General features: G+C 35.7%; 1 protein-coding gene across 1 annotated transcript; it reads left to right on the top strand.

Moving 5' to 3' along the window:
• Positions 1-3,822: 3,822 nt before the first annotated feature.
• On the top strand, positions 3,823-41,312 carry SLC27A6 (solute carrier family 27 member 6). The gene is made up of 10 exons (XM_015615121.3): positions 3,823-4,784; positions 12,634-12,840; positions 14,968-15,126; positions 16,069-16,193; positions 26,387-26,581; positions 33,161-33,251; positions 35,051-35,249; positions 35,838-35,935; positions 37,954-38,084; positions 40,218-41,312. The coding sequence occupies exons 1-10, from the start codon at positions 4,271-4,273 to the stop codon at positions 40,392-40,394; spliced, it is 1,896 nt and encodes a 631-aa protein (XP_015470607.1). The 5' UTR covers positions 3,823-4,270; the 3' UTR covers positions 40,395-41,312.
• Positions 41,313-57,411: the final 16,099 nt, after the last annotated feature.

Genomic DNA, 57,411 nt, shown 5'->3' with positions numbered 1-57,411 from the left:
CCTGTAGATCCTATTCAAAGCTAAATAGAATTAAAAATAAAATGAGGGGGTGGGGTGGGTTTAAATGATCTGTTATATTATTAGTAAAGGTTTCTGTTAATAAAATTTCATCTACCAGAGATGATATTTCTCTACATCTTTGAAAGGTTGCCACAGGTCTGTAATGTTGACATGCTGTAGTGAATGACTTGATACAAAGCACTTTAGGTAATGTAATTCAAATTAATGTCCTCAGACAACCACAGAATAAACAAGCATTCCAAAATATTAGCAAAAAATGAATTTTCATTTCTTATGGATTTGAATCCTAAATGCTTTCCTACAATGAAAAACCTCCATAATGTTTGTTCTGTACCATGACAACAATTTAAGACTTTACCTTCTTAGGTCTCTGAAATAATTGTAATATGACTACACCATTCATTCCCCAAATTCCCACGGGATATTTTTAGTCAAGACCTAGTTTTGTGTGGCTGTTTCAGCATTATGATTTGCTTACTGGCCACTCACACATCCAGTTCTGGTTTGCTTATTACTTGTTTAATTTTTGATTTAATATTTGGACTTTGCTAGACATATATTTCACAGCTAGTCTGTGGAAATTAATAGACACAATTAGATGGATATTATTGTTGGAATTGAAGAGTAAGATGTGAAGATCTGGAAATTACATTTTCAAGGTGTCTTTATTTTTTATTTAATCTTCTGGATTATATTTTAAAACACAGTATATATTTTAAAATATTATTATATTTAAAAATATATTTAATTTGAAATCTAAAAAAATGAAGAATTCATTAGTGGTAGACAATCTGCAAGACAATATTCTAAATATGATGCTATTTTTTTTCCTCTTCCATATTACATCATTCTGACACTCTGAAAAGCCAGGATTCTATCTTTAAGTCATGGACTTCTTTTCATGTAGGAATTTCTATTTAATCTCTTTCTGTTGTAAATTTCAGAACTTCTGTTTCAGATGAAAAAAAGTCACTACCTTAAAATTACTTTAATAAGAAATTAGGAAATAGCTGACACTTAGAATTTATGCTATTATTTCCCCTGAGGGCACCAAAAAACTTCATACATAAAAAAAAATAAGTCTTATTTAAAATAGCTTTCCCCCCCTCACCCCAAACTGATACTTAGGTCATTAAAATATCCCAAGCAAATTCCTATGGGCATATTACCCAGGTTCAGAGTTAACAAAATGTATGTATAGCACCATATTGTGTTATCTGGATATTAAAAGGCACAATGTATCAAAATGGCAACATCAAAACTACAGGTTTCGTTATGCTACAGAAGCGTTTCTGTAATCAGTGAATATTTTCTTGCAATACTCAGATTTTAGTACAGGGAAATGCTTTATCTAACCGCATTAAAAAAAGAAAACAAACACTTCTCACATATGAGCTCCACCAGTAGAAAATTAAACTCCTTTATATTTCACAGTTGGGTCATAGCATACTCTCAGTTATCAAAATGTTTTCTGTTGAAGCAACATTGAGCAGAATAAATACAGCATCCTAAATAATTCAGGGCTCAGTGACTTCTCTGTGGTACGAGTTGATGCGTCCTGCATAATGTCAAGAGTAAATTAGATTCTAGCTCATGACATTTAACAAGAACCTGATGAACAGGTAATTTCATGCTCCATTTTTGTGGCTTTGTTTACTTTAAAAATAATATCACTACATTTAAAATATGGGAACTTTCTACAGGTTTGTTTTAGTTAACCTTTGGAATAGTTTTAATTAAGGTATCTTCACAATATGGATATACTACTTGCAAGTATGTGCTATGTTAGTAATTTTATTCTCATAATAAGATACATTTTTTCCCAGACTATTATTTTTTCCAACAACTTAATCAATGCATATAGCAACTCATGTTCTCTTAACTGTTCGTATGTAACACTCAAGAAACAATGCAGGCAGATAATCACATCTTCACTGCTGATATTAACTAGTTAACAAGAAAAAAAATCATTTGAGCCATTCAAATACTATGCTGTGTAATTTAAAAATAAATTAACAAATGTGCATGTATTTCCATTGGATTAAGAACCAAAACTATAAAGAGCAAAAATATTGAATTATTCCTAACCCACCTCCTAACTTTAGGTGCTAAACCAGCTGCCATTTAACTTAGCATAGAATAGAAACTGTAGATCTTCGTGTCTTATTCTATACTTGCTTGTGTGACCATCAAACCAAGAGGGCCTTAAGGTGTAAGGTTAGACAAGTGTCTTGACTAAATAACACAGTTTGGGGATGTTGTAAGAGATTAATCCAATACCCCAGAGAAATTCTGGCACGAGCAGGGTTTGAATCCAATTCCAGCAGGGCTTCACCTAAGTTATGTGACTTTTCCATTTCCTATTGATAATTCTTGGCTTGTCTGAGCCATTTTTATAACAGGCTGTGAAATAACTTGTGCATTAGAGAATAGTCCTGTCTTCCTTCAGGAGGATATAAGAAGTAAATTATTGCTCATGTTTACAAGAAACTTGAATTTTACAAGAAACAGAGAGGATCAATATAATTTCTATGTAGAATTAACAGGAAAAGGGACAATTCAGAGATCACAGACCTACAATTTTGCTTTGAAACTCTGTATTTCAGAATACATGAGCTGATATGTTAAGGTCTTGCTCATAATTTCAGTTCTTGGGGATTAGCAGCATTGATAACATTTAAGCTACAAAATTCTTCCTCGGTGTTCTTGTGACATGTGGCAACATACTAATCATTAGTCACTTTAGTAAATGCAATGTTGCCTGGTTGATTTTTAGCTCACAGCACAGCATATTTAAAATACGTCTCTCTTATCCACAGCCCATTCTGAATTTATTTTACATTTGTGCTCTATCAATTACCTATTGCTTTTCCTCTCACTCTTACCCATATGCCCAGAGCTTTTCACTAACCTGACCTGCTGTGCCTTCTGCTTTCTTTCTGCCTTATTCTAAGCGATCTTTGTAAACAAGAGTATCTGTCAACCTCTATCTTCCTTCAAATCAACAGATAAGTATGCATTTTCCTTACCAGTCGTGGCCTTTCCCTTTATTCATTATTTATGCACATTTCTGTAGCAGTTAACAACAGCCAAACTCCAGTCAGCCAAACAACTACAGTGAGTCTTTGTATGTTAAGCACAGGCTAATGCAGCATTTAATCTACCTATTAATTACTTTTAAGACATTTTAAATACTGGCCTCTTAAGTTATCTCCACCTAAGAAAACTGTATTCTCACAGAACGTCTTTCTGGAAGAAGTGATTCTCACCAGCTGAAAACCTAATTTCTTTCTTCCTGTAAATGTACATCTAGCTAGGACAGAACATACACATCCACTGCACTTTCCAAGTAAGGAAAACTACAGTATCAATAAAATGCTGTCAGCCTACTGACGGTATTAAAGGCCCTTTAAAGAGGCATGGAATATGTTCATAATCTAGTTTTGCACTATTTAATTTGCTTGAGTTGTTTGAAATGTTTTCAGTGCATCAGAATGCAGTTAGCGTTCATATACCAGACCTGTGTCTGTACATTCGTAATTTAATCAGGCCTCGATCTTAGTGGAAAAAAGGGAAAAGAACAGTATTAGAGAGAGTTGGGAGTACACCCCAAGTCTTGGAGTTGAGCTCTCCTCCGCTGCTCTGCGGCCAGTCCTGAGGGCGGGGCCGAGCTCCGCGGACCAGCGGCTCCCCGGCTGGGCGGGGCGGGCCCGGCCGGCGGGAGCCACCTGCCCCCAGCGCCTCCCACCGCCCTCCCCGGGACCGCGCCCGGAGCCCGGCCCGGGGCGAGGCTTCCTGCGCTCAGCCGCCGCCGCCTTCCCCGGGAGCCACCCCCGGGCTGCGGCCGCCGGGCGGGGGTGAGCGGGAGATCGCGCCTTATGCAACCGGCTCAGGGAGCGGCGGCCGCCGGCTCGCCGGCAGCAGCAGCAGCCCGGCGCTGTCCGTGAGTCCCGGGGCCGAGGGGGGAGAAGGTGTCCGGCCTCAGCCGTGCGCGGGCAGCGCAGGCACTCCCGCCCCGCTCCCGCCGGGCCGTCCCGCAGGTGCGGCGGGGCTAAGGCGGGCGGGGGCTCCGGCCGTGCCGAGCCGGGACTGAGGTGGGCGCCGTCGGTGTCTCCCTTGCTCCCGAGCGGTGTTGGCCCGGGCGTCCCGCTGTGGAGGAGAAGGAGAGGGCGGGAAGAGCCTCAGCCCGTGCCGGCCTTCGCCTCCGCTCCCCGGCCGGCCGTGTGCCCGGCGGCCCGGCTGCGGGGAGATGCGTGGCTGGGACGACCTTTACCTGCTCCCAGTGCCGCCCTCCTGGGCACCGGGGGCTGCTGTCGGGATTCTTTCCTTGCACTTCATCCAGAAGCTCCTCTTCCCCTACTTCTGGGCCGACCTGAGATACCTGCTCAAAGTGTTGACCTATGGGCTGAGGATGGAGATGTACCGGCTGCAAGGGAGGGTTGTCACCGTCCTGGACAAGTTTATGAAGCTGGCGGAGAAGCAGCCCCACAAGCCGTTCCTCATCTACGAAGGGACCGTTCACACCTATAGGGATGTGGACCGGAGGAGTAACAGGATAGCACAGGTGTTCCTGCAGCACGAGGCTCTGAAGAAGGGAGACACGGTGGCCTTGCTGATGGGGAACGAGCCTGACTTCATCCACGTGTGGTTCGGACTGGCCAAGTTGGGCTGTGTGGTGGCGTTCCTCAATTTCAATGTCCGCCTCAGATCTCTCCTGCACTGTGTCAGTAGCTGTGAGCCCAAGATACTGGTTGTGGGAGCAGGTAGGGTGTACCTCTCATTCCTAAATCTAAAGCTTTTATTGTCACATCTCCCACATATCTTGCACTCCAGATCATTTATTGGAAACCTGATTTACAGGTGTTGACAGAATGGAGGAAACACAGGGCTGGAGGGGGCTTCAAGACGTTATAAAGCTTTAACCTCATGAAGAATCAGTTATATCCATGCTTAGTGAACATCCATTTAAACTTTTCTTTAAAAATGTATATTGCAGGAGAGTTTTCAACATCTAAGAACAGCCTGTTCCAAGTGTTTAACTGCTTCAGTAGGAGCTTAAAGTGTCTCTGAAAGCATTATGATTACCTATTAAGAATAATTTTTCAATACTTCTCAGATAGTCAAATGTAATCTTATTTAAGTCATGTACTTAATTCTCTTGTACTGTCTCCCCATCCTTCTACTGATCAAACACACTGAAAACTAGAAGGTCTAAGCTTGGACTGTATGTCCTCTGCTGTTCAACTGTTTGCAGAGGTACTACAGTTTTCCAAGAATAAAGTTTCAGGAGTACATGGGAGGTTGATTCATAATAACAAACTTACTGTTGTTGTTGGACTATAGAAGAAATTGCTGTGTTTGAATAGGGATGGTAGTGTGTGTGGTGCAACTTTCTGGACTATTACCTTTTTATTAAGTGTTTCAAAAGATTTTAAAATCTTGTAGGTGTTCTGGGCATTGTATGTTCAAACTGGGCTTAATTAGATAGATGTATAAACTGAAGACGGATCCAAAACATAAACTTGCCATAGCATTTATGATCAAGTGAAAGTGAACCTGCAAGGCTCAAAGACCGCACAGAAGTTTGACACTTGACTGGAAGAAAATATATCAAAATATTGCATGTTAGTGTTGTCCCACCTCTCTAAAAGTATTGTTTCAAGTCTCCTTTGCCTGTTTTCTGTTGCACACCTTCTTGCTTTACTCCTGTTACACAAGCTGTGGGGTTTTACAACCATGACACCTAAATGATAGAATTTTCTTCCATCTGTTCTCTGCTGCAATGAAGTTGTGTTTTCAAAAATACATTTAAGATTTTTCCCTGGCACAATTTAAAATTATAAATCTTGTCATTCTGATTCTATATGGTTTGCTGGTTTAAGATGTTTGGTAATTAAAACCAAACATCTAGTGAAACAAAAGCCAATTTAAATATAATCCAAATACATGATAACAAGGCTTCTGAACTGACAGCTTTTTACTTTGCCTTCTTACTTAATTTAAAAAAACAATCTTGTTTAGCTCCTTCTTATGAATATGTATATTTTTGAGTGTATGAATTGAGAAAGGGAATTAAAGTTCAGGAACTTACTGCTCATTGACTGTGATGAGAGAGAAACTCTGGATCAAAGCTTGTGTCTGAGAGAAGTTTTTATTTAAATTAGAGGTAACTAATGGATGAAAAGGCATTTGCAGAGCAGGGCCAGGAACTGTGTTTCTCCACTCTTAATTTGCTACCAGCATCTGATAGTAACAGCAGCTGAGTTGAACGGAGTTCTTCTGGGGAGTCTGCCTCTGGTCCCAGGGAAGGAGCTGTGTGCAGACAGCTGGTACAACAGAAATACCTACAAATTAATCTCTCAGCTGGTATTTTATATTTTGGGCTTCTTACTTTATTAATGGCTTTTAGTCTCTGCTGTAAGTCTGTCCGTCCCAGGAGCCTTCTCAGTATTTTTCTTCAGGACTTAGAGGCTCTTTTTTCTTTTAATCTGTGAAAGAACTTAAAAGATGCTAGGTCCTCAGCTATTGACCACATCATCCCGGAGCCTCTCCAATGGAGTCCAGATTTAGCAAGTGGAAGTTTATATACAGGCCAATGACTGTGAGGCCTAAATCATACCACTCTTGAAAGAAACATGTTGTACCCAATTATCATAAATAATAATACCCCCCTAATCTTTATAAAAATTGTAGAGCAATATTTAACACTGGGGTTACATAATCCTTAGAGATCTATTAAACATATTTTCATCCACTGTTAGTGTGAGTATCGAGGGTTTCTTCCTCATCAGTAGACATGAGTTGTTAATTTTCCTCTTGTGGCACCATTTTCACAAAAGTGTGAATAGTTTGAACATGTTGGTTGGTTTTTTTTCCCGAAATATTTACACTAAAACAAATCAACTTATGGTCTAGTATCTATCATTGCCGTAGAGAGGCATTGTGTCTGGCAATTAAGACTGTTTTTTTTTTTTTTAATCAGAGAGTAGTATGCAATGGCAGTATTTCTGGGTAGTGAAATTATTTTAAAAATATGTAGGTTTTACACCCTCCACAAAGACATGCATATTTACAAGAAATAGAATAATTTCTAAGTTACAGTAACAAGCTGTATCTTCAGTGTTTTGGATGAACTTTGGTCTTATTCATAGACTGCTTCACAGCAGAAATTACCCCCTTAACGATTTGACTGCCTGTGCTCAGCAAGACCAAATTTGCTCTTGAAATTCTTGTCTGTAATAGCACATTAGAACAGGAACTTGTGTATAGGTTCTACTGTTATCTTACTGTAAATCTAGTTAATATTAAGGTTTCATTTATGCTGAAATGAACCTCCCACCTTCATGTGCTATATGAAACAATTCCCACCAATGATTATGGCTAAGTCTTCCCTGCTTAGAATAGTGATGTAGCTTCCCTTTGTGTGAGATTATTGCATCTTGAAGCCTTTTAGTATCTCATTTCCAAAAATGCTTTTTTTTTTTTTTTTTTAATGTGATGCCTCCTTACAGTTAGGCTTGGTACTTTTTATGGTTGCATTTTCTTACACACTTTGTTCCATTTTTCATAGTGCCTCTTGTAAGGTTAACTCTCCTGGGCCATTTTTTACTCCTCACTTTTGTTGTATACCTGCATATTTTTCTGGCATTGTGCTTTGGTAATCCCATCCAATTAGTTCTTTGCTTCAGCACTTGGAATCAGACTTTCTTCTGAGCTGGCAATTCTCTCATACTTGGATTGCTTTTTTGAACTTTAGTTCAGAGCGTTTCAGTAGTATTTAAGTTTTGTAAGGTTTGATTTTGTCTTAATGTATTCTATGAAGTCAGCAACTGAATGTTTTATGCTTAAGCCCCAGAAATCATAGAAAACCTTCAAGGTTTCTACCTCTTGTTAGTCTCTAATATGAGATGGCTATCTCTAAAAGTCTGATTTTTTTTTTTTTTTCTACGACACTTATACTCTTTCAATTCATTAGTGCAATCAAGTAAATTTTTTCATCTTCTCATCCAGGCTCTGGTTAAAAGGCAAAAGTAGATTCTATTATTTGCCAATATTTAGCCTTTCTGTTCCTTTCCAGTAATTCCATTTGCCTTTGTGTCAGACAGTGAGGTTTTTTACTTTAATGACTCTCATTTGTCTGCTGTGTTCCCAGAGTATTTAGCTCTTGCTTTAATTTGTTACTTAATCTTCTCACACTTCCATTCCCAGAAACATTTTACATTTTCTCCCACCACTCCCATTTTGGGGAATGTTTCTTGGAAGAGAATCAAAAGCTAGAGTTTCAAATTGCGTTTTTAATAAACCAGTAGTTAACTAACATGTAAGTTAATGAGGAACTTCTAAAAGAAATAAACTGTATGCTTTTCTCTTTCAAGAGATGTTCATTCTTGCTGCATTTGTTACTAGACTGTGCTACCCTTAGTTGTTTAAAAGCTGCTTGTTAAACAGAGTAAGTAAGGCGCTGCTTCAAATGAAGATGTCTTTAAAGGCACTGTGTCCTTTTTGGGGAATGTTTCTATCCATCAGAGTCTTACTTGAAGAAGGGATTGCATTGCATCTGTTGAATCGTTTTATCTATCACAGTGTAGCAGCAATAGTACTAAACAATACATACAGTTTAGTGACCCACCAGAAATGCACAAATGGAGTTTATTTGCCAGGGCATCTTTAGTCTGTTCTTCCTGGGAAGAGTTCAGCCCAAACATCCCAGATTGCCATCATGACTTCTGATGAAAGGATTCAGCTGTTAGGGGATTGCTTTCTGAACTCCATGACATTGATTTGCATCAGTCCTGATAACAAAGGCTATTAAGGGAGCGTACATGCTGCATGGACACGTGTGACAGCCTGCTCTACATGGCTCTGCTTGAGCAGGGAGATCGGACCGAGGTGACCTCCAGGGGCCCCTTCTATTCACAGCCATTGTGTGATTTTGCAGTTCTGTACAGAGGTATGTCTCCCAGCTGTATTGCATTTTTCTGGCCAGGATTCTTCACTCTTGAGGCACTAGCAGTGCTTTCTGCTGCTGAGTGTATGCTGAGCTAGACAGAAGCATGTCTAAATCCTGGAGAAAGAGAGTAATCAAAGTATTTTTTGATATTTGTAAATTAAAGTCACTTGATGTTACATACAAGTAGAAGTCTCATCTGTCATGTTAGTCACTGAATGAAAAAAATGAGTGGATTTGATTGAAACAAACATTTCTCATCCATTTGGAATAAAAAGTTATTTTGACCAAAACAGTCAGTACAAGGGAACCTGTGGACGACACCTGCTCTATTAGACACCGTATCTCTTTGATCACTTGCTCTTACTCTAGTCTGTGTCTTGTCCCAAATGGTCTTTGAGAGGAAAAAAAGAGCCAACTGTGATTTGCAAGGTGGTTTATATTTATTGGCTTTACTGCCTTCAGTGGTGCTTGAAGATACCAGCACTGATCCTGAGCCACAGCTGACTTTTCTACTATTATTACTTTGTGAGAAGCCATGCTGAGTCACTTGGGGGATCAAGTACAAGTAACAATTATTTTCTGAGGCCAGACAGTGTGGGGAAGAGTTTGGACTTGATATAACTTCCTGAGCATATCAGCCAGGGTACACATGAAAGTTATGTAAGAACCATTTCATGGAGTTTTCTTTCTGAGTAACTTTCTGTTCAGTACAATCTGGTCTCATAATCTAATGTATTCCTTTCATCAGCGTGGGACTGTGTACTTGCCAACAGCCTGCATGGTCTCTGGTAGAAAATAACATAAAAAACCTTTGTGCAACCAGAAGCCTAGGACAGTAGTTCAAAACATATTTTCCTTGCTTTCTCAAAAGATGTAACTGAGTTATGTACTCATGTGAATATAAAGTAACAGTTTCACAAACTTTTGTTGAATAATGCATTAAAAGTAAGAGGAAAAGAAAAGTGAACAAAAATGGAAAAATGTATCCATCCTGATCAGTTACAGATAATTTTTCCCAGTAGGAGCTAAATAATTAGCAAATGGCAAACACTTATATACAAGCAATGTAAATGACACCGATGGAATTTACCAGATTTTGTATGAGGAGAGATTTCTCCCAAAACAAGTAACCCAGAATCTGAACATACTTTCATAGTGTAAAAAGTAAATAAGTACTTGAGTGAAATTCCAAGTTTAAATAGCAGAGTTGCTTTAGTGTAATTGCTTTTGTGCATGAAGTGCACATACAAGATACCTCTAGAAATATACAAACTATAGCTCATCAAGAGGGCTGTGTCTTCCTGAGAGGTGGAAAAGATGATATGTAAAGACTAGACAGCCATACACAATGTGTGGCACAGAAGTTTTCTCTTTGGGGAACAAAATGTTAGTTGACCATCATTAGAATTATTATTCGGCAATATGTTAGTACAACTGAGAGTCATCTCCAAACACACCATCTCATGTGTGTTCCAGAAGCAGCTTTCAGTTTCTGGCACTTTGAATACAGATGTTTTAACTTAACTTTTTTATTCAGGAAATAATTTATTGTTTCTGCTGCTCTATGCTATCTACTGAAAAGTGTCTTTCACAATAACTTTTAATTATAAGCTGTTCACATATTGTTCCAAGTACTAGATTTCTGAGCACAGAAGAAAAATTGTGTGGTGTAATCATTTAATTTCAGTAGTAGTAAAAAGCTCCAGAGCCACTGCTTTTAAAAGTGAATTTAAAAGTTTAGAGAAAAACTAAAGAGTATGTTTAATATGATGATTAATCTTAACAATTTTGGGTAAATATGTTTCAGTCTACTAAAAGGGAACTGTGTCCTCAGGTCATTCTTAAATCTTACATGAGTATGTCTGCAGAGTTGAAATTAATAGTTGCCATTTTTCTTCCTTTGATGCATGAAAAGGGGAAAAAAGAAAAAGAAGAGGCAAGTCCTGTTCTTTTTGACAGACTTGCATTGTAGATTGTGCTAGTGCATTAATAAAGAATGGCAGGGAATGCTATATTCTCTTACTACTTTTGAAAGCAGAAATAGAACTCTCCAGCTACTTTCAACACCTGTGTTTCTTTCGCTAGGTTCTCAGTCTAACTTGCACCTACACAAACTATCCTTAGTGTATTTGAGAGACATATATATGTAATAGGAAGACACAAATCAGTATAAGAAGGTAATATCTATGTAGTTATTCCATCACACTTGGTTTATTAATATGTGTTAGAAATAATACAATTGTATTTTTCAATTTATTGCTCAAAAATATACCATAATTATATAATATGACAGCAAGACAGAATTGATATGCCACTGAACCTTGACATTCGTGGCCTCAGGTTTCCTGCAGTTAATACTACTGTTCTTAACATTATTTTTATTCAGATTTTTTCACTCTGTTGCTGTCTATAATGGGACTGTACTCCAGTGATTCAAACAGGATGCTATCCATCTTTAAGATTTATAAAATTATTTGAGTGATTCCTTCCTGAAATCACTCTGCAGTACTATGAAGTACTGCAGACACAAAATTTTTCATGTTACACTATGTCAGATCTATTTGTTAAATGTTCATAAAATGTATAAAACTAGTACTCTGTAGTCTTTAGATTTGTAAAACATGTTTAGTTGAAGATAGTGGGCTGTATATCTGTAATAGCAGTACAGATTTGTATGTTATTAATTAAAATAACTACATCAATCTGTCATTAGGAAAGGAGCTCTTGGAAAGATTAAAAATCTTCAGTTGTTTTGGCATAAAATTTATTCATATGTTATCCATATTTAATATTTGTGAAGTGAGTTTGGAGCTGACATCAGGATTTCAAATGCTGGCTCTGGCAGTGCCTTGTGAGGTTCTGGGTGAATCATGTCAGTTTCATTTATTCATTTATAAAAACTGAGATAATAAAATAAATGTATACCCACAGGAATATTTGCAAGATTAATTACCTAGACTGAGATGTATCAAAGCACTTGGGTGTAAATGAATTCTGTTGAAAGCTGTATTGTTCCTATTCTTGATATGTTTCCTGGATTAGTGCTTAATGACTGGGCAATCTTCTGAGAGAGCGACACTGTAAAAAAGCTTCAAAATATAAATACCAAATGGATTATTTCAGGATTAGCCTAATTAAACTAATTTATTCCTAACAGAATAAACCTTAGTTAAACTGCTGTTTCTTTTTAAATTAGTCACTTCTGTGCTTTTGAAAAAAAATAGTTCTCAATGGGAGATTGCTCTTGAGGGCATCTGAGGAAACCTTTACTGAAATTACCAGTTATGTATATATGTGCCTTGCATGGTTTTCTTCAAGATTTATTTGAAACTGAAACTTAGCCACACTTCATTGTGTCTTAACAATGACTAAGGGTTACCCAAAATCATGTGGGCATTAGCAGCTAGTAATCAAGACTCACAAATTTGCCTTGAGAGCTAGTTGATCATTCAGTTATTGTGGGATCAGTAGTTTTTTTTGGCCCATTTTATCCTGTTTTCAGTAGATTTTCATGCTGGTTCATTCTTTTGAATCTGTATCCATGGAGGTGACCTGCATTTCTCTTTCTATTAAAAAAAGTAAAACTGTAATAAGAAAAATACTTTATTCTCTAGTTTTGAGAAGACATATTGGAAGTAACATTTTTCATGTTAATTTTTAAGATTTGCTTGAGACACTGGAAGAAATTCTTCCTAAACTTCAAAAAGATGTCAGTGTTTGGATAATGGCCAAGGACTCCACATTTCCAAGTGTGCATACCTTATTAGACAAAATAGAAGCCGCATCTGATGACCCTGTTCCAGTTAATCGATGCTCTGCCAACAACCTCAAGTCAGCTGTTTTATACATATTTACTTCGGGAACAACAGGTACAGATCTGCTAAAGAATATGTTTTCTTTCAGCTTTCATCTAGCAATTTGATTTTTATGAGACTCTAATATCTCAAGCAAAATGTCATGTTTCTCATCTAGAAGCATTACGATAGAAAAGCACCCATATTTCTTGTAAGTGTTTCTCTTTGGTGGTTTACGGGTTTCTCTTTATTTTTTCCTGCCACATTGTAAAATTCTGTGAGAGGCTTTGCTTCTTATTACTTCACAGCTAAGGTGTTTATAAACATTGCTTTTTTGGTCAGTTTATAATCATAATAGATAGTATTTTGTGACCATGCAACTGCCTAGTGAAAATTATTACGATTTTACCTAGAACTTTAAAAAAGAATCTTGAAACACACAAACAGACATTTGTTTTCCTTTCATTAAGTCATGTTTTATGCAGGTCACTGTAGAGAAAGAAAATAGGATTAAGTTACTAGCCTTTTAGTTTAGAAACAGATGTCTGAATTGTGCTCTAGCAGCTAAGAGGCTAAGACTTAAAAAAACGTGATCACTCACATGAAAGTCAGCATTATGTTTTTAAGATGAGGGGATTGGCATTCTCATTCAGTTGAACACAACAGTTTAACCACATGAAGACTGAGAATGCATGTGTGGTTTGAGGCTTTGCTCCTCCATACAAATAATACAATTTGCTTGCTTCAGGTTCTCAGGAAAAAATAAGGAAATAAGAATGTGAGTCTCCAATAAAAAAGTTAGGAAGTTATAAATATTGTCAAGAGATGAGGTCTTATTTGTAGTACTACTAATAGAAATTTGGTTAAGCTTGCTTGTTAAGAGTTGGGAGTTAAAATTAGCTAAGAATTATTACAGAATTATCCATGTGGGATGATTTTGTTCTTACAATTAGAATCAGAATACCTGTGTGAAGTCTCAAGTTTCAGTTATGTGGAATTTAAAATATTTTTGAAACTTTGTATGTAATACATTCATCTAAATTGAATTTTATTATGTTCTATGTAACTAAAACCATAAAGTTTGTTTAGTCTGAAAAGTATGAAATAGCTTATTTTGAGTAACTGAGAATTTTCAAGTTTTGATACACTGATGACTGATAATCTTGGTTAAAAGAAAGCAGTATTTTGCACAATCTGTAGTAGTCTTTCTGTAAAGGCAGAAGTGAAAACTCAAGACTGTAGGAAACTTCTTGCTATAAGTAATTAATTGGCAACCTAGGCATATTCTCTTTTCTCTTTAGTGTAGAAAAGTGGAGTAGCCTTGAGGTGTAGCTAGACTCTCCACAGATTATAGTTCCAGCTAAGTGTTCAAATGAGCAATAGCTTTGCTAGAATAGGTGAGAAAACTTTATGAACAACTACATTTTTTTAAGAATTGAACATGTCTCCCTGTTCATCATCAGCCTGACTCAGACTGAAATTTGTGTGTTTGAGAACAAATATATTATGCAAGATCACATCCCTACTCAGATTAATAGGTGCCAGAGTAGTAGCCCAAGAAGCCCTTGCCTGTGAATCTGCATGTTGATGAAGAGAGATGCTGTGCTGAACTTGAAGAAAATTATTTAGAAGAACTGAACTGGTGTGGTCTTTTCACTGAAATTTTATATATATATATATATATATATATATATTTTTAATTAGTCATAGATTTCGTAGAGTTCTAAAACAAATAGAAAGATGTATAATTCTTAGTTAAGCACCTGCTGTGTGATCTACTCCATGTAGATCTCATACCTTTCTTACAGTCCTTACCTTACCATCACTATGACTCTTGCCTTAAGAAGATCTGGTGTGATGCCTCTTTATGCTAAAAGTCCGTATCTGGAGTAAATTTTTTGTCCCTTCTTGCTATAGAATTTACTAGCAGGAAAACTAGTGAGTTTCTCTTCATGTTTCCACTTACTTGAATGGATGTGACATCAAGCTAAGTAGCAAGGAGATGAGGTTACAAATTGGCTAATCTTTGTGTACAGAAACATGTAATATTGTATTGAACAGCCAATTGTCTATTTATGGCCATCTGAAAAGATGGTTTACAATTTGGTTACAGAAGAAAAATTGACTCTTATGATTTTAGAGACTTTATACACATGTTCTCTATGAGAAATGGTTTAATGCATTATTTTGGTGTTATTACAGGTCTTCCAAAGGCTGCAGTGATTAGTCATTTACAGATTCTTAAAGGAGCTGCTGGACTGTGGGCTTTTGGTGCTACTTCAAAAGACATAATTTATATCACTCTGCCTCTTTATCACAGTGCAGCTTCTCTTCTTGGCATTGGTGGATGCATTGAATTGGGTAAGGCTTATTTGCTTTTGTTGTTAATAGAGAATTAATTATTATAAAAATGTATAAAACATGCTTAGGTTCACTACCCCTAGGGAAACTAATGCTTTGCTCAAATTCAATGAGTAGTCTTTGGAGTAGCTGTGTGATTTTGGTGGAGGAAATGTTTTCTACTAACAGTTAAGGACATATGCATTATTTTGGCAGTGTGTATGGTGCATTAGTATGCGTACAGACTAAGCATTGTACAGTAGAATAGAACTGAAATGCATTTGGTGAACTTTAAATATTGACAAATACACTGACTAATACAGATTGTACAAACACTCAGCTTTTTAATGTATTTTAAAATTCTGTATAACTTTATCCATTTAATTTGTGTACTATTTTGACACTGGCAATAAATCCCATGATTGAGACAATGTAGGTGTCCTCAAGGATTCTTTTATAAAAGATTTATTTGGAACTCCATGGCAAATATTTTCTGTTTCCTTATGGATCAAGTACAAGTCAGAGCAAAGGAAAGATCATTGTATTATGAGTTGATTCTGTGTCAATCTGCATTGATGAATACTTTCTTGAGAAATAAGGCTTCGTGATACCTAAATGATTTACTAATCAGCCTGTATCTTCGGGATATTTTCAGAATATCCATATGTATATATGGATATATGTTATAATATAAGATATTACAACACCAACAGTGTTGTAAGAAGAGAAGCTGACTTCTTGTTTTTAAGCTCTGATCTATTGCATTACTGTCTCAGCCAGGAGGCTGATTTCCTCTCCCTTCTTTGTCTACCAAGTTTGAACACTTGTCTTCAAATAAAACAGCTTAAATACCACATAGTTGTCTGTGCAAGGCTGTCTCAGTTCCTGAGATACTGCATTTTACAGCTAAGCTGCCACACAGAGCAATTGCTTAATTTCATTTTCCTTACTGTTTCCATAAAGGTGCAACCTGTGTATTAAAAAAGAAGTTCTCGGCTAGTCAGTTTTGGAGTGACTGCAGAAGGTACAACGTGACTGTCATCCAGTACATTGGAGAACTTTGCCGTTACCTTTGCAATCAGCCAGTGGTAAGTGGAATCAAAGTGGTGCCTGTTTGTCTGTCAGTACATTTGTTGTTCTTCATGTGGGTATGCTAAAAGGGAAATTAAACTCTATTGGGCATGTCCTTCTGCCCTTCCTTTTATGTGAGGTTCTGCAAATATTTGGTGATGTGCAGGTGCTTAATAAAAATAATGGCTTGAATCATGAAGTAAAAGTATTAAAAGGAATGATTTTGAGACTAAAAACTGGATCAGTATAGTTTGGTGAAAAAGTACTATTTCACAGAATTTCACAAGGTAAGTTGAAAAAAACAGGATTACTGTTCACTCCCTTTTCTGAATTCTTAGAACTTTGTTTCTTGGCATCTGAGTGTGTCAGAGGTCTCATGTTTCGTATGCTATGTTTTAGCACTGTTTTGTTCTGTGGAATGTGCATATTCTGAGACAATCTGAATCATATTTTTAAACTTGGAAGGGACTTGATTTTTGTTCAAGGTGAAACTTTTTTTTTTTTCAATGATAAAACTATCCTAGACAACAAATATTTAGAGGAACAGAAATACTTTTGTGAAAATGTGCAGAAGTTGGATGCACTGCAACTGTTATATCTATGAAAAGCTTCCCTTTGCCACTGTCATAATTTTGTTATTTCAAAACAATAATCAGTGGTTTATTTCCTTTTCAGTGAATTTTATTAAACATACTCATCACTTAGGAAAAGGTACCAGTAACTCAAAGTTTTCAGTCTGAAAATTATTAACATCATCCTTAAGCAGTGTTCTAAAATAAGCGAATGCAAATCAGTCTTGTTTTCCAACAGAATAATAATTCACATTAATCTCTCAAGTTGCTGACCAAAGAATGGAAAAGGTCATTGGATTGCTTTTCCCTTAGGAAAATTTTCAAAAGTATGTTTAAGTAATGTATTTGTGGGTCATGGATCCTACTGCAATACCCATGTGTGCATCAGTAAAGTAGTTCCTGAATTAAAGGGAGCATGGATGATGGCCCAGTGAGGACCATTGGCACTGATGAGAAACCAGAATAGTGATACCTTTTCTGATTTTTCTTTTTTTTTTTTTGGTGTGTTTTGGGATGTTGGGGTTTTTTAATTTTTTTAATTTTTACTTGTTTGCGTGGGGGGTTAACTTTATAGTCAAATTTACTGGATAAGAAAAAAATCAAGTTATAGAGCATAAGAAAAATCAAGGCATCAGGGAGGCATAGTTTTTATAAATTATGATTTTTTTCTGTCTTTATAGGCTAACTTGATTTCCACAGAGTCATTTCTCTTCTCTCCAAAACTTCACAACTTTTGCTGTGTTTACAGTCTGAGATATTAATTGCTCCTTTTTTCTGTCCTCTTACTGTACAGGGAGCGCATGGCTTCTTTTCTCACCCCTTTCTAGCTTAAAGCACAAATTATACATAAATAGATTTAATTTCTGAAACAAACTCTTCTATTTTTAAATCCTTACCAAGCCACCATGAAGTTAAAGCAATTTTAAACTATGCAAATAAAGTAAATTATACCATCCTTAACTATTTATATACTGCATACAATGGTTATACAATCATTAACTCTTCATTAACTGTATAACTACTCTATTTCTTAATTTGTGTGCATACTTTCTAGGAGCTGGCATATCTAAACTCTTCTGTGAGGCTGCAGGAGGTTTTTTTGTTTTGTTTCTTGTGGGATTTTTTTTTGCTTGCTAAGCATTCTCAAGAAAAATTAAAATTATAAAACAAATCAGTTTGACAGCTAGGTAGTTGAAGAAAAATATTAAGTATGTGTCATGTTAAAACTCGAAGAGAAACATGTTCACACAAATAAGTGAAAGGTTTTAAAATATCTTATGCAATTTACTCTTAGTTTTCAAGTAAGTAAAATAATTTCCCAAGTTGGATCCTCTATTTAAGTTTCATTAATGTAGAAGTAGTACATATGCTAGCAATATGAGAAAGGTATAGCAAGTTTTAAAGTTCTGTCAGGATATTGTGTGGACAGCATTTGTGAGATTAGAGTGCTACAAAGACCTTCTAATCAAGCCAGATTAAATCCATAGCAATTACCTTATTTTCTTAATTTGCTTCTTTAAGACTAAACTTGAAATAAATGTTTACATTTATTTCAGTTTCTTACAATTAGAGTCCACACTGTGGCCGCATATTTCATAAATTCTGAATTGAACTTTGGACAAGTATCTGTGGTAGCATATAGGCTCATGACTGAGCTTTCCTTACTGGTTTTGTCTTGTTTGATCATTCTGCCTCCCACTCACATCTGCAACAGCTCTTGAAGACTCTTGCAGCAGATTTTTTTCTGATGTTACTCTGCATCCAATTTGGTTTAGTAATCTGCTGTCTGGAAAGAATATTTGTTCAAAAAGGAAGTTGTCTTTTTTACTTAGGTACAAGTACAAAAAAATCTGTCATTATGTGACATTCATAGATTTTTCTGGGTTTCCAAGTGAGCAATCCTCATGACTGCCCCCTTCCAAACACTTTTTCTGCAGCATTTTGATTGTAGTGAACCGGCATTGATGGCTAGTAGCCATCAGTAGTTACAAAATGGATCTGTCTCTAAGATACTAGCATGACTACTTCAGTGAAGAAGAATATTCAGAAAATCAATGGATTTGTTTTGCTGGCTGACATTGCTCAAGGTCTCTATTAACAGTGATCTGAAAAACTCCAAGATTATGGCATAGCAGAGCTCCCTGTATTGCCTCTTAGCAAAAGCCTTGGAAATATTTCTCTACTAATCCGCAGATATGTTTTCCTTAGAGGCTTGCAACTAATTTAAATTTTAACATTTGAATTGTAGACTAAACATTCCAAAGACAGTTGCAGATTTATTTCAAATTTGATGTAATGATCTGTTTAATAACGCATTGCATCCAGAAGCTTTTGGAAAGATGGGAATTGCAGCATGTGTTTCCTGCTTTTCTTTAAAGAAGATCTGAATCCTGAAATGTGTTACAAACAGAGGGTAGAAATCAGTGTCCTCAATCTTCTAGAAGAATCTTTCAAGAATTCTTCAATCTTGAAGAAATCAAAATTTCTTCAAAAAGAAATCATTATGTCCTGTTTTCTGCTTTTGTGAACTGTGATGCAGTATGACAGTATTTGTATGATTTATTATACATTAGGTGAAACAGGTAAGCTCTCTGTTAAAACCAGGGTTCACTTTTGCTTCTATTCAAAGTCTGTGTCAGAAATAATTGTATCATTGTTTGCAATTTCCCGTTTAATATGTGTCCTGTTTTGTGCACACTTGGTATTGAGACAGTGTTATCCTCTGGCACAGGTAATATTTCTTATTTCCTCGGGGTTACCTAACTGTATAAGACCATGCTTATCAGCTTTCAGATTTTGTTTTGTTAAGCTGAGGCAAGACAGTCTCTCTACTAGATACAGTTTGGCCGAGGATTCTTTGGACGGGATTAATCTCTCTGAAGTGACTTCAGAGAAGATGCTGAGGGATTTATTGCGTTAAAACTCTTCTGTGTTAGAACAATAGTGGTTTAGAAGGAGAAAACAAGGAGTTCAGTGCTACTGGCATAAGGGAACAGAATGAATATTTATTTCCCTGCATTTGACTTGAGTGTTGTGGAAAGAGGTGTAAGGATGGGGTTTATGTAGCTGGATAGCACTGTCTCTCACTGAGAAGCAGTTTTCCTTAAAGGGAGGGAATTTAATGCTCACATAAGGGAGGAGAAATTAGTCAGCAGACACTTTTCTACAATGCAGGTTTTACTTGTAATCACATTTTACTTCCCATTAAAGTTTAGCTCAGTTTTTGTTCAGTGCTGGAAATTGTTCTTTCTGATATCCTTAAAATGTGGAGTGGAAATTTGCCAAGCCCCTCACAGGTTTTTGGCATAAATATTTTATTGAATTACCTAAACCAGAAATGTGACACAGTTAAAAACAACCAGATCTGTACCTTCCATAGGAAGGCTCCTAAGAATCTCTATATTTCTGCATTTTAAATCATTAAAATTTAATTTGCAGGAGGGAATTTCACAATTTATTTATTCTTCTAGTGACCTATCATTAAAAAAAAAAAAAAATCAGTAACCATTTGCACATGTCATAAGAAGATACCATTCTTAATCCAAGGTGTTGCTGATTTACTGAAGTATCAACAGTGCCTAAAATACAATTTTTGTACATACTATTAGAGAAAACAGAACTTTCAGACTAAGAATATGTCCAGCACATCTGAAATTAAAGCTTACAAAAGGCCATGAGATTTGGAAGCTTATATTTTTCCCTCTAGACTGTATTATTTGCCCTTATAAAATCAGACTGTATGTCACAGCAAACATTTTGCTTTCAACTGCCATAGCTACAAGAACAGTATTATTTTTGAAAAGTGGCTTTAAAACAGATTATAAACCCACTTATTTTTCTTACTGCCTTCTGATACTTATATATACTGGCGTACCTCTCTTGGTACCCACATATGATCCTGTGTCTGATTTTTCATTCCTCCCACTAATAATGGTAAAAGTTTCCAGATGTTCTTCACAGAAAATGTCTTCAGTAATGTCTGAGGAAGCATTAGTTTTTTGTATCTAAACAGCAGTAGTTACAATGGCTATTTATAATGTCAACTACTGTTTCTGGCATGGTGGATCATGACTTAAGAGCTCATGCAACTTGACCAATTTCTCTCCTTCTAGCTTTCAGTTATTCCTGGACTCATCTTTTTGGTTAAAGTACTGGAGTTGTACAGAAAATGTGCTTATATTAAAGCCTGAAAATCGCAATCATGCTTTCACAAAGGGAAACTTCATACTGCTCACAGAATACTGTGGGTAGTATGCACCACAAGAAATAATCTGTATGCACTTTAATTGTCTGGACTGACTTTTGAAAAGTTTTGTGTGATTTTTTTTGACTAGTGCTCTCCTGGGACAATCAGCAAAATTACATTTATCTACTTCATATTACTGGGTGGAATGCAGACAAAAGTGACTTTTTTTTGTTGGTAGATATATTATGAGAAAATGGGAGTACAACTAAGCAAAACATTTCCTATTAAAAGAGCTAAATAAAGAAAGCTTTTTTAGAATATAATTCTAATAGATTATCAGGAGACTGATTATTAAAAATGGGGTGAGACTGAGCTATATTAAATATATATTAAACAACCAGTATCTGAACTAGAAAGATGTGTCCTTTTCCTAATTTTCCAGTTCTTTCTTATGGTGCATCTTTTTATTCCCTTCCTGTTTTATTTGTATTTTTAAATTTGGGTATGTGTTTTCCTCAGAAAATCTAGTTGCAGTTTATAATTAGGCATTACTAAATAATGAATGTGGATGTGCATCTTGAAAAATGTATTGTATCTGTAATAGCAGGATATCTCTCATAGTCTAATAAACTTCCCGATGCCCCTTTTTCAGGGCTAATGTATCAATAGAGGAACTGGTGAATGTGTTGTAACATACGCATCTTGTAAATACTTGAATGCAAATCCTGTGTCATCTGTCTTATCATATTTTATATTTAACAGATGTTTGCATTCTCAGGTCCTGAGGTTGCTTTCCGTTTCATCAAGGCCATGATACAGAGAACAATTCATGCCTCTTTTCTTTGAATTATCTTCACTTCTCTCCATTTGGATTTTCTTATGCAGAAATAATAAAAGAAGGGCAGTGAACTTGTTTTCATGTGTTTAAGGCAGCTGCTCAGCACATTTTTATGTAGCTTCCTGCACCAGTTAGTGTACTGTTGATAACACTCTAAGAGGCATTTACTAACAGCTTAATCACGTAGATAGTCCAAGTAGTTTATGGAGAACACTTAAGGAGAAAAGACTGCTGGATGAAAAATCCCCGGTATGTCGTATTTAATGTAATAAGGCAGATCTTGACTTGTCAAATAATTAATATACAAAAGAAACAAGCACGCAAGATGGAGACACAGTGTGTCAAACTGATTTATGATGTGTGCAGATGTTTGGTACAGAGTTCAAAGATCTTGGCAGAATAAATGGAAAAAAATTCCAAGTGTATGGTAAGAACTGTTGCTTATTAATGCATTGATGTCACTGAAGAAGGCATTGAAAAAGTGTTTCACCTTTACTGTTAAAAATAAGTGAACCCCCATTTTATTTCAGAATCACACTTAATTAAGAAAATAATGTCACAGTGCAGGAAAATAAATAGGCATTTTTAGAAACCTTGGAAAGATGTTACAGCGTTCTGTTATTCTAAAATCTCTTGTCCGGTCTATCTGTGGAGAACTATTAGTAAATTCAGAAACACAAATCATAATTTGATCTTTGAGAGGACATGCAGTTTGATCTTATTTGTGGTAGGTAACCAAGGGAAGGCACTGAGTCCTTTGTAAATGAGATGAGGAATGTTAGGATATACAGCTTTCAGTGCCGGAGGTGTAAATTTGGTAGTGTTTTTGTAGTGGGCTAAGAATACGCATGCATACAATTGCTGCATACCAACTGTTGCAGGGCAGCTGGCTGACATGCCACAGCTTGATCAGGTGTCAGGAATGGCACAGGGATAACAGAGCTTTTCTGCTGGAAGAGAGATGTACTAGGTGACTGCCTGGAATTCCTTCTACACCTTTAATTTTATTTATTTTGCCAAAGGTAAGCTAGTTGATGGAATGTCATCTGAAAATGTCAGAAATTGAAAGCCTATTTGGTTGAGTCAGTCTAAAGCAAAAGTTTCTGCCTATTTATTTTATTTCTTTTTTCTTTCTTCTAAGTCTTCATCACTCAACCATATATTTTTGTAATTTGGTTGAATTATCATCCCTTTTCCTTCCCTTCTCTTACTTGCAGCAATTTATCTACTGCGTAACTGTTCAGCCACAGTGCCCATGGATACCAGCATGCCTGTCCTAAGAGTTGGACTTTGGCAGTGATCTGGACAATAATATTTGTGATGATGTTTGATGTTGAAAAGAGATGACAGATGTTAGAATGGCTAACTGTTTTATTTACTGTGGGTCACTTTACATTGAAAATTACACATAAAAGCAAACATGGACTAATGTCAAATATTAGTTATAAAAAGAATAAAAATAGATAAAATATTGCTATATTAATTTACTCACATATAAAACTAATGTGAGTGAACACACTGCTTGAAGTTTCCCTAATTTTAATAATTTTCTTCATAGTTATGAAACCTGCTGGAAGATGAAATTGCATATAGTTTTCATTCTCACTGCATTTCATTCTGCAATGCTCCTCAGGGAATCTTGTATCGACAGACAGGTACACCTATGGTGGGGCTGACTAAATCACAAACACGGCAGTTGCAGCAATGAAGTCGAACAGTGGATCTACCTTGGTTGTGAAGAAGTGAATTACTGCTCTGCCCTTTAAGAAATCTGCTTTCAGTCATCAGTATCCAGGAGGATAACATCATACACCATCTTTGTATTTTTGTAAAACACCTGAGTGCTGTGAGAGCATTCCTTCCTAAACTGAGATGGCTTTACCTTGTATTGTAGATGTTGATGATAGGTCTTAACATTGCAAGCGAAGTGTGATGACCTGTCAGGACTACTCTGCATCTTTTCCTCTAGAGAAACAACTTTGTGCATTTAAATAAATATAAACCAGCCAAAGTAACATAAGGAACTGAAATTATTACACTTTTAAATGATATGGTGTTTGTTCTTTTGGGGAAAAAACCCAGACACCATAATCCGTGTAGGCCACTGTCTTCTAGCTCATCCTAGAAGATGAACTAGACTAGGGAAAAAAACAATCTTTTCAGCACACAGCTAGCAATGCTTTTATTTTTCTTAAAAATCGAAGCAAAGTCTTTTTTTTAGCTTGGTCTCTAGAGGGTTTGAATGTTCCTAGGCTGATGAAAGACTCAATTACTCTGTGTGTGCGCTTATTTATTTATATATATATGCATATATTTGTCTCTTCTGTTCATTGAACAAAGAATTTCCTTGAAAGTATCTCTTGAGCTACTTTTTGTATCTTAGCAGAGGCAGTACATTTGAATAATTCAGTGTCATCAGCAAGCGATAACTGCAGTTCAGCTGTGGACATGTTCATTTCCGTTTAGCCTTGAAATTGCAAGGAAGATAACCCACTTTGAGAAGTTTTCTGTTGAGCTGACAGGAGTATTCTGAAAATGCAAACAATTTTTGGAGGGAAAAAAAAGCATAAAAAGCTTTCCTGATTAAGTTCAAAGTAACACTGAAACATTTTAGGTTAAAAAAATAATAATATTATTGTTGTTCATTGACAATATAATGAATTTGAATATGTAACAGAACAGATGTTATTGTTCCAAGTATGTAAACACCTACACTGTTGCATTGTGATATTGTGTCTGAAGTTGAAAAAACAAACCACTGTAAAAATTACATCTGTGGGCAATTTTTAGATACTTTGTTACAGGCTCTGTCCATGTCAGATTTGTAGTGCTATGTAATGCAGCACTAGTTAATAATGATGTAACATGAGTTCAGTGAAGTATGCGCTTATGAGTTTAGAAATTACTTTCACGTTACTTTTCACATCTAAACATAGAAGGGAAAGAAGGTTCTTGTTAAAACAGAGTTATTAGTGACCATGGGAGGCTGGTGAGTGATGCCATTTTGAGGTAAAACTGTGGGATAATGCCTCAGATTGTAATCTGCCGACACAATATATATAATCTGCATCTAGTGAAATAGGTGCTTTCCTTGCTGAATCATTTCAGCAAGAGAACTTTGCAGAAGGTAGGCTCTAAAGATGAATTAATACATTTTATCTTGCTGTGAGTTACTGTTTTTGAAGAGGTGAGAAAAAGCATAGAGCTTAAAATTCCATTGTGTTTGCAATTTTTCGTTACAGTAAGAAGAATTCACATCCTCATGAAAAATTGAGTATGTCCAAGACGTAAGCCTTGGAGGAACACTGCTGTTTATGTACTTAGATGCTGCTTTACTGTTTTTAATTTCCAAATTATTCAAAAGATTCTTATTTCACTCAGCTGACAAGATCTCTTCACAAAAATAATTTGCTGTGATTTTATATGAGACTAAATGTGTTGAAATGGGCTTTTTTTTTGATAAAGCCATAACTAATTCACTGGTTTGGGTGAGGGGGGTGTGGGAGGGCCATAACAGAAAGCAGAAAACAGGGACTCTGTTTTCTATAGTATATGTATGTGAATGTGTATCTATCTATCTATCTATATATATATTTGTATGAAAAGAATGTGAATATGTGCAGATATGTGGATTTGTAAATAGAGAGGCGTTCACATATGTGTATGGAAGTATAGGTAGATAGAGATGTATAGAGACTGTTGCAGTGGCAGAGTGCTATGCAGTTCCAAAGGTATGCAGTAACAAATTGTACCTATGTTTATTTAGTACTGTTTTTTCATTTGTGTATCTCACTTCTAGAACGTTCTGTATTGCAACCTGAAATTACTGTAAAGGGAGTCATATTTGAAACAAGATGAAATTAAAAGAAAATAAACTCGAATCCAAACAGTATAGATGTTTTGCCTTCTGGTATTTCAGCTTAAATATGATTGTATTTTAAAGCTGGTCCATGCAATCTCAATATTTGGGAATGTATACGTAAAATTAGAACATTTTACTGAACTGGATACTTACAATTGTGTTTATTATGGTAAACATGGGACCTGACTACAGTAAAGACTCAAGGTCACTAAGGAATAGTGTATTCCAGTAACATTGAACAAAATCTCACAGTCTTAATATTGAAAAGAGTATGGAAGATGACTCATATGCAATATGTGGGAGTGAACATATTTTACACGTGTGTGAAATCTGATTGTTTCCTCATAATCAGTCTGAAGACAGAAGAAAGTAACTGTTCCTCTCTTCTGACTTTTATCCCATGACAGAAATAATTTCCATCCTTCTCTGTTCTTCCCAATTTTTTAATTCCTCTGGGGAGAAATAGACTGAGGCAATATGACTTTTAAAATATGAAAGTGTATATATAAATAATTGTAGTAATTTTTCAGGAAATAATTTGTTCAACAAGGTAATAGGTTTTAGATTGCAGCTTACTGCTTTGCAGATAGCTACCAGCTATGCCAGCTTTCTTTAACTTCTTGAGTGTTATTTTTTCTTTTTATTTTTTTACTGGATGTATTCCAAAGAAAGTATGTTTTTCCCGCAATATATGCAATGATCAAATACAGTTATCAGTATACTATATTTTAATTTTTTTCTTTTTTTAACAGAAGGAAGGAGAAAAAAATCACAAAGTCCGACTAGCAGTTGGAAATGGAGTAAGAAATGATGTATGGAGGGAATTTTTAGACAGATTTGGTGCTATTAAGATCTGTGAGTTCTATGGTGCTACTGAAGGAAACATTTGTTTCATGAACCACACAGGAAAAATTGGATCTGTTGGACGCACCAATTTCTTCTATAAGGTGACTATTTATTTACATTCTACTTAGTAGTAGTGCTGAAAAATTGTGTTTCTTAGTTTGAGTACAGTCCTAAGTCCAAGGCAGATTTTCTGACTTGTTTATTAGTTGACCCACTGTAAAATCTTGGCATCCAACCCAGTTGTACTCTCAGCAGTAACAGTGTGATTTTTCATAGCATTCTCAAGTGTCAAAAAGGCTTTGGCTTTCTTCTGACAGTCTTCAGTAATCTTACAGTTGCCAAGTATAGCTTCAGGTCTCTACTACTTTAGAGGACAAAAGAAAAAGTTTGATTATTTTAATAGCTAAGAACTCCTCATCACTGAAATAAGGCTCCAAATTCTGATTTACTCTTCTACAAATTATAGTTAGAGATGTGTTTATATAGTATGTTCATACTGCATATTGCTATGTAAATATTTGGCATAAATGGGAATTAATAATAATATAATTATATATAGTACATATAATAGAATTGCAGTATACCATACAGTAGCATATAGACAGATACAAATTTAATAGATATCTTATACTTAGGTGAAAATAAACATAATTAACTCAAACTGCATCTAGCCTGTATCAGTATTCATAAATGTCAAAGATAACAGAATATAATCACTGTTGCGTTATTGTGAAAGAGAATATGTGGCAAAATTATTAATTAAAAAATGCTATACCTCTTTATCTACAGTCTGTAGGTCTTTGTTGTGTTTCAGGTTACTGAACCTTGAAAAAACCCCATTCTGTATTTCATCAACTTTGAAAATGGAATATATCTCAGGGAGGAAGATTACGTGTTATTTTTATCACACATTATGACTTTCCTCTATCCTTCTGAGTAAATGAAGAACTTATTTCTGCTTGAAATTCACAGATAGACTTTTTATTTTTGATCCTGTAAAGACAATCTTTTAAATTATTTGGAAGTCCCATGGAAAGTAACTTGTGTCCCAAGCTTTAGCTAAGAATATGAAAGATGTCTAGCCTTTTTGCAAGGAGACTACATATGTAGCATGATGTTGTTGCTTATGCCAGTTTTCACTCTTCTTGAAATAAATAATAGCTCATAAATTTTCTGTAATTTTAAATTGAGTGATACCTATCTGTATACAAGTCCTGTTGACATAAATGGCATTTGTGCTCCTTAAGAGAGCTGATAGCAAAATGTCCCGACAAAGCTTTTTAGGGAGTGACATAAAACCATTGTTTGGAAATACAGCAGAGGTATCTTCTGATGCCATGTGAAAGGGTTTCTAGGCAGTATATGTTCCAGCATCCTCAACTTCAATACTCTATCACTACAGTGCAGTTGCTACACGGGCTGACTTACACACTGGGGCCAGAGGAATTCTTCCCTTCTTGCACAGGAACTCATATATTGCAGTGAGGATTCTGGAACCACTGAAAAAACACCGCAAGAGCTAGTGTGTTGCTCAGAAACCAGTGAGAGGTTTTTTAAGCACACCACTGATTCTCTGTCCTACATGTTTGGCGCTCTGTAGCTGGCAGTGACCATCTGATGATGTTGGATATCTCCAGAAAGATCTGGAACTGCTACAGGAAATCAGAGATCTGGAATTTAGGAGTAGTAGGTGAACCAGGAACCTTACAGCTGATGTTAATTTCTGTTCCAGATTTTTCTAAGCTAGATGCCTTATAATCTTACAATATTTTGCATGTGTTCCAAGTTTGAGTAAACTTGTTTTCAGTATTGCAGAACTGGCAGAATTTTGTCGTAAGTCATTAACCTTTTGGAAATACCATGTAAAGGCTACAGCAGATAAAGATCAAACTTGAAACTATCTGCATATTTATTTAATCACCTGTGTTTTTAATCAAGTAGTTTGGGGATTTTGAATGTGACACTAAATACATATTTTAATGCCATGGATAAGTTCATTCTCACTTATTTCAGGCATTTTTTCTGGCTGTTTTTTTAAAATGCATTTTGCAGCTTGCAGATTACTAAACAATGCCTTCTGACGTGTAGCTGTTCTTTGCTTTACTTCAGTCTGGATGACATCCACTAGACAACTAGTCATATGTAAAGGAGAGCAGCATTATTTCTGATTTACTGACTTGTGGAAAGACCTGAGGTTGGAAAGAAAATTAAAGCAGACAATGGCACAAACAAGGCCCATCTACTCAATTCCTAACATTTGTTGTTTCTTAAAAGACATGGTACAACAGCTTTTGAAACATTCTCTTGACACGCAGGACAGAATTAGGTACCCTTTAACACACTTTCTAGGGATTTTCTAAACACCTATTTCTTAAAATGGAAATAGAAAGAAAGATAACTGAGAAATTGGGAAAAAGAGGTTTGTGTGTTCATATATGTGATACACTAAAGGAGAAGGAACAAACTTGCTCTCTTCCTACAGCATAATTGCTCAGCTGGCAACAAAGTAAATGCAGTACAAAGCCCTATAGATACAGGTATTGAGAGTATAGAGGGAATAGTAGCAGGAAGTTTCAAAGTATAACATTTTTAGTGGGGTGCAGAGGAGAAGGAAAAAAAGAAGAGTGTGGTAAGTAGTGACAATGGCACAGTTTGTAAAGGTGAAATACAGACAAAATTACAGCTTTAAGAGGCAAACAGCTCTCAGAATGAGCAAAGTAACTTCTGCCAACTGCTAAGGGCTGGAGATAAATATTAAGGTTTTACAGAACACATTTATTTTCATTAAAAAAATTGAAAGAGATAAGGTAATAGGAAGAAAGATGAATGTTACAGCAGTTACTGTATTTAAGATGTTAACTAAAAGCAGTGATCTTGTTTGCACTTGTTTCTTTTCATAATGTGCTCTTTATGTAAGTGGAATTAGTTCATGTGCATGAAAGCATCCCTCTAGAATATGAATAAATCTTTCAATAAAGATGTTTACATAGGGTCAGTGAACAGAAAAATAGAAGCCTCTGGATAGCTTTTTAGCTGGTAAAACTTAAAATGTTTTACAAAAAATAGTGTCTTGATTAACACAGAAATATAGTAAAATACTGTTTAATCTTTACATCTTTACATCTGATGTACATATGTACCTAGCTAATGTTAATAATCAATTATATTATATATGACATAAATTATATGTGTATTTATATAAATGTGATATGGGAAAAATCTTAAAGACCCTCATTTGTTTCTATCAAATATATATATATATCTTTCTTATACTGAAATAAATTCTGATGGCAGACAACAAGGGAGCTTGGGCTTAATGAGATCCAAGGAAGCTTATAAGAAGGGCTAAAAATAACCCATGGCATGTTCACCTGAAAACCATTAGGTAAAAAAAAAAAAAAAAAAGAGAGAAAAAAAATTCCAAACTTTATTTGTAAATGTAATTTTTCCTTATTTTAAGCAAGGATATGCAAACTATCACAGGAATCCAAATCTCTTATGCAAACTGTATATATAAAAATCAGCTTTGAGCTGAGAAACATTTAGATCTTACAACAAATTTTAAATCATTTCAGCATATAAAATATCTTTCACACAGCCATTCAGAATTGGTATTATGCACTTCCTCATTATGCAATTCCTTCTATGCAGTCATAGAACTTGTGGCAGAAGACAATTTTTTTAGCTTAAAAATAAAGGTAGTTTCAAATAAATGTTAAGATCCTGGAAAACTGGGTTCAAAGGAAAAATACTGATGTATAGATCCAAGCAATAGAAGCTCTTAGGCCAATGAAAATTAATGTTTCTTCTCCTTTGAGTCATTTGGAGCTAAAATAATCTAAAGTACTACAAGTGTTTTCTAAGGTATTGTATTCTTACATGTCATGATTCAGTTAATATCAAACATAGCTTAAAACATTTGTTTCTTGGTTTTGTTTACTTTGGCAAGCAAAGTATGTGTCTGCATAGATAAGCATAAATAAGGCATTTCAAGTGTATTATTAAAAATGTCTCTAAGATGTGATGACACTAGGCTCCAAATATTTTTTTTCTTACATTTCAGTTTTTAAAGATGCTTAAAAAATGTAATGCTTTGTTTTAGAAACCAAGAGAAATCAAAAATACTTAATCTCTCAAACCAGTAATAAAAAGCTTGTGATCTCTATTTTCTCATAATGGTTCTTTGGACATTTCCTGTAAATTGAAATTTTAGTAATGTCACAACTTCTTTCAAAACAATATTCAAATGCACGTATTTCTAATCAATTAAAAAAAAAAAAAAAGAAAGGTGAGGGAAGCTGTTACTACATGATATCTAGGCAGCATAGTAGTAGACAGTATTGCACATTAGCACACTTTCAGCTCACTGTATGATGCTTTTTGTTTGCTACATTTATGTCATGCTTCAGAGAGTAGGATGTGGATTAAAATGATGAATGTTGCATGCAGTACTCTGAAAATAATATGGTAATGATTCAACAGCTCAGGTCTTTGTCCCATTAGAATTTAAATAATGAGGTGAACCAAATGTTAGTCTGTGCCCAGCCTAAACACTTTGCTATGGAGCCTTCATTTCCTAGTATTTAATATGAAAAGCAAGCTGCTTAGAATCACAGAATGATTTAGTTTGGGAAAGACTTTTGTGCAGACAGCGCTGTTTGCACAGTCTCTGTATAGTTTCATTATGCATATTTAATACAAGATGTGGTACTTTCTTTTTATTTTGTATTAAAAGAAAATAATAAAATGATAATATTTATGATAATGAGTAATAATAAATAAAAACAAATAATAAAATAAATAAAATATTTTCATTATTAAAAATAATTAAATTTAGTTATTTTTATTATTATTAACCTCTTTAATACTCTGAAGTTGTAGACAAAAAGGTGTATAGAAGATGGTATAGTATATATAATAGTAGTCTCAACAGTTTTTTGATGGTCTCAGATACTGAATACAGTTTCTGAGTGTTTATAACAACTTAAAATAATTCTTCATTCTTTCAGAGCTCAAAAACTGTCCTGTCAAAATACTACTCTGATGCATTATTTTAAGCTATTCTAATCAGACACAAAAACAGAGTAATATTTAATTTTATACCATTTCATTCTTATTATTTATATTACTCATTGCATTTGGTCGTATGAAACCTATTGAAGTAAATATCAATGTAAAAAGAAAATGAAAAAGAATAGCAGTTAAATCTAGACAGCAAAAAAAAAAATAAATAAAAAGACCTACTACCACTCTGTTCCTCAAGAATAAACAATTATTTTCTAATTGAGGAAAACATTTTGGCTCTCAGATTCTTGACTTTGGTAAATGGTTTAATGTGAGGTTAATAAAAATTATTACCTTTCACTTAATTAAAGTAGTGTCCTATTCTTGAATCATTATTTTGCAGGCTGTGACCTTTTTCCTCTGATCAACTCTTAAAAATAACTTTCTGTTTCAGACTTAGGGTAGAAGAAAAACGCATTGATAGGACTCAATGAACCAGATTTTTCCATATGAAACTGAAATTATGGGATTCATGTTGCTCTTTTTCAGATTAAAGAAAAAAAATTTTCATATATTTACAACAACATTTCAAATTAGGCTAAAGATGCAACTCTTCAACCAAGTTAGTGGCAGAAAAGGAAAGAGGTTTATATTTTAACATCCTACCCTTTACTTCAGTCACTTTCATAGAATCCTCCTTAAGTTATATTACATTTCTTTATCGTGAAGAGTGCAGTTATATATATATATATATGTTTAATAAATTTTTCCCCTATTGCCAAAAATTCTCAGGAAAAGATAATTACCTCGGTTTCACTAGCTATTAAAAATTGCTGATATGTTTCTTTTTGGGAAGGCAACATGGAATCCCAAGCTGGCCAAATTCTCTCTTTAGAATAATAAAGAGACAGTTTGGACTACTGCAAACACAGTTGTCCAAATAGTCTCAGGCTATGTCTCTTAAAGGTGCACTTTGGATTCATATCACAGCAGAAAAATGAAACAAAATAATTGGCAAATGCTATATATTCAAGAAAAAAAAATCAAAAAAAGAAAATAAGAAAGAAAGAAAGAAAACAAAAAAAAGAAGGAAAAAAAAAAAGTATTGCAGTAGCTAGTTTTGATAGGAGATCTTGTCCTCTCCTTCAGTTTGCTTGGAGCCATGGCAAGATGTACCCTGCTGCTGGTGCTCACTTCACACCACCATACAGCAGCCTGAGACAGCAAGAGGGAAGAACTGAGACTAGTTAAGCAAAAGTAAAGCCCAACAGGAAGCAGATGCTCCTTTGTGAGGCCTTTCTCTTGCCAGCTATTTTCAGTGCCAGAAGACCCCAAGAACACGTCCTATCGGCTACCACCATTAAACATCACTTAAATACTAGAGATAATGCTTCTATTATGCTGACTCTCACTGCTCATTCACTGATGATGTGGATCCCATAACTTACTTGTAAGACAATCAACAACAGAACAGTTCTGTCTTCATTTAAAAAACTGTTTTGATGTTGCTTACCTCCAGGAAATGGCATAAATTTTCATATAGAATGTTTTCAGTTTTAAAAGAAACTGCATTCTCCTTTCAGATGAGCAAGACAATACAGGTTTCCTTATGTATGTTTGCTGCCACCAGATGTCACTGTGTAGATGAGTAACTGATGACTTCTTCCCTTTTTTAGCTTTTTTTCCCATTTGATTTAATCAAGTATGATTTCCAAAAAGATGAACCAATTAGAAATAAGCATGGTTGGTGTGAAAAAGTTAAGAAAGGTAAGTATGTATTTTAATAGGATATTACAGCTTATTGATTTTAATAAAAATACTTCACAGAGTTGTTTTAAGGAGCCTTGATATTATGTTACTCCAGTTTACCAAATTAACTATTACTCTGCTCTGAAAAAAAGCATTATGATTTTTGATCTCAGATAAAACAGCAATAAACATACCAGTGCTGATATTGGAAGCACTCAGGAGATCCTTGGATATATTCACAGAAGAGTAGTGTTCAAAAGTGATGCTATAGTATTATCTTTGAATTTATACATAGTGACATCTGTGTTTTTTAAAGGAGGTTAACATAAGGAAATGGTTGCCTAAGAGATCTACAGGAAGGACTGGTGGATTAGAGCAAATGCTTTTTGATGAGAGATTAAGTGTTTCTGACTAAATGATGTGATTCAGCTTAATAATTAAAAAAAACAAAACTAAATAAAAAAACCCAACCAAACAATGTAAAATCTAAATTGCTTGATTATAGCTGTCCTAAAAATATTTATCAAAAATCATGATTAGACAATTTTTCAAAGTGTTATGAGATACTGGAGCATACATTGAACTGTGGGAACGTAACTGTTGAAACTGAAGCAAGAAAAACTCATAGTAAAGGTCAGGCAAACAGCTTTAATGGGGAGCTGAAACAGATTTTTTAAAGGAGTTATGAGATTCTCTAACAGTTAGTAATCAAACATGGGTACTTTGAAGATGACATGTCCCCAAAAGCTGAAATTTTATAGGAATTTATCTCTAGGGATGCCAGACTGACCAGTGAAGGGAACACGTCCTTTAATTAGAAACTTGGTCTAATTTTTTTCCAACTACACCACTCAGTCTAATGAAAAGTATTATCTTTGTCTATAATCTCTGTCTTACCCATGTCTTATTTCATCAGAGCATTATGGCTGCACTGATAGTACCAGTGAACTAAATACTGCTGCTTTAAACTAACACTTTATGGAAAAAAAAGGCACAGCTCTTTATTAATGAGGCAGTCTTAAATTAAAAATTGTGCCTGGTTTTGGAAGAATTTTAATATATTTTATTATTTATAATTCTTTTCTCTGTTACAAAGTAATGGAACTCTTAACCTATATTGTTCAGAACTTGCTCCCAGAAAGATTATTTAATACAATTATTCCATGTTCTGCAAACAAACACTCTGGTATGCTACATGTATTAGAGTATAATCCTTTCCCCTACTCTCCCTAATTTTGGGGAAAAAAATTTATTGAACTTTTATATTTTACACCAAAACTTAAACTGATGATACTTTCTCACTTTAATGAATATTCTTAAGTCACAGAATTTTCTGAGTTGGAAGTGACTCACAAGGATCAAGTCAAACTCTTTAACTGAATGATCCCCACAGGGATTAAACCCACAAGCTTGGTGTTATTAACACCAGGCACCAACCAGCTGAGGTAATTTCAGTTCTCAGAACTTCTGAAAAAAGAGTTAATAGGGACATAGTGCCTGGCCTATGAGCATCTACTTTTGATTAATGCTAGTTTTTCATTAGGAAGCTGATAAAGCTGACACTCGTCATGGAAGTTCAGTAACATGTGGGGAGTCAGTTCAGTATTAACTTGAATTGTGCACTTTCAGAGGATAATAAACTACTAGTGAGTTTACAATTGATAGATGACCATTCTGGTGAAAAAACTGATGAGTCACAAGCAAGAAATACAAGTGACTGTGAGTTTGCATGGACAATATTGAAAGTAATATTAATGTCAGGTACAGAAATGTCCAATGATATTTTAGGTTTATATTCTTTCAACTTCTCTGTATAGGTGAAGCTGGTCTTCTGATTTCCAAAGTCAATGCAAAGAACCCCTTTTTTGGTTATGCTGGCAATAAAAGACACACTGAAAAGAAATTACTCTGTGAGGTATTTAAGAAGGGAGATCTTTATTTTAATACTGGAGATCTAATGGTTCAAGACCATGACAATTTTCTGTATTTTTGGGACAGGATTGGAGATACCTTCAGGTACAGTTATGGTTTCTTTTCATATTTCTTCATTAAAGATATATAGACTAGAATAATGTGGTTTTGTTTTCAGCTGAAACTGTTCAACTTACTGTTATTGTGATGTAGTTTATAATGATACTGAAGTGGGTGATACAGGCTTAATTTTGTCACAAGTGTTCCATGAGTAATAATCATGAGTTAAATGTATATGAGTTAAATGTCCATTTTCAGAATAGTTCATAGGTCTCCCAGCATTTTGAATGGGCTTTTCAATAAGCATATAACTATTGATGGATTTGCTATGAGCAAGGAAGTCAGATACTAATGTGAAGAAAAATGTCTCAAGTAGCAGAGATTGGTCACATTTGATACATTTATATGCGTGTAAAAAACTTGCAAACAATTGTATTGACCTTCAATGGCCCTTAAATTTTATAGTACCCAGTAAGATTTGAATTGAAACATTTTCTTCTGGTGATGAAATTCCAATGTGACAAGTGTGAAAAAATGTGACGTAGTGTTAGTCTGAAATGAATGGAGTTTCTACTAAAAATTTTTTAAAAGGGCAGATGTCATGGGATTAAATTATTTTTTCACACATTTTAGATGGAAAGGGGAGAATGTTGCCACTACAGAAGTTTCCGATATCATTGTAATGTTGGACTTCATACAAGAAGCAAATGTGTATGGTGTGTCTGTGCCAGGTAAAAGCTTGAGTTATACATTTTGTTTCTCCCAGGCTGATTGCTAACTCTCATAACTCTTTCTATTTCTTGTTTTAAACATTAATCATGTTTGATTGAGTCATCTGTTTAATATCCAGCTAAAATGTAGATGCAGATAATGAAAATACTATCTGATTGTGAACGAGCTAGTGAATCATGCATTTTTTTTTATCTGTATGCCATAAGGAGTATTTTTGAAAGTGTACCATACCTGCGTTTGTGATAGCTACATAACCTAAATTAAAATATTAATATCTGGTAAATTCACATCTGTGTAAAATCCAGACACATGTGTCAAAATGAAATGTAAACAAGGTAATTATAAAGTAGCTCTAAAGGAAAAAATGTGAAGACATTTTTCTGTATTATTTTACTTTGCCTCACAAAATAACTGTAAACAGTTAATTTGCAAAACCAAGAAGAAACTGAAAAAGAAAACAAAGAGAAAAATTAATTTTTAAGAAAGAAAATACATTTATTTATTTTAATAGAGTTTTTTGTTATTTTTCATGAGATCAGATGGGCTTGATTCTTATTCATGCTTAATCTTTTTAAAAAGTACGTGCTTTGTCTCACTGGGATAAAAATAAGTTTCTATATCAGAGACTGTTTGGTGCACTTCTTTGCATTGGTGGCTAAAACAGTGTTGATAACTTAATATTGCTTGGCTACCACTGACCAGAGCTTGCACAGTACCAAGGCTTTCTCCATGCATGAGAATGCCGCGGACAGCAAGAACTTGGGAGCAGATGTAGATGGTACAGTGGGCTGAACCTGACCAAAGCCATACTCTGTATCATATGATAGTCATGCTCAGTTATTTAAGCTGGAGAAATGAAGAGGATAAGAGGTTTGTGGTTGTGGTGCTTGTCTCCCCCAAAAAACACTGCTCCAGGTGAGGCCTTGTCCTGCAGGAAGTAGCTGGACATCTGCCTGATGATGGGAAATATTGAATGATGTCCTGGTTTTGCTTTGCTTGTACATCTTTTTGTGTATCTTTTGTTTCCCTTATGAAACTGCCATTACCTTAACACTTGAGCCTTGTTTTCCTTTCTTTCCCATCCCATGGCAGAAGGGATTGAGCACAAAGCTGGCTGGATATTTGGTTGTTGGCTGGATAAACCCACCACAAAATGGTAAAGGAGTGTGAAATGAGAGTGTCACTTATCTGTATTTTAAAGACATAAAACATGAAACAAAACAGAAGACTGTCTGAAAATCAGATTCAAAAGTACGAGGGATGCTAATTTCTTACACAACATTTACATGTTTATATACTCAGTTTTTCTGACTTGATAATTGCACTTAAGGATAAACAAATCAAATTCCTTAGATTTTGTAGCATTAGCAAAAAATTAAACCAAAACAAAGATAAGGTTGGCAGAACATCTCTGCTGTTACTACTAGCTGATGGTTAAAGTGTTTAGTTACTTTTGAGAAACATCTCTGCTGTTACTACTAGCTGATGGTTAAAGTGTTTAGTTACTTTTGAGAGCTGACGTTCATTGCTTTTACCTTTCACCCATTTTGTTCTTTCACAAAGACCCAAAGTGCTCTCCTTTTCCAGACAAAACAGTAAGAACTTGTAACTGCCTCTCTCTTTTAATTCATATCCACAGTTTTGAGAAGATATTGGCATGAGAAAGAGAATATAACAGAAATGAAGACATAATTGGTTACTCCAGGAAAGAGGCTCTTCACTCTTGTTTTTGAGAGTGGAATGTTGTTGATGTTTATCCACATTTATCGATTATATTAAGCATAGGATTCCATTTAGTCTTACTCACCACACTCATTTACAGCATTATTACTTAATTGATTATTTGGGTGATCTCCAAGTACATGTAATACCACATAAAATATGAATGAGATCTTGCAGCTTTAGTGAAACTCAGAATAAGATACATGACTGTTGGTTTGTTAATGTGCTATGGTATTTTTTGTAATGTCAACTTCATTTATGTTACAAAATTCTCATCTCACTTCCTTTCATGCAGATCATGAAGGAAAAGCAGGAATGGCTTCTCTTATTTTAAAGCAAAATGCATCATTAGACTTGGAGCAAATGTATAAGCAAGTAGTGACCTATCTACCAAGTTATGCTTGTCCCCTTTTCTTAAGAGTCCAGGTAAGTTGCATTATTGTACTGTGTATACAAATATCTACATAATTTAAACACAGAGATAGCTAAGTGAATGACAAAAAGTGCTTGTTCATGTATCATTAGATCAGTTTTAGACCTGGTCATATTTGCTGTCTTCATTAATGGAGTCCTGGAAAAGGGATTACACAAAAAGTCAATGAATTTTCAGATTATGTTTAAATGAGAGAAATTGTACAAATGAGCAAGGACAGAGATCATGCAAAAGGATTTGGGGAGATTAGAAGCATAAGCATGGTGAAAGAAGAAGATTCAGATTCAAAAATATGAACAATTGCATCTGGAGAAAAGAATCTAAAATCCATTTTATTCAGTGAAAATAAGAGAGGAAATAGAGCTAAAGCAGGAGACAGTGGATGTGCACAATAAAGTGAATGTTATTTTCTGTGTAACAATGACAAATATGAAAGCATTTGAAAAGATACTAAGTAAATTGAAAAGATGAATAAAAAAATGTGTGTTATTGTTGTCACCACAGTAATCACCAGAGTCGTCCTTATTTGTGCACTACTTTGCTCTAGTAACTGTCCAGTTTGGGGGTAAAATAGACCCTCCCACAGAGTGTAAAAATGTAAACATGATACAGTGGACTACACAAAGCTAGGAAAAAATGTGAGAGTACCAAAAGCACACAATATTGATAATCATGATAAATTAAGTCTGATGAGCACTTTAATTTCTGGTAAGTGTTTTGCAAACATCACGATAAAGAGAAACAGAAAAATGTCTATGAAGGAGCCCCCTAAGTTCAAGGAGCTGATCAAAAATAGTCATTGTTTAAAAAGAGAAGTTAAGTTATGGAGGGTGGTATCTTAGACTACCCTCTTTGGGTGAATTTATACTATTATAGTAGTTCCCCTCTTTATACTAAACCATCTTATATACTGGTTCAGTATGTGGAGGGGAATACTGGTTCAGAATAAAGAGGGGAAACAATAAGTCTGTGAAAGACTTTGAAAATGAAATATGTATTTATCAATCTATCTCATAAGTCCAGGAAGATATCTTGCAGCGGCATTCTGATGTGAGGAATCAAGAGTAGACTTGAGAAGGTTGCAGGAGTCAGTTTGTGAAATTATGAGAACCTAGTCTAGATTCACTCCTGTACAGCTGTACAAAAACCCCTTTATACTAGACAACATGAATCTGAGCCTTGGGTATTGCATTGATATTGACTATCTGGAGTTTAAATTTAAATTAATATTTAAATGCCTCCATTTGCATTGCTGTCGATACAGTTGTTAATTAACCAAGAAGGAACAGAATGGGTGGAACTTCAAGGGAAAAGAATTAAAAACATTAAATTTAATTTAATACAAATTAAAACATAAGCATGATCTGGCATATAATCATACTTTAGAAGATGTCAGAACATTTCTTAGACCAATCAGAGCAGGTAGATAAAATCTGTAGGTATGTGTGGAGTAGATAAAAATGATGACATTTTTATTGAAGGTAATACTTAATTTTTCCTGTTCAGAGATTGTTTGCATACATAAAAAAAATATAAAGACATAAGAGAATATAATGAAGAGAGGTCCTAAAGTTGGGGTGAGTAGAGTTAGTTAGAATAGAGAAGACAGTCTTATAACAGATGCTTCACACCACTTTTCCAGGGAGTACAATAGGACTGGAGCAGTCTGAAACAAAATGTATGGCTGAATATGAGTATGGCCGATTTAGTACATGATTCTTGCAACCCCTTTTGTGAGGGGTTATGGAAATAGTCATAGATGTAGTAAATTTCCTGAGTTTTATTAAGTTCTTGGTAATCACAAGTTTTACTCTCAGAAGCTTCATGGTGTGTAGTTTCCTTTCGTAATGTGCACAGTGCAAATTGTGATTATCTTGGGCATGCTGGGGCTGCATACACTGCATGTGACACTAAAGAGACGCTGCATAGGGATGCAGAAAGGAATGGGCTCTAGTTTTTATCAGCCACGTCTCTGGTGTGGGTCCGTAGCAGCACACAAGCTCCAGTCCTTCAGCAGAATGAGAATAAACTGATTTACATCAAGTAAGACTTTGAAAAACAAATGTGAATGTGAGCAAAAGAAAAGTGGCTTCTTTTTGAATAATGTATCTTTCTCTCTACTGCAGGAAAAAATGGAAATGACAGGAACATTCAAACAACAAAAATTTCGACTTGTGGATGAAGGTTTTAATCCATCTACAATTACTGATCCTCTTTATTTTTTAGATAATTCTAAGAAGGCATATGTCTTGTTAACCAAAGAATTACATGAGATGATCTTATCTGGGAAAATTAAACTTTAATAATTGACCCTATAATAGGCTATTAAGGGACAGTCTATACAAGCTATTGTATGAAAAAGCAATGCAATTAATTACCAGTATTTTTACATAGTTATCCAGAATAGTGTTTTTTATATTTGATATTTACATTCAGATATGTCTTTACTCACTTGGTTATTATTTTTCACTAATCATTTTTTACCTCTTGAGACAAATTTCTAAGCAAATAGCTTTTAAAACACAACTGAAATTTATTTTATATTAACTTTGGAATATAAATGCTGAATCTGATACTTTTTCTTAGTACTAAATGATACATAGTATGACACATGGTAAAAAAAGAATCAACATATATTGATATTGATAAAGATATTGTGTCACATGTTGCATCTAGATGGAGAATATGTGCCTGTAACATCTTTTTTTTTTCTGTAGTTTTTGTAATTCTGAATATGTATTGTAAGAAGTAAAGGCTTGACACTGGTTGGAAGAAAAAAAACTTTTCTGTAGCGGACTTTTCTGATGGAGTATAAGATAAAAGAAACTGAAGCAGAAGAATGTCCTCCAAATAAACCCAAATAATAACATCACTGCTTTTTTCCTGTCATAATCTGTGCTCTTTCATGTGTTAAACTGGCTGCTTGGAGTGTCAAATTCTGAAGACAAAGCAAACTTGTGAAATGTTTAATAGCAGATCAACAATAGGCAGAGAAAATCTGCATGTTTAATGGGGAAAATCATTTATATAGTATAAAAAGAATTATTGCAGCACTTTATGTCATACATATTGAATAACAAATAGCTTCCATACTCTTAGTAACAACTGCTAGAGATAATTATTTTATGAGTGTAGAATATAGCTGATTTTTTAAAATACTAGATTTTGTGTTCTAATAATTGCTTTTTCTAAGTTTTAAAATAAAGTATAAGGTTATTTAACCCGCATACCATTCTTTCTCAGTTTAAGTCTGATTGCACGAAGTCTGTTTTCCAGCCACTTTTGACAGTTTATTTGCACAGTGCCCTCTTCTAATGCAGTGTGATGCCCACTTTGATCAGCCAGGAGCGGTATCAGAGAATACGGAAAGGGTGACTCTCCCCAACACTGGGCATCCTAAGTCTCTCTTCCATCATAACAGCGGTATGAAACTAGCTTCTCATGGAAGAATAGGATGTAACACACTTGAAAAGTAATTTTCTTGTGTCTTTCTACCTTCTTTATCTAACAAGACATTAGAACCTATGTCAACTTTTGAATCTTTGATTATTGCTTTAACTGATTTTCTTTAAAAACCCAAACCAAGGATGCAATGAAAAATGTGTAAAGATCATAACTTACTCATATTTTTGAACACAACATTCCTTATGGGGCTGTCAGTATAAATAAGGAAGTTAACAATTTTGCAATTTACAAACCAGTGACAGCTATCAAATAGTTATAGCAACATCATGCCTTATGGTAGCTATTAATGTAAAGTACATAATGGGGAGAGAATAGAACTGTTGGATAAGGATGGAAGGGGGTCAGTATGATCTAGCATTTTCTGAGTGGTCCCACTTACTCTGTTTCTTTAGGCAGTGCCCAAATGTGTGTCTGTAGCTGAAATCTGGGGTGGGGGATGTTTGCCACTTACTGAGACAGATGGAAGTGTCATTATCTAGTCAAGGACTTAAAATAGAAGAATGAGGTATTTATTATAAAGTTAAACCCGAAGTTGCATGTTAGGCTGAAATTGAGCAAAGGATTGGTTGTTGAAATCAAAACTACTTTAACTCTTACATAGATATATGCTGAATATACTTCAGAACCCCTTTTATTATAAGAATAAAAATTACCTTCTTTCTATGGAAAATAATTATTTTCTGATTTTTTTTCTTTTAACATATGGCACCTTGACATCCACAGTAGTGTGTTTAATCTTGTAGTAGAATATTAAAGAATATAGTAAGATCAATTGCCTAGCTTTGATAACATATTTAGCACTTCTAAAATTTATTTACCTTTATAATACTTTATCCTATATACAACTAGTGAAAAGGTTCTACCATTTAAATGCAACAAATGCAAGAAATAAGAGGGGGGGAAAAAACACATGAAAAAAGAAGAAAACACTTTTCCATTAGAAAAAGGAGAGAAACAAAACCTGAAAGCTTGTTCATGAATGTCAACATTTGGTCACTTCTTTTGTAAAGTATCTAAGATTAAGCAGATTCTTTCTGTGAACAGAAACAGTGGTTGTGTTAGAGAAAGCACCAGAGGAAGAACAATGTCTGTGTGCCATCTTTCATGCTCTGTCCACTACAGGATCAGCCAGCTGGATTTTCCAAATTCTTGGGTACATTTTCAGCAGCAGTGAGACTCTTCTAACACAGCTGCCTTGGGAGCCTACAAGTGTTTGTTTCCCAGCTGTGAGCAGTGGTGAAATACAGAGCTCCAGCTTCTTCCATGTTCTCTACAGTGTAACCAAGATAGCCTGGGCAATCTGCTGATTTTCAAAGGAGAGTAAAATAATTCTGTTCCATGCACTACCCCAAGAAATAGAATGTCCATGACATCAAGAAAATAATATATAGGCTCTGTATTTCCTAAGGGGAAAACAGTTTATTACTCTCAATCCAGTAGTTTTCCTTTTAGCCAGTAGGTTGTATGCCAGCGGATGCACTGAAGCATGTTCCAGCAGAATGTCACATTGCTCATGGATACCTAAGTTCTTGAACCAGCACTGCAATGAGGCTGAATAATGATAGTGCTCATGTCAGACACTACAAAGCGTCTTCCTTTAAGAATGAGAAAATATTGAGACTAACCTGTTCATTTCCTACCTTTACACAGACCAACATCTGGACAAGCTGAGGAATGAGAGTTTGAATGCTGCTGAAAAATGATGTCCCAGTATTTGTCTGGGAAATTTCATTTCATGTAGTAGGTGGTAAAGAAGCAGATGACGAGTGGCTGGGGTGTGGATGGAGAGTTGCACTACTAACCTAATTTATTAAAAATAGAAAGGAGAGAAAGATCAAGATAAAGGAAGGTAATTCTTTTTGAGATTTAATGTGTATATTTTTTACTCTGCATTTAAGGAAGGTCGTTGATGAAAGATCTGTTTATTAATTAAAAAAAAAAAAAAAAAAGAAAAAAAAAGAGGTTGGAGTTACCATTTAGAAAAGGTAAAATTCTGGAAGGGTAAACACATATCTACTCTCTTGTCCTGGTGAATCTGCTACAGTTAGTACAGTTATAGGCTGTATTAATTTCCATAAATCTTTCTCAGGATCCTCAGAAAAAAATAAAAAAACACAAGCAGATAATGCCCTGAATTTTATTCTCCTCACCCAAGGAAGATAAACAGAGCTTTTAAAGAGAATTCTCATACCTGTAAGAGCCACTATAATGAATGTATTTCAATTGACATACAGATTACCTGTCAATGATGTACAGAAAACACCTTCTACGGTTGATTTTGCACCTTTTTTTTATTTTATTTTTTTTTAGGAAAAAATAGAAGGTAAAGACAGGAGGAGCAATCTTTCCTGCATTTTTAAAATCTAAAAATACTGGATGGCTATGGAAGAAAAGACAAAAAGTCACTCTTCTAAAAAAATAAAAATAAAAAGTTAATTTTCAGTAGCGTGTCCCCAGCTAAAAATGCAACTAGTAATTTGATGTGCATTATCACAGCAGAAATGATGACACATACAAGTATGTATGAAGCTTACTTAGTCAACACTAATTTCAAGCAAATAATGTCTTTCTCTTTAATTTCTGCTATCACAAAAAATCAATGTAAAGATTCAGTAGACAGCCAAAGAAAAGTTGCACGTGAATTGCAGCAATTTGCAGCAGAAATAATTTTAGTGTGATGTGTATTATTAGCAGTACTGTCAATAACTAACAGCATAATATGGCAATTAATTTGGCTGTAAAGGTAACATCAGAAGATCATCTGATTGTATCCTGATACTCAGGAATTAATACCTTACACATTATACCCTTAATTAGACAAATAGATTATACGATTTATGCCATGATAATTTTAAATAAACTGGGTCATTAGCAGACTGAAATACAATTCCTATGTCACTATCAAGTCCACAAGACTGAGAATCTTTTACCAAAGTAAACTTCAATGAGTTTCTCCAAAGACTGCAGTAAGCACAGCCCAGATCAGATGGTGAGGAATTGCTTTTGCAATACAACAAAGCAGTCCTTGTTGCTGCCTCGCAGCAGGAGGTACACTGACCTATTCCCATTTGGTCTGGCACCATGAGGGGTGCGTACTTCCTGCTATTCCATAGTCCTGCATGACAAGTGGGAGGTTTTGCATTATGTCAGTTGGACCACACACACATATGTATAAATAAAAAGGGCACTTAGACTGGCAGAAAAACACTTGTTAATGTGTCTCCTTTTCTTCATGTAACTGATACTGCTATGCTAACTAAAATAATGTTTCTTACAAGTATGTATGGACAGTGTTACCCATATAGGATGGTCCAAATTTGGTAATCTGCCTCTTGTGGTGGCTCTGGGTTTAGAACTCAACTAAATATCTCCATTCATATAAAATATGAACCCACCACCCAACCAACCAAATAAAACCCCAAACCCCAAAATCCACATTATAGCAAATAGAGTAAAGTGTATTCAATTAAAAATGTAACTTGCAAGAAGGGAGTCAATGCCTTGATGGGAATTCTAATTATGAATAATGAATAAATATGAAAAGAGTCCTACTCATTCAGTGCAAATTGCTAAGTATAGATAAATAGAATTGTCAATCTATTACAATTCTTATGCTATGGAAGGGCACATATTTGGTTTTAAAATACTTCATAAATATGTGGAATTGATCCAAAACCACATAACTTATTTCAGTATATAGTTATTTGCCTGATGGAGTTCATTACTAATCTGTCTTTCCAGGCTTTCAAGCATTGTTGTTAACTATATGTGGCCAAAATACGTAGCAACAGGTGCTCCCATGGGATGGTAGATGGGCGAGAAACTAACTGATGGCTTGGGGAGTAATGACAACAAGAGTATTATCTCTGATTCAAGAAAAAACACGTCGCAGTGATTACAACGATTTCCATTAATTTTTCTATTTATTATTTATTATTACTTTCTTGTTAATTCTTTTCTCTTTGCTAATAACAAAATATGCATGCATTCCTAATTTTTTAAAATTGATAACAGTGAATAAGCCACTGATGCTGAAACTAGTCAGGTTACATTAAAATTTTGTTGAATCAACAATGCATATTGATCTTAGTAATTCTCAGCGGTTTTATAATGTGTGTGTGAAATGTTACTCAGGGGGATTGTTGTGTTCTTGGTGTCTTAGAAATTAAATGTGCAGGCTTTATCAGGCAGCAACCTTTGAAAATCTGGGAAATTACTTAATTTTTTTTTCTCCAAATACAGGATATAATCACAGTAATTTTAAGATCTAGCTATGAGATCATTAAATACTTGCCTAGCTGTCCAATCATTTTCAAAATTTTTTCCCAAAGTGATTTCTACTAAGCAGCTTACAGTACTTTTCTAAATACATGTATCTTCTACTAAATGCTAATAATTTTCTCCACTGGGTGGGCTGCACTTTAATAGTAATACACTTGATAAGTAGTACTCCTTTTATTTATTTATATATATAGATATATATTTTTAAACAAACATGTTTTTTTCACAGCTTTTTCAGTTTAGGCAGAAACACCTGTGCTACAGCATCCTAGGTCACAAGAAACTGTGAAAACAGATTAATTTGTTCCAGACTGTACTCCCCATGTATAAGGATTAAATTTTCTGTTATGGAGAAGCACAAAGATGGATCTCTGGGGAGGCATGCCTGAGCAATAGCTCACTCTGACAGCTTCTTGTCCTGAAGGTATGTGGGAATAGAATTCTACCTCAGATCTTGCTCTAGTTACATTTCAATGATAAGACTCCTCAATTACTCAAGAAAATTCATAGACAGAAAAATGGACATGAACATCAAAATTATCTTCTGATATTTAACTTTTTTATCAAGGAAAACTACCAGCTATCAGCTTTAGTGGGTGCATAAAGCGCTAATGATGTCATTCATTCAGATGTTAAATGAAAAGGTATTTATTTATTTGTCAGCTTCTAAAATCAGCATGTAGTGTGCCTTTCACTTCATTATAATTACAATGGAATTCAATACTTCTAGAATATTCTATTGTGGTATTCATGCATGTGACTGAAAAAAATCTCTTAAATATCTCCATCAGCTGCATTTCATGGTGCAAACTTAGAAAAAATTTTCCTGAGTATTTAAAAATAAGGGTTTTAAAGAAATCCCAAATTGGCAGTAAACACCATATATCCCAGATAAGACATTGCAATTTAGGGAGCTGGACTGGATTAAACCAATCAGATAGAGTGAGATAAAGGGAGAAAATATTACATTTCAAACACCTTACAATCTTCTGGTAGACACTTGTAATTTTCCCAGGCTGTATAAATTTTCATAACAAAGTGGGATTAAGTCTTGAGATTTTTTTTTTTAAAAAGCAGGAAACAAAACACTAGCTATGAAAATGTAGACTGTACTCCAGATTTGTGAGTAGATCCTTATTTCTGTAATAATCTAAATGTAATTCTTGCATACAAGGAGACTAAGAAACTATTATTTTTGATGTCTGGATTAAAATTCCAAAGGTATGGAACATTTTGAAGTCCTAATACTCAGAGTTCTTCCACTTGTAGCCTTGTAACCTTCTACCTTTACCATATTTTTTATTGTTTTAAGGATATAGAGAGAGAGAGAGAGAGAGAGATGTATAGATATAGACATATAGGTATATGTAATCAGTATGGAGAAGAACAGCCTCTAGGAAGATATTATAGAAGCCTTCCAGTATTTGAACAAGGCTACAAGGAAGCATGGAGAGGGACTTTTTACAAGGGCATGGAGTGATAGGATGGGGGAGAATGGCTTTAAACTGAAGGAGTATAGATTTAAACTTCTATTTATTTATAAATTTATTAGGAAGAAATTCTTTACTCTGAGGGTGGTGAGGCACTGGAACATGTTTCCCAGAGAAACTGTGGCTGACGCATGCATGGAAGTGTTTACGTGAGGTTGGATGAAGCTCTGAGCAACCTGGTCTAGTGGGAGGTGTCCATGCCCATGGCAGGGGCTTGAACTAGATGGTCTTTAAGGTCCCTTCCCATGCAAACCATTCTGTGATTCTGTGATGCTAAACAAGAGAGATCTACATTCCTCCTTCATTTGCAGCTATCATGCTTCAGGAGCAGAGTTGCCTATTTCACAGCCGAGTAGCTGAACGAAATGGAGTTGCTGCAGGCATTGTTTCAGTGCCTAGCTCAAGAGCTCAAATGCAGAGTGAAATTCACTGAACACCATGACAGAGTCTTGAAAAATGTGAGGGAAGAGCTATATGCCTGCAAATAAGATCCACAAAAGTTAGCTCAAAGAGCAATAAATGCCTAAATTGACTATTAGAGAACAGTGAGAAGAAGATTATGTCTTAAATCCATCTCCTGTCAGCACGTAAGCATCTAATTCTCATTTGCTGGGAGCACAGAGATAATTGAGCTCTCTCCTACAATTATACAAAACTATTTTTTTTTTTTTTGCAAATGCAAAAGAAATCTACAGATTTACATGAAAAATGTAGCCATATACATTCAGCTCAGTTTCTAACCAAGCATTTAATTAGAATCATACATTAAAGAGAGATTATTTATTGATAACATGTGAAACCCCTGAAATCAGTTCTTTATCTCTGCAGTAACAAAGCTATATTCTGTCACAAGATAAGGGAACCTCTTTTGGAGTATAAAAAAAATATATAACTCAATTTCCATTTTGCTAGTCACGAAAATCCAATTTTTGTGAAGAAAATCTTACATCTACTCAAATGCCCATCTGCTCAAATGTAATCTGCCATTAACAAAGAGGTTTTGTTGGGAAATTTGCAGATCAAAACAATATGAAGTATGATTCACCATTGTTTCAGTCTGGTTTTGGCAGATCTCTGCTATAATGAGTAGTCCCTATGCCTTTTTTCAAGTATATTCTAAACTAGCTTGAGGTAGTAAGTTTTCTCCAGAGATACAGACCATTTTTAAAGTCTCTCCTCTTTTGCTATATTAAAACTACATTTCTTTAGAGAAATGTGGCATACAGAAAGCAAATGTTTGTGAAATATTTTTGAGATCACTCACTTTGTTCATCTAGCTCATAATATTAAACACTACCTAACTAAAATGTTGATCCTATAGTCTGTATTTTTCTTGAACCTCTCTCTGTGATGTTCAGTCCAAGTTCTTCCTTGACAACTTTCGACCTAGTTAAGATGATCTCTGCCTTGTTTTGGTACATAAAAAAATAGTGTCAGGTAAAGGACTTTTTAAAAAAAACCAGTTTCCAGGACTAATTGAGGACTGTCAGGGAATTACCAATAGTTTTTACTTACACAGATAGTGGATGACAATTACCCTCGTGTTAGCTGCACTGTACATTTTTTGTAGGCAATTTCCACAGTTACATTCAGAACCTGTATATTCAGGCATATTCAGAACTTAAGTGGAAATCATTCTTTCTGAAACCCATAAATCACAGTATCTTGCTTTTTGTCACTATCCTGTCTCTGTTTAAAAAATAAATATTCGATGTATAGGAGACAGAAGTACATTAAAACTGCACAGTCAAATCAACTGAAGCAATACACTAGACAGCACTGTTGCATTTAATAAAAGGCCTGTTGCATTCAGTCATATATTAAAACAAAAACATATGACTCATTTTGATGACAATCGGCTGTAGAAATATTTCTAAATATATGTTTCTTAATCTGCAAGAGAATTAGGTATTTGCTATGACATTAAGATTGGAGTCACTAAAAAGCAGTTATTTGAAAACACTATGATGATTCCAAAATGGTGGGTTTTAGAAACCTTAGTTTAGAAAACTTACAAGTTTTTCGAACAAATAGGAATGTGTTATAACTGCTAATTCACATATCTGGCAGGTGGTGCTTGTTGCTGAGGTTGTCACTGCAAATTCTCACATTACACCAAGCAACAGACAGCTCAAAGCCATAACCTTGAATTTGCCATTAGAGTTCTGGGGTTTTTTTTGTTGTTTTTTTTTTTTTTTTTTTGAATACCAAACCACCCACATAGTTGTTCACTTTTGACATAAAGCACCAACGATTATTAAGAAAAATTGAAAGGATTTCAGCTATTGAAACTCTAACTAACACTGAGGATGCCATTCAGTGGAACCCACTGAAACACACACAGGAAATACTATTATCCCTGCATATTCCATTGCATCATTCTTTGGTAATAAGACCCGGTCCATAGTAATGATTTTGTACTCTTAACTTTCAACAAATACGAATTTACAGCCCATCATTGAACAAATAGTCACAGAAACTCTATTCCCAGTGGTAAAAATCTCAGCAAAAACAAAGAGCTTTAAGAAAAACAAAAAGCACTTTTTTTTCTTTCCTTGCTTCAGCTTTTATTTGGGCATGGCAGCAATAAAGCCTGACTCCAGAAACAGTGTTGCAACTACTAAAGGACTCATACACATTTATGTATGTGTTTTCAAAATGGGTCAGCTGTCAGGCAGTTTTGCTTGTATGAATGTGATCTATTTATTGTACAGGTGGCAGTAGACCTGGAGTGATGATGAGGCTATTCATCCTGATCTCTCAGAGATACCTACAATAGATGTTAGCTAAAAATATCTGTGCTCCGGACCTCTTCTTTCTCCTATGTGCTGTTATTCCATTTTTTAAAAAGTTACTTTTAAGGAAAGAGGAGGAGAAAGATAATTTTTTGTTAATGCAAAATCACTCATGGATTAAGGAGTCCTGGAATTAAACCTATGAATCTCCTGAGAAATGAAAACCACATTCTGCTAATGCAGAAGTTTGTTAGGCAGATACTGCCAATGACAGTAATCAAGTTAGAAAGCTTTTCAAATAGCTCTTGAGTTAGTAAATTACATCCTCAAAATAAAATATTTAGAACTGGGAAACTGGGGACTGGAGTGACTGATTCGAAAATAGGTAAAATGTAGATAAAAGCCGACAGTGAAAGAACAGACAGAAAATATTTCTGTTCTCCTTAAAAATCTCTGACAGTTTCCCCTGTTTGACAATTTGCTGATATACCTCCTATCAGTGGAATGTAGGTCCTACACTTTCCAATGTAGGTCAAAGCCTGCCAAAGAGAAAAGCATATGAAAAGAAAATGCACAACATAATAGAAGCACCTTGTTGATTTGGGTAGCTATTCACTCCCAGAAAGGAGCAGAGGACAAGGATTCTGTTGTATGTAAATTCACATTACAGAGTTTAGCTGTAATTGTGTTGGTTTTGGCTGGGCTATAATTTAATGTCCTCACAGTGTCAAGTATAGGACTGTGTTTTTGATTTGTGCTGAGCACAGGGTTGATAATATAGAAATGTTTTTATTATTGTTGAGCAGATATGGAGTCAAAGCCTTTTTTGCTTTTTGCACTGCTACAATGGCAAGGAATTTGGGGGTGCATGGGAAATTAGGAGGAGGCACAGCCACAACTGACCCAAAGGGGTATTTCATATATTGTATCCCATGTATATACACCATACCACCTCATGCTCAGTATATAAAGCGGGGAAAGTAAATGTTTGGAGTGATGGTATTTGCTTTCCCAAGTAACTGTCACATGTAATGGGGCTGTGCTCTCTCAAAAACAGCTGAACACCTGTCTGTACATGGGAAGCATTGAATTTGCTTTGGTTTGCTTTTCTTGTTTTATTATTTTTGATTTCCCAAATTAACTGGCTTTACCTCAACCCAGTGGCTTTATCTCAAGCCATTAGTTTTCTGGCTTTTATACTTAAAATTCTTCTCCCAGTCCTGCTGGTGTGGGAGTGAGCAAGCAGCTATATGGGGCCATATTGCTGGCTGGGGTGAAAGCACAACAGTAATCTATTTGTATTTTAAAAGGCTGATTTGTTCACCCTGTGATGGGTATCTGCCAAATTTAGCTTCGTCCTTCATGCTACACAATTACAGACCTCACATCAAAACCTTGTGTGCACCAACAGGCTCTCCAAGCTGCTTCTCCAGGGTCTGGCACCCAGAAGAGAGAAAAGAGGCAAGTTGATTAAGGTCCTTCCTGCCTTTGATAGGGAGCTGCTTCTATCCTCAGGCATTTGAGTGATCTTTGACTGATGTTGTGGGTATCACTGAGCCCTGACAGGTACCTTGCTGATTCTAAGCATGAAACTAGGCAAGGAAGGGATCAGCATGGTTTAGTAGGGAACTGCTGGTCAAAATAAAAGGAAGGAAGCAAATGAATAGGCAGTAGAAACAAGGACAGGTATCCTGGGAAAAATATAGGCATGAAGTTTGGTTGTGTAGGATTGGGTAAGGAAGCCGAGGAAAAGCAAGGCAAAGCTGGAACTGAATTTAGCAAGGAATGCAAAGAATAACAGAAGGGGCTTCTACAGATATATTAATCAGAAAAGAAAGGTCAAAGAATCTTCACACCCCAGCAAAACTGATACAATGGATGAAGGGAAGGATGAGGTAGTCATCAATTTTTTGCCTCAGTTTTCACATTTTTTGAGTGAATGGACAGCAGGATGAGGACTGGGGGAGCAAAGTTCCTCCCATGGTAAGTAAAGATCTGGTTCATGACTCCCTGAGGAATCAGAATTTACAAAAGTATGTGACACCTGAAATGGGGAACATACATGGTTTTGAAAATGATAATTTTAGAAGTCTATAATATGCATAAGCAGGTTGAGGAGAAATAGAACACATAGGACAAACACTTTGTAACAAACCACATAGGAACTTAGTTGCCAGAGGAAAAAACATTTAGATAAGATATATTGGAAGACTCAGAAAAGCAAGACCTTGTATCACCTAGGTACTGTGAAAATCTGACAAAGCAAAACCTGAGGCTCTAGAAACCAGCCAGGACCAGCCAGGTGGTTTTGAGCAGGACAAGATAACCTGAGGGAGAGCCAAACAAACCTCTATTGTGTCTGCCTAGAAGCAGAGGTCAAACGGCGATCACAAAGGAAGATAGTCAACCTTCATCCCAGAGCCCTCAGCCCACGACCATCAGGAGGTGTGGCAGCGAATTATAATACAAAGGGAGAGAAGGCAGAGATGGGCAGGCAGGGAAGTGTGGGCTTGTGGGATCAATGTCTTTTTGTACCTGGAACCTGTCTTCACCAGGAAATATCATTCCATGTGTCCCAGATGCTGTCAGATGATGGTATAAAACATATCTCTCTACAACTTCAGTTGTCAAGTCCTGATTCCTGAAATCAGCACCCAGTGAGGTGCATCCCAGAGTGCTGAGGGAATTGGCTGATGTAGTTATCAAGCCATTCTCCCTGGTATTTGTAAAGTCCTGGAAGTCAGGGGAAGTCCCAGCTGACTGGAAAAGGGAAAACATGCTACACATCTTTTAAAGGGGTAGAAAGGAGAACCCTGGCAACCAGAGACTTCCCAGCCTCATCACGTGCCAGCGAACATCATAGTGCACATCCTCCTAGAAGCTGTGTTCAGGCATTTGGAGAGCAGGAATGGATTCAAGGCAGCCAGCACAGCTTCACCAAGGACAAGTCCTGCCTGACCAACCCAGTGGCCTTGAATGACAGAGTGACCTTGTTAGTGGACAAGGGAAGGGTTGAGATGTCATTAATCTGAACTTCTGAAAAGCCTTTGACAGAGTTCCTCGCAACATGCCTGTCTCTAAATTGCAGAGATGGATTTGACTGGTGGACTGTTCAGTGGATAAGTAATTGGCTGGATGATCACATCCAGAGGGTGCTGGCCAAAGAGTCATAACAGACACAGGTGAGAAGCCCCTCAGGGGTCTGTACAGGCACCAATATTGTTTAATATCTTCATTAATGACGCAGAGAAAGGGTTCAAGTTCACTAAGCAAAGTGGCAGATGACACCAAGCTTAGTGATGCAGCTGAGACACTTGAAGGATGGAATGTCATCCAGAGGAACCTGGACAAGACCAAATTCCCATTGCCCATGGGAATCTCATGATTTTTAACAAGACCAAGTTGCACCTGGCATACAGCAATCCCCGGTGTCAGCAGAGGCTGGGGGATGAACAGGTCAAAAGCAGCCCTGTGAGAAGGCCTTGGGGGTGCTGGTGGGTGAGAGGCTGGACATGACCCAGCCATGGGCACTCCCAGCCCAGAGAGCCAAATGTGTCCTGGGCTGCATCCAGAGCAGTGTGGGCAGCAGGGGAGGGAGGGGATTCTGTCCCTCTGCTCTGCTCTGGTGAGACCCCACCTGGAACCCTGCATCCAGCTCTGGGGTCCCAGCACGGGAGGGACACAGAACTGTTGGAGTGAGTCCAGAGGAGGGAACATCAAGATGATTGGAGGGATGGAGCATTTCTCCTATGAGGAAAGGCTGAGAGAATTGTAATTGTTCAGCCTGGAAAAGTGAAGGCTTCAGGGTGATCCAGCTGTCACCTTCCAGAACATAAAGGGGCCCTACAAGAAGTCTGGAGAGGAAATTTTACAATGGCATGTAGTGACAGAACAAGGGGGAATGGCTTTAAACTGAAAGAGAGTAGATTTAAATTAGATATTGGGAAGAAATTCTTTGCTGTGAAGGTTGGGTGGCACTGCAACAGGTTGCCCAGGAAGTCCTGAGTGTCCCGCCCCTGGCAGTGTTCAAGGCCGGATTGGATGGGGATTTGAACAACCTGGTGTAGTGGAAGATATCCCTATCTAAAGCAGAGCATATGGGGCTAGATGATGTTTAAGGTCCATTCCAAAGCAAGCCATTCTATGATTCTGTGATTCTATGATTCTAATGCTGACCTGCTGCCCTGGCCTTCTTGGCTTGAGCTGCGATCATCCTCATTGCTAGAGACTGGGCTGTTCTTAAACTGCTCTGCTTTTCCATTCTGACTGCTGCCAGACTGTGTCCTTGATGGTCAAAGCATGGCCTCAAACTGGCTAGATCCCATCCACAGTGCCTGAAGAATATTTTCCTGGTGAAACAGACTATATGTACAGACCAAATCCTTCACATAGTCAGCTTTTACTAGAGTACCAAAACAGACAGTTCAGAAGGTTTTTCAGCCCATAAAAAGAGATATATTACAAAAAAATGCCATTACTAATATTCCTGGAGTCTTCTTTTAATTTAAATACTGCCATTGGCTGAATTTAACTTCTTTAAGGAGCTGACTAAAAGCTAAGTAAAACCAGAGAGAAAAAGGACAGTTATTTCAAACTTGGTTTTCTCCTCAGAGTGTGACAACAGGGATTATTTCAATTCATCTTTTATAGCTGATGAAGAGCTCAAATGTTCTGATTATTAAAATGTATCAAATTACTTTCTCTAATTAGTAAACTAATGCTTTAATTATTACAAAAAGGTCATACAGCTTACAATTAGCAGAAAAGTAGGTGTTAAATTAATAAAATAGTGATCATTTCAGAAAATGAACAGCATCTGTGGTTCCATGTACAACACTTACAGACAGTATAATTCAATAAATTGAACTACACCCATTTGTGGAAGAAGTGTCCCATTATACAAATGTCCTTGAGCACAAGTGTATACCTTCCAGCATGGGAAAGGCTACATATATGTAAAACTACATCAGGTTTGTACTATTAGATATTAGTTATATGAATACATATGTACACATTTACTGTTCAAAAATGCAAAAGCCATGACAGCTGGGTACAGAAACCAGATGCCAAAAAAGCATGAAGACAACAGCAGAGGTGGCAACAAAGGAGGAAAGGAAGCTGATCTGGCAGCCACTCATTCATGAATAAACACATAATTGGCAGGAGAAAATCTTCAAAGTTTGACACACTGGTTCCTTGGGGAGTCTCGACTTGTCTCATAGCTTCCTAGATCTTTGTCCAATCAACTAGAAAAACTGGAAAGGTACATAACTGCTAAGATGTGACTAGATGAAAATATACTGCTTCATGAATAGCACACAAATTCTTCCAAGTATGAATATAAAAGAATTGTTGAGATTGTTGAAACTCTTACAGATACCCCAAATGGAACATTTCCAGGTTATAAACAAAATAATAATTTTAAAAAATCCCAACAATAAAACAAAGTGACATCTTCATATTTCACAGGATTACAGGTCTAGAAGACTTATGCTGAACTGGAGGGAAACAACACAACCCAAAGAAGGACTTCCATAGAAAATTCTTTCAAGAATTTTCTATGTTTGTGACTAAAGCTTATTTGATATAAACATGCACAAGTCATCATAGACATAAACTGTGAATCAAGCAACATGCACAGTAAAGACAATATTCAAAACACTCTTCACTATGGAAACTGGTGTCCCATGTGACCAAACATTATTGATTCAAAGGAAAAAATTAAGCAGAAACTAAATAACCACCAAGACCTAATGTATATGAAGAGTGTAAGAGTGACTGCAAGAGATGCAGATCAATTATGTCATAAGGGAATGCTCTAAGTTGTCAGGCTTATCAACCTTCAGACAACTAAATGGATTCTAAGATCGCTGCCACTGTCATTAGCCAGCTTGACAGTAGGAGATGAAAAAAGCCCTCTTCTGTTTGGTCTCTGCCTGCCTGGCAAAGCATGTTCATACATTTACACCAACAATGTTGAAAATATTTTGGTAATAAATCTCAAAAGGAAACTTAATTGAATTTTTTGAACAACATCTGGTGTAATTCCAAGTTATTCTGTGCCCTGAAAATATATAGTTGCAATACTTAATCTTGAAACAATTGCCAAATTTTGACAACTTTGTCTGCTGTGCTTTATGATTTAAAGGCAAAACATACTCATTAGGACTGATTAGGAATTACCATACCACATTTAATGCTAGTAATGTACACGTGTAATTATTTGTATTTGTAGAAATGTGGGCTTAGCATATCTGAAAATATGTTTAAATTTAAAAAGTTTAAATTCAACAGTATTTTGACAGCTCTATTTTTTCCCATAAGAACTTGAATTTTCACATTCTTAGTACTAGTAACATAGAAGTAGGGTCTTGTCTGTGTTTTGGCTCTACCTCACGGCACTCTATGTCACTGTTGGACACGAAATGCTTCATACAGACACAGTTCAAAGTGTGATGAAAGTAGAAGGAAGTTTATTTGTTCTTTCAGTAATTGTAGGTTTTCGGCAACGACCAGGGATTGGATAGTCAATTGGGATTGAAAGTTACCACCTTCCCAACCACACTGGCCGTGAGAGACGTCCATCAAAAGGCAAATCTTCAATGGAATGTATAAACACCTATGTTTATAGGTATTTTCCTGCAAAAGTGGCTAGAAATTATGAAAACAATATAGAAAGGTCTGATTTGCAGGGTGACACTGTAATATTACAGTTAGACTCAATGATCACAGAGGTCTATTCAGACCTAAATAATTCTATGACTCTCTGATCTCATGGCTACCATTGTCACATTCTGCTCTCCTGTTCCAAGTGCTGTTATATAGGAAAGGAATTTGATATATCAAAATACAGCCTAAATGACATGATGTGGCAGCACTAAATTTCTAGCAAAAGCAGTATTTTTCTTAGTTTTTTTTAGTTGCATACCAGGGCTGATGACACCTGCAAATGTGAAATGCAAAAGAGATGTGTTACAAAGGCTGTTACACAGTTGTGTTGTTCAAACTGAGTTAAAAGTACTACGTTTTAGACCAGTGTAATGGGGATCACTGGGAATTTTCCCTGTGTAGTGCATCATACTCTTCTCTTTCAAAAGATTCAGCAAAAAAATGTTATGCTGGATTTTGTAGGTGGGCTAAGCCTTGTATTTGTAATGGCGTGATACCTCTGCAACTGCTAGGGGAGCTGTGTGATTAAGAAACACATGAAAGGTTATTGAATCAAACTTACATCCAGCTGGTGATGCTTGGAAAGTCTCCCTTCTCAGGTCTGCATCATGGGGCGATGCCTTGATAACTGAAGATGATGAAGGGTGGCAAGGAAAAATACAGAGGGAGGGAAGGAGAGG

The sequence above is a fragment of the Parus major genome, chromosome Z, assembly GCF_001522545.3.
Source record: "Parus major isolate Abel chromosome Z, Parus_major1.1, whole genome shotgun sequence".
Classification (NCBI taxonomy): domain Eukaryota; kingdom Metazoa; phylum Chordata; class Aves; order Passeriformes; family Paridae; genus Parus; species Parus major.
This window is presented reverse-complemented; position numbering and strand designations above follow the sequence as displayed.

Bases quoted from the DNA above. Each gene is read 5' to 3' on its own strand.
- SLC27A6 (XM_015615121.3), top strand. From the start codon at position 4,271: ATGCGTGGCTGGGACGACCTTTACCTGCTCCCAGTGCCGCCCTCCTGG. The intron at 12,841-14,967 runs GTACAGATCTGC...GTGTTATTACAG, and splicing joins ATTTACTTCGGGAACAACAG to GTCTTCCAAAGGCTGCAGTG. The intron at 35,936-37,953 runs GTAAAAGCTTGA...CCTTTCATGCAG, and splicing joins GTATGGTGTGTCTGTGCCAG to ATCATGAAGGAAAAGCAGGA.